Below are 72,089 nucleotides of genomic sequence, written 5' to 3'. Positions count from 1 at the left end.
AAAATTGGGATAAAGAGTGCTCAGGTTTATCCCGAACACCTCAGTACTAGTTACATGGGGGCAGAAGCCGACGACTGGCCAACTCTCAGATTTCACAAACGGCCGCACAGAAGGTAATATTTTAAATTCACAAGCGTTGCATAGCACAAATGAACTCGTTTCATATTACAGGATCGCATGAGTACATTCATTCAAATATTACATCCTTAGTACATTCCTCTGCCACAAGGCGAGAACCCTTCAGGACACTGTTATAATACATCTCGGGGTGGCAATGCTCCTTGCCTTCTGGCGGCCCCTCCTTCACCAGCTTCTCGGTGTCCAGCTGCGCCCAGTGCACCTTTGCTCGGGCAAAAGCCCTGCGCGCGCCCTCGATGCAGACGAACCGCTTTACGACTTCAAGCCGTGGGCAGGCATTCACAAGCCGCCTCACCAGGCCGAGTAGCTATCGGGCAGGGGATCACCAGGCCACATCCGGACTATAAGACCCTTCATGGCCTGTTCGGCTGCCTTGTGGAGCTCGACCAGTTGCTTCAGTTGGTCGCTCAATAGCATGGGGTGTTTGGTCCCAGTATACTGAGACCAGAACAACTTCTCTGTCGAGACCTCCTCCTCGGCCCGGTAGAACTCCGCGACATCTGACACACTGCGGGGCAGATCTGCGAACGCTCCTGGAGAGCTCCGAACTCGGGTAAGTAAAATGAAATTTTCTTTCACATGCTTGCTTTGCATAATGAATGCCTTACCCGCCGCTATCTTCTTAACCGCCTCAATTTCCAGGAGGGCCTTTTGGGCTTCGGCCTTGGCATGTTGTGCGCTTTCGAGGGCCTTCGCAAGCTCGGACTCTCGCGTCTTAGAGTCAAGCTCCAAGGACTCATGTTTCTTGACGAGAGACTGGAGCTCTTGCTGCACCTCGCCCACCCGGGCCTCTTGTTTTTCCCGCTCAATGCGCTCCTTGGCCGCCTTGTCCTTAGCCTCGGTCAGCGCCTTCTTCAGGGTCGCCACTTCGGTCGTGGCCCCTGGCAAAATTCATGACGATCCTATGATCTAAGCAACCACCATTGTTTTTTCTTATCAACATACAGACGGGGTATAACTTACCTTTGTTCTCTTCGAGCTGCCTTTTGGCAAGGCCGAGCTCTTCCTTGGACCGCTCAAGGTCCCGCTTCAGTGCGGCGACCTCCGCAGTACGTGCGGCAGCAGCCAGCAGTGAAGCCTGCATTTGCACATAGACATATTTCGATTAGACTCCTGCGATTATTATTTGATCCTCTATTCGGCCTTTCTTCGCAAACGCCGAACAGAGCATCAGGGGCTAGTGTCTATGAGGTAACATTCTCTTATAATCTGGCCACTTACCTCAAAGCCTGTTAGGAGGCTGGCACAGGCTTCAGTCAGTCCGCTCTTGGCAGACTGAACCTTCTTGACCACCGCACTCATGATAGTGCGGTGTTCTTCGTCAATGGAAGCACCGCGATGCGCTTCCATCAAGTTGTCCGATGCCTCTGGATGGACAGAGGCCACCGGCACAGGCTTCAGTCGGTCCGCTCTTGGCAGACTGAACCTTCTTGACCTCCGCACTCGTGATAGTGCGGTGTTCTTCGTCAATGGAAGCGCCGCGAAGCGCTTCCAGCTAGTTGTCCAATGCCTCTGAATAGACAGAGGCCACCGGCACAGGCGGCTTGCCCCTCTTAACGGGGAGTCGCCAGACAGAGTTCGGAACCACTGGAGGTTCCAGCGCAGTGTTCGGCTGGGGGCCGAATTCGGAGCCCATGGGAGTCTTGCTCCCCTTGCGCCTAGGGTCCGGAACGTCGCCTTGAGGCGCCTCCAGGACTACCTCCCCTCGGCTCAGTGCCCTTTGAGACAACACCTCGACGTTGTTCGTAGGGCGAGGGGTGGAGGCGGTCGGAAGTGAATCACTATTCATATCCGACGGGTCCAAAGAACCATCCGACGAAGATACGTCGATATGGGCTCGGGATGGACTACATAATCATGTTCGGCGTGATGAGAAGCAGTGCAATAAAACATACCATGAATTACTATGGAATCCGGATACTTACGACTGCGCCAGGGGCTTGTCCCTGGGCAACCACTCGTCGTCGCTGTAGGCGGCCGTCGTGGAGCAGTCCGGGAGGAGGGTCCTTCCCTTCTTGGACCCTTCGGCCTCCCCAGTTGGGGCGGCCTTCCTTTTCTTGTCCCCCCGGCTGGGGGGGAGAACTTTCCTCTTCCTCCTCCTCATTTTCGTGGCAGGAGTGCGCCTCGGAGTTTTTGGACGATGTGTCCGATATAACCCTGCGCCGGAGACCCTTTCAGGTCCCCGTGGCCTTCTTCTTGGCATTCTTCACTAGCACCTCATAAGGCGCCGGAACCAGCATCTCCGTTAGGAGAGCATCTGCAGGATCTTCAGGCAGGTGGGCTGGGCAATCGATCTGCTCCGCTGTCTCTACCCAGTCCTGTTAAATAGCATGGCGGCTTAGATCCCGCACATGATTAAACTGGGGAAAATAAACATCCTATGAGTATGAAAAACTCACCGGATTGGCAGGACGCTTGGCGCTTAGTCCGCGGTCCTCGGTAAGGGGAGGAGGTACCTCGGCGCCCTTGAACGGCACCTTCCAGACGTCCTTGTGCGTCGTGTCGAAGAGCTCTCGCTGCTTCTGGTGCTCGGCCGGGACGAACTCCCACAAATTGAATGCCCGTCGTTGACACGGGAGGATCCGGCGGAAGAGCATGACCTGGACCACATTGACGAGTTTGATTTTCTTGCTCATCATGTTTCTGATGCATTTCTGGAGTCCGGTCAGCTCTACTGGGGAACCCCAGGACAGGCCCTTCTCTTTCCAGGAGGTGAGCCGCGTGGGGATTCCGGATTGGAATTCGGGGGCCGCCACCCAGTTGGTGTCGCGCGGCTCGATGATGTAGAACCACCCTGATTGCCACCCTTTTATGGTCTCCACATAGGAGCCTTCGAGCCAGTGACATTAGGCATTTTGCCCACCATGGTGCCTCCGCACTCTGCTTGTTGACCGACCACCACCTTCGGTTTAACATTGAAGGTCTTCAGCCATAGGCCGAAGTGGGGCCTGATGCGGAGGAAGGCCTCGCACACGACGATAAACGCCGAGATGTTGAGGATGAAATTGGGGGCCAGATCGTGGAAATCCAGCCCGTAGTAGAACATGAGCCCGCGGACAAATGGGTGGAGGGGAAATCCCAGTCCGCGGACGAAGTGGGTAAGGAAAACTACCCTCTCATGGGGCTCTGGCGTTGGGATGATCTGCCCCGCATCTGGAAGCCGGTGTGCGATATCCGCGGCTAGATATCCGGCTCCCCGTAGCTTTGTGATGTTCTCCTCTGTGACGGAGGAGACCATCCACTTGCCTCCCGCTCCGGACATGCTTGGAGTGGTTTGAGGAGGAGAACGCGAACTTGGGCGCTGGAGCTCGAGTGCGCAAGAGTGGATGTGCAAGGAGGAAGAAGGCGTGGGTGAAAAGGGTGAATCCTTGTCCCTTTATAAGGGCGGAAGAGGCGATGCGCCTCCTCACTCACCTGGTAAAATCGCTTGTTCCCCAAGCGCCGTAATTGATGGCGCGGTTGGGTTACCCACACCCATATTGATGAGAATCCCGTGATAAGGGGACACGATCTCTGCTTCGACAAGACGTGCCAAGGAAACCGCCTCGCGATATGTGCGGTGGCTGGTTTTGAAAAACGGTTCGAATAATGACCGGGCCACGGTGTGATGTCATGCTGCAGAATGTGTGAGCAGATTAGATTTGTGGAAATATTATTCTCTCTACGGTGGTATGTGGAATTTGTTTTGCAGAGCCGGACACTATCCTTGTGTTCAAAATCTTCTATGGAGTATTCGGAGGAGGAACCCTCCTTGGAATGTGTGACACCCAAAATTTTTGGCCTTGTTTTGTTTATTAAAATATTGCCAGGAAATAAAACTTTTCCAATTGTCAAGTTTTACCTTTTGTGATATGGATTTTTGCCTCTAGTGGGAGAAACCTTCAAAGGTATTGTTGGAACTGATTTCTCTCTAAAATAAAACAATTATTTATTCAGTGGATTCAAATGTTGCAAGATTTATTTATTCAAAAAGCTTTCTTTCTTTAAAATGATTCCTTTTGCATTTGGGGCCTATTTGCACTACAAGCTCTTGACAAATGATTTTAAAAATTCCACCAAAATTTGGGGATGTCATGTGATGTTTCCACATCACTTTTATGCAAAGATACCTTCTGGCCATTGGAGATTTTGAGCTCTACACCAATTTTTCCAATCTGGTCCAGTAGGCACTTTTGCACTGCAACCCATTTAAATATTTCTTCAAAAATTCTTCCAAGTGTTTGGAGATGACAGTGGATGCATACAATTCATCTTCAAGCAAAAAAACCAATGATGTTCTTTGAAAAATTTGAGTGGATCAACCTCTTTTGCATTCTGGTCCAATTTGATGATTTGTACAGCAAACTTAATTTTCTTTGCTCTAGCAACCCTGAGCTTTCTCCTACTTGTAGCCCTCCCTACCAAACTCTTAAGTCCAGGAGATTGGGCTCATTGGAGATTTTGAGGTGCATGTTCTAAACCCCTTTTCTTTCTGCCCAAAACTGGAGTTTTGCAAAACTTGCACTATCAACTTTCTGTCTTTGCCAAACTAACCTTGCCATCATCTCCTGCACCTAGAGAGACACTGATCTGGAGATTTTGGCCACTCCAAGAGTTGCCTAGGTGCACTTGACATTCTGTCGAACACCTAGTGTGCACAGCCATTTTTGGCAAGCTCTCTAGTTTGCATGGTGGACTTGAACCCCTGACCTATCCACCTTGTCCACAGAGTGCCTTGCTACCCCTACCGTCATCCTGTGCAGTGCCTGCTCCACCCTCGCGCTCTAGACCACGCTGGCATTCCGTCGAGCACCTGCCGTGCGTGCTCTGGGCGCGCCCAGAGCGCACGTTTTGCACGCGCGCGCACTACGCCGACACGCCGCACTGCCGCACGCGACGCGACCCGACCCTGGCTCCTTCTGCATCGCTGAGCCGCGCACTAGCCGCCCCCCTGCTCCACGATCCCTCTGGCGTCCTGCTGCACCGCTGGTCGCGCCCTTGGCGGCACGCCGGCGTCGGTAGCGGATTCCGCCGCGGACGGCGCCGCCCAAGCCACCAGCGCACGACAGCTGCCCCGAGCACAGGCCGTGCTTATCCTCCCACTCGTCGGAACGCGTTCGTCGCCGCCAAGATGCCCTGCACCTACAGCAACGGCTGTCGCCGGCGATCCTATCCTCGGCCACCGCGGGAACCTGCCTCGAGCGCTATATAAAGGGTCCCCGAGCCCCTCCGAGCACTCACGCGACCTCAGGCACTCCCCGTAGAGCTCCCCTAGTAGTAGATCGAGCTGTACTGGCCGTCCTCCCCAACTCCGGCCAGCTCGGCCACCGCCAAGCCCCGGTGCGATTCGTCGCAACCGGCCACCCTCTCGCCCAACCAGCACCACCAAGATCCTCCCCGTAGCCTTGCGGAGCTGCCCAGCTACCCAACTCCGGTCGGAGACCACCGGAACCCCAAAGTCACTCCACCACCGTAGCTTTTCCCCGCCGCGGAGCTCGCCGCCGACGATTCCTGCCACCTCCGTCGACCCAACCACCACCAAAAGGACCGCCTCGATCTAGCCGTTCCATCCCCGCCCTTGGATGCCCGTGAGGCGCCGCCGTTCGTCGCCGGCGATCGCCGGAGCCCCGCTCCCGTCGGGAAGAAGAGAAGAGAAGGAGGGAAGGAACGGTCAAACCTGACTAGTGGGCCCTCTGGACCCACTGTCAGCGACCCGCGCAGCGCCCTCTCTCTGTTTAAGTGGAGGCGCAAAACCCCGAGTGCGTTTTCCCTGCTGCGTAAGCGTATTTCTGCTGAAGCGTTTTCCTCTTTTCTGGTTTTATTTAAAAACAGATTTGACCAAACTTTGACTGGCTATAACTTTTAAAATAAAACTCCAAATGAGTTGATTCTTTTTCCTACCTCTCTCAAATTTCATCTAGTTTATTTTAAGATTTCTTTCAAAAATATTTGAGACAGGTTTTGGTACTGTGTTTGAAATATTTGTATTTGTGTATTTTGCAAAATAGGATTTTTGGAGGAAAAGGAAAGCTTCCAATAAGTGCATCCTTTGCATACTCTTGAAGGCAAGCATTTCTGAACTCTGGCATAATATTTGTTGTGGTGTTTTGATGCGATCACAGCACCTTTTGACTTGGAGTATATGTGACAGTTTATGTATCGATGTAGTCTCGTGCATGAGTGCACTTTGGAGTTGTTTGTGGCCAGCAATGGATACCCTAAGGATTTGGATCACCCTTGTGAGCTTCTCTTGCACACCGGTAGGAAGCGGGAAAGTCGTGGTCTTGGGTAGACACGAGCTTGTCCCTAATCCCTCGTTGTGACGAGTATGCCCGGCATAGCATGGTGAGGCTTGAGGAGTGGTGATTTATTTCACTAGTGGTAATATTGTTGGTGGATACTTGGATCACATGAGTCGGTTGTAGACCGAGTCTTGTTCAGTAGCTTCCTTTTGTCGGTACCACCACTTGTCCCTGCAGGGGACAGGGTATGGTTCAGTAGGTTGTCAACCCCTTTCCAAAGCACACACCGTACAGAGAGGCCGTGATGAAGGTCCCGCGGCCGCGGATTAAAGCCTGTCATTCGGTCCGGGGGCATGGGTGTTTTCGGTTGTAGCCGAAGGGGATAGCTTCCCCAGTTTGCGCGCGGTATAAATTTTGTGATCCCATGCTACGTCGAGGTTGTAGCCTCCCCACTTAGAGTTTTGCTTGGCAGGTGTCGTGGGTGATTCCAGGCACTGGTGAGTTAAGCTGGTGTGTGCAGGTCAGGCGTGTTTTCAATCAAAAGACCGTAGACGGAATTAGTCCCGAGGGACTGAGTAATCCCGTTACTCGTGGAAAATGGTACTCCCTCTGCAGAGGATATATCCTGTCGGATAGTAATGTTCTTGAGTATAGGACCACAGTCTGGGTTAAATCTTGATAACGGTATTCGGATGGAGAACGATTTAACTAGAACTCTGTAACGGTATTCGGATGGAGAACGATTTAACTAGAACTCTGCAACGGTATTCGGATGGAGATACGACTTGGCTAATTTACCAGTTTTCGGATGGAGAAACGACTGTGCTAGATATTGTTTATGATTATGGCACATATGTATTGTGATCTTTATTGTTTTGGACTAACCATTTATATCATGCATTTTATTGAGTATCCCTGGGATGGTTCTACCTCCTGGATATTCACTGTGATTTTTCTTTTATAAGCCCTTTATGTGGTGTCGCTCAGACGCCCGACTGCGGCATTATTATTTCTGCATTTTCCGCTCGAGGAGTCATTCAGACACTCGTTTGGCACCAGTATTATTATTTCTACTTTTTCCGCTCGAGGAGTCATTCAGACACTCGTTTGGCACCAGTATTATTATTTCTGCATTTTCCGCTCGAGGAGTCATTCAGACACTCGTTTGGTACCAGTATTATTATTTCTGCATTTTCCGCTCGAGGAGTCATTCAGACACTCGTTTGGCACCCAGTATTTTATTTTTGTATATTTTTATCCATATGTGTGCATCATGGCTTCTCGTATATTTTCGTGACGGATGTATGTTCGACTATTAAATCTGGAATATGTTGGATATATTATACCCGTGTTCTTAATGTTTGCGAGTACATTCAAACGTACTCACTGGCTTGTCCCTGGCTATTGTCTTGGCCAGATTGCCTTGCGTGGAGGTATGCATCGCGGTGACACCCTCGGAGCCTACGTGTTGACGTGTGCAGCCTCGCGAAGATAGGAGTTATCCTGGTCAGCTGTTCTTGTGGGAAATGGAGTCCCATAGACGCAGATGTACCCAATCGCTTCCACCCTCAACCATTAGAAACCAAATGTTGTACCCTAGGCCACAATGGTCTTGTACTACATATTTATGTACTTGCTTGGAATTCTCGTATCAAGTTGGTGCCTCATCAGCTAACAGTAATCCTGGGGCTGGTGAGCACATAGGCCGTTTTTCTGGGAATTTGTATCCCAAAATCCGGTCGTGACAGAATGCCGAAGACAATCTCCGCGCCGGACTCATCGTCATTGAAGCCTGGTTCAGGGGCTACTGAGGGAGTCCTGGATTAGGGGGTCCTCGGACAGCCGGACTATATCCTTTGGCCGGACTGTTGGACTATGAAGATACAAGATTGAAGACTTCGTCTCGTGTCCGGATGGGACTTTCCTTGGCGTGGAAGGCAAGCTTGGCAATACGGATATGTAGATCTCCTCCCTTGTAACCGACTCTGTGTAACCCTAGCCCCCTCCGGTGTCTATATAAACCGGAGGGTTTAGTCCGTAGGACAACAACAATCATACCATAGGCTAGCCTCTAGGGTTTAGCCTCTACGATCTCGTGGTAGATCAACTCTTGTAATACTCATATCATCAAGATCAATCAAGCAGGAAGTAGGGTATTACCTCCATCGAGGGGGCCCGAACCTGGGTAAACATTGTGTCCCCCGCCTCCTGTTACCATCCGCCTTAGACGCACAGTTCGGGACCCCCTACCCGAGATCCGCCGGTTTTGACACCGACAGTGGCCCCCTCTGGTGTGTTCTCAGTGCCAGATATTCTTAAATATTCTACAAAAAAAATCATATTTCATTTTCAGGACATTTGGAGAACTTCTATTTTCGGGGTATTTTTTTATTGCAAGGATAATTCAGAAAACAGACAGAAAATACTATATTTGCTTTATTTAATCTAAATAACAGAAAGTAAAAGGAGGGTACAGAGAGTTGTGCTTTCTAACTTTATCCATCTCATGCTCATCAAAAGGAATCCACTAACAAGGTTGATCATGTCTTGTTAACAAACTCTTTCCGAATCGCATGAAACCGAAGAATTTTCGAATAACACTAAGTTACCTCAATGGGGATATGCACATCCCCAACAATATGAATATCATATTTCTTCTTGATAGTAGGAAGAGGAAATTCAAAACCTCCGATAGTAATCGTTGGAATTTTTCCAATAGAATTGATACTTTGGACTTGAGGTTGTTTCCTCGGAAAGTGTACCGTATGCTCATTACCATTAACATGAAAAGTGACATTGCCTTTGTTGCAATCAATAACAGCCCCTGCAGTATTCAAAAATGGTCTACCAAGAATAATAGACATACTATCGTGCTCGGGAATATCAAGAATGACAAAGTCCGTTAAAATAGTAACGTTTGCAACCACAACAGGCACATCCTCACAAATACCGACAGGTATAGCAGTTGATTTATTAACCATTTGCAAAGATATTTCAGTAGGTGTCAACTTATTCAAATCAAGTCTACGATATAAAGAGAGAGGCATAACACTAACACCGGCTCCAAGATCGCATAAAGCAGTTTTAACATAGTTTCTTTTAATGGAGCATGGTATAGTGTTGGTACTCCTGGATCTCCAAGTTTCTTTGGTATTCCACCTTTAAAAGTATAATTTTCAAGCATGGTGGAAATTTCAGCTTCCGGTATCTTTCTTTTATTTGTAACAATATCTTTCATATACGCATAAGGATTAATTTTAAGCATATCAGTCAAACGCATACGCAAAAAGATAGGTCTAATCATTTCAGCAAAGCGCTCAAAATCCTCATCATCCTTTTTCTTGGATGGTTTAGGAGGAAAAGGCATGGGTTTCTGAACCCAAGGTTCTCTTTCTTTACTGTGCTTCCTAGCAACAAAGTCTCTCTTATCATAACGTTGATTCTTTGATTGTGGGTTATCAAGATCAACAGCAGGTTCAATCTCTACATCATTGTTATTTCTAGGTTGAGCATCAACATGAACATCATCATTAATATTATCACTAGGTTCATGTTCATTACCAGATTATGTTTCACCATCAGAAATAGAAATATCATTGGGATTCTCAGGTGTGTCAACAACAGGTTCACTAGAAGCATGCAAAGTCCTATCATTTTTCTTTTTCTTCTTCTTAGAAGGACTAGGTGCATCAACATTAGTTATCTGAGAATCTTGCTCAATTCTCTTAGGGTGGCCCTCAGGATACAAAGGTTCCTGAGTCATTCTACCCCCTCTAGACACAACTCTAACAACATTATCATTTTTCTTATTATTTAATTCATTGAGCAAATCATTCTGAGCTTTAAGCACTTGTTCTACTTGAGTGGTAACCATAGAAGCATGTTTCCTAATAAGTTTGAGTTCACTTTTAACTCTAGACATATAATCACTCAAGTGTTCAATCATGTAAGCATTTCATTTCAATTGTCTACCAACATAAGCATTGAAGTTTTCTTGTTTAACAATTAAATTATCAAACTCATCTAAGCATTGGCTAGCAGACTTATAACGAGGAATATCACCTTCATCAAATCTATAGAGAGAATTTACCTTTACTACCTGTGTCGGGTTATCAAGACCATGTATTTCTTTAATAGGTGGTAAATTCTTGACATCTTCAGCTTTAATACCCTTTTCTTTCATAGATTTCTTTGCCTCTTGCATATCTTCAGGACTGAGAAATAGAATACCCCTTTTCTTCGGAGTTGGCTTAGGAGTTGGTTCAGGGAGTGTCCAATTATTATCATTACTCAACATATTATTCAATAGCAATTCAGCTTGATCAACAGTTCTTTCCCTGAAAACGCAACCAACACAACTATCCAGGTGGTCTCTGGAAGCATCGGTTAGTCCATTATAAAAGATATCAAGTATTTCATTTTTCTTGAGAGGATGATCAGGCAAAGCATTAAGTAATCAGAGAAGCCTCCCCCAAGCTTGTGGGAGACTCTCTTCTTCAATTTGCACAAAATTATATATTTCCCTTAAGGCAGCTTGTTTCTTATGAGCGGGGAAATATTTAGCAGAGAAGTAATAAATCATATCCTGGGCACTACGCACACAACCAGGAGTAAGAGAATTAAACCATGTTTTAGCATCACCCTTTAATGAGAACGGAAATAACTTAAGGATATAGTAGTAACGAATTTTTTCCGCATGAGTGAATAGGGTGGCTATATCATTTAATTTAGTAAGATGTGCCACAACAGTTTCAGATTCATAGCCATAAAAAGGATCAGATTCAACCAAAGTAATCAACTCAGGATCGACAGAGAAATCATAATCCTTATCAGAAATACAGATAGGTGAAGTAGCAAAAGCAGGGTCATATTTCATTCTAGCATTCAGAGATTTTTCTTTCAGCTTAGCTAACAGTTTCTTAAGATCATATCTATCTTTGCAAGAAAAAAGGTGTCTAGCAGTTTCTTCATCCATAACATAACCCTCGGGTAAATCACGCAATTCATATCTAGGGGGAGAATCTTCATCATCACTTTCATTAATATTATCAGTTTCAATAATTTCATTCCCTCTAACCCTAGCAAGTTGTTCATCAAGAAATTCACCTAATGGCACGGTATTATCAAGCATAGAAGTAGTTTCATCATAAGTATCATGCATAGCAGAAGTGGCATCATCAATAACATGCGACATATCCGAATCAATAGTAGGAGTAGGTGTCGCAAGTTTACTCATAACAGAAGGTGAATCAAGTGCAGAGCTAGATGGCAGTTCCTTACCTCCCCTCGTAGTTGAGAGATAAATCTTGGTTTTTTCTTCTTTCAAGTTCCTCATAGTGATCAGCAGATATAAATCCCAGGTGACTCAAAGAATATAGCTATGCTCCCCGGCAACGGCGCCAGAAAATAGTCTTGATAACCCACAAGTGTAGGGGATCACAACAGTTTTCGAGGGTAGAGTATTCAACCCAAATTTATTGATTCGACACAAGGGGAGCCAAAGAATATTCTCAAGTATTAGCAGTTGAGTTGTCAATTCAACCACACCTGGAAAACTTAATATCTACAGCAAAGTATTTAGTAGCAAAGTAGTATGGAAGTAACGGTAACGGTGGCAAAGGTAACAGTAGCAGTTTTGTAGTAATTGTAATAGTGGCAACAGAAAAGTAACTAAGCAAAGATCAATATGTGAAAAGCTCGTAGGCATTGGATCAATGATGGATAATTATGTTGGATGTGATTCCTCATGCAACAGTTATAACATAGGGTGACACAGAACTAGCTCCAGTTCATCAATGTAATGTAGGCATGTATTCCTAATATAGTCATACGTGCTTATGTAAAAGAACTTGCATGACAACTTTTGTCCTACCCTCCCGTGGCAGCGGGGTCCTACTGGAAACTAAGGGATATTAACGCCTCCTTTTAATAGAGTACCGGACCAAAGCATTAACACTTAGTGAATACATGAACTCCTCAAACTACGGTCATCACCGGGAGTGGTCCCAATTATTGTCAGTTCGGGGTTACCGGATCATAACACATAGTAGGTGAGTATTGACTTGCAAGATAGGATCAAGAACTCACATATATTCATGAAAACATAATAGGTTCAGATCTGAAATCATGGCACTCGGGCCCTAGTGACAAGCATTAAGCATAGCAAAGTCATAGCAACATCAATCTCAGAACATAGTGGATACTAGGGATCAAACCCTAACAAAACTAACTCGATTACATGGTAAATCTCATCCAACCCTTCACCGTCCAGCAAGCCTACGATGGAATTACTCACGCACGGCGATGAGCACCATGAAATTGGTGATGGAGGATGGTTGATGATGACGACGGTGATGGATTCCCCTCTCTGGAGCCCCGAACGGACTCCAGATCATCCCTCCCGAGAGAGATTAGGGCTTGGCAGTGGCTCCGTATCGTAAAACGTGATGAATCCTTCTGTCTGATTTTTTCTCCCCGAACGTGAATATATAGAGTTGGAGTTGACGTCGGTGGAGCCTCAAGGGGCCCACGAGGTAGGGGGCGTGCCCTCCACCCTCGTGGACATGGTGTGGGCCCCCTGGTGTTGATTATTTTGCCAATATTTTTTATTTATTCCAGAAATATTCTCCGTGAAGTTTCAGGTCATTCCGAGAACTTTTATTTCTGCACAAAAATAACACCATGGCAATTCTGCTGAAAACAGCGTCAGTCCGGGTTAGTTCCATTCAAATCATGCAAGTTAGAGTCCAAAACAAGGGCAAAAGTGTTTGGAAAAGTAGATACGATGGAGACGTATCAAAGGGTACCATCACGGTGCATGGTGATAGGAAGATAGCTTTGGAATGTGAAGAGGGCGATGTGGCCTATGCTGAGTCTGTTTGTGCAATAGACGAGTTGAAGTTTTACAAAGATAATGTTGACCCGGCGGATATGACCCCCTTGAAGAATCCAACCACGGAGCATGACCCTTTGTTGAAGTTTTAGTCGGCAGATGACACCAAGCAGGTCGATTTTGTCCCTGGCGATTCATCCAAACAGTTCGTTATCAGTGCAAATATGGATCCGAAATAGGAAAGCGTGCTCATCGAGTTCATCCGTGAGAACCGAGACATCTTCGCATGGAAGCCTTCAGATATGCCAGGTGTACCGAGGGAACTCGCTGAGCACACTCTCAATATCGATCCAAAGTTTAAACTGGTCAAGCAATTCCTTCGTCGTATCAATGAAGAGAGGCGCAAGGCCATTGGAGAAGAGGTGGCTTGGCTCTTGGCTGCCGGGTTTATTGTTGAAGTTTTTCATCCTGAATGGTTGGCTAACCCGGTGCTGGTACTTAAGAAAAACGGAACTTGGCGTATGTGTGTGGATTACACGAACCTTAACAAGGCCTGTTCGGCTGATCCTTTTGCTCTCCCCCATATTGATCAGATCATTGATGCTACGGCGGGTTGTGAGCGTTTGAGTTTTTTAGATGCTTATTCTAGTTATCATCAGATCAAGATGGCAGTTAAGGACCAGGAGAAGACATCTTTCATCACTCCCTTTGGAGCCTTCTTCTATGTGTCTATGCCTTTTGGGCTCAAGAGTGCCCAGCGGATTTATCAGCGTTGTGTTCAAAATTGCCTCCACAGCCAGATTGGATGCAATGTTCATGCTTATGTGGATGATATCGTTGTGAAATCCAGGAAGAAGGAGACCCTGTTAGATGATTTGAAGGAGACCTTTGACAACCTCCAGGTCTACAAGATGATGCTTAACCCGACCAAATGTGTCTTTGATGTGCCAGTAGGCAAGCTCTTGGGTTTTTTGGTCTCTGAGAGAGGTATTAAAGCTAACGGAGAAAATCAAGGCTATCACTTCTTTGGCTAAGCCGGCATGTATCAACGACGTCCAGCATTTGGCGGGTCGTATTGCGGCTTTAAGCCGGTTTATAAGCCGCCTGGGAGAAAGGCCATTCCTCTATACCAGATGATGAAGAAAACATATCGCTTTGTCTGGAGTGATGCTGCCAATCAGGCGTTCGAGGCGCTTAAAAAATAGTTTGCTGAGCCGCCGGTTCTTGCATCTCCTATTGACAAGGAGCCCTTGCTTTTATATGTAGCTGCGAACAGCAGAGCCGTCAGCGTAGCAGTTGTTGTGAAAAGGAAGGAATCAGGCAAGGAATATCCAGTTCAAAGGCCGGTTTACTATGTCAGTGAGGTATTAATTGAGTCTAAGCAGAGGTACCCACATTGGCAGAAGGTACTCTATGGGGTGTTCATGGCTGGTCGCAAGTTGAAGCATTATTTCCTTGGTCATCCCATCACTGTGGTCAGTTCTGCTCCTCTAGGGGATATTATGGAAAACAGAGAAGCTACAAGTCGGGTGGCCAAGTGGGCCATTGAGCTTGGACCCCATGGTTTGAAGTATATGCCTCGGACATCCATCAAGTCTCAGGCACTTGTGGATTTCATCAATGACTGGACAGAGTTGCTGATACCTAAGGATAATCTTGATAATATGTATTGGACTATTCACTTTGATGGATCTAGGTAGTTGGAAGGCTCGGGGGCTGGAGTTATTTTGACTTCCCCATGAGGTGATAAATTTTGCTACGTCTTAAGGTTGATGTTCCTTGTACTAACAATGCAGTTGAATATGAGGCCTTGCTCCATGGTCTTCGGATGGCCAAAGAAATGAACCTAAGCCGGGTCAGGTGTTTTGGCGATTTAGATCTGGTGGCTCAGCAAGTCTCAGGAACTTGGGATTCCAAAGACCCACTCATGGTGGCTTATCACCGGTCGGTTGATGGGATTGCTGGTCATTTCAAAGGTTATCAAGTGGAACATGTTGATCGCAGGAAAAACGAGGCGGCTGATGCTTTAAGCCGGCTGGAGTCTCAGCGTAAGACGGTGCCACCTAATGTTTTTCTTGATATACTGAATAATCCTTCAGTTAAATTGCCCACGGAAGAGGATCTTGCTATCCCTGACACGGAGGCACAGTTGGTGGCGGCTCTTCATGCTATTCCTGATTGGACAATTCCGTATTTGGCTTATATGACCCGGGGTGAGTTACCTAAGGATGAAACTTTAGCCAGGAAAATAACCCAGTGGTCTAAGTCAATGACCATTGTCAATGGCGAGTTACACCGATGCAGTGTCACAGGGGTGTTTCAGCGTTGTATTTCTCCGGAGGAGGGCCGTGAGATTCTAAGAGAGATTCATGAAGGAGATTGTGGCCATCATGCCGGCTCTAAGTCTCCCATGGCTAAGGCTTTTCGCTATGGGTTTTATTGGCTGACGGCTCATGCTGATGCAGAAGATCTGGTTATCAAGTGTGATGGTTGTCAGAAATTTTCCAGACGAGCTCATGTGCCGGCTCAAGAATTGAGGATGATTCCAATTACTTGGCCGTTTGCAGTCTGGGGGCTGGATATGGTTGGACCTTTCAAGAGATCCAAGGACAAAAAGACCCACCTTTTGGTGGCGGTTGACAAGTTTACACAGTGGGTTGAGGCAAAGCCGGTCAGCAAGTGTGATGCAGCAATGGCTGTTCAATTCATTTAAAAGGTGATTTTCCGTTTTGGCTGCCCTCATAGCATCATAACTGATAATGGTACTAATCTGTCTAAGGGTGCTATGAAAGAATTTTGTCAACGAGAGCATATTCGTCTTGATGTTTCATCAGTGGCTCACCCCCAGTCCAATTGTCAAGCTGAAAGGGCCAATCAAGAAATCTTGAGAGGCATAAAGCCCTGGCTTATGGTCCCTTTGCAGAGGATGCCGGGTTGTTGGGATGAGGAGTTACCCTCAGTGCTTTGGAGTATCAATACTAGTCCCAACAGATCCATGGGTTATACGCCTTTGTTCATGGTTTACGGAGCAGAGGCGGTTCTTCCCAGTGACATCCGTCACGACTCGCCCCGTGTGGTGGCTTATGTTGAAGCTGATAACGAAAAGCACGTCAGGATGATCTCAACCTCCTGGATGAGGAGAGTGACCTTGTGGTGGCTCGTTCAACGATTTACCAGCAAGATCTACGTGATTATCATAATCTCCGGGTTAAAACCCGGACCTTTCAAGAAGGTGACTTGGTGCTCCGGCTCATCCAGGATCAAACAGATATGCACAAATTATCCCCACCTTGGGAAGGACCTTTTGTGGTTAGCAAAAATCTGAACAACGGGTCGTACTACCTCATTGATATTTGAGACCACGAGGACTCACGCACATCGGAGGAGGAGACCCGCCAGCCTTGGAACATTACTCATCTTCAGCCTTATTACACTTGAGCCACCAGCTCTTGCGTTGTATGTACTTTCATCAATGTATATATTATGATCAATATAATAAATCTGGCATCCCTAATAATTCAGGGCCTCTGTCGTTTCATTTCTGAGTATCTGAGTCTTTATTATCAATTCATAAGATCACTTGGGGGCTTCCTGCTCAATGAGCATAGCTGTGCTTACCCTCTTGATCCGGCTTAGACGCCTTATTACAAATCACTTGGGGGCTTCCTGCCCAAATCAAAGGTTACCAAAGAGAACTTGCCGCAGTACGCAGTTCAAACATAGGTATCCTGCCTTGAGGGCTCATTATAGGTCACTTGGGGGCTTCCTGTTCAATGAGCATAGCTATACTTATCCTCTTGATCGGCTTGTATGCCATGTGTACACACCAAATTCCGGGTTATCCTGCCTGTATGTCCTTGTCACTCCGCCCAGGTAATCCTGGAATGACCCGCCGTACTCTCAACAGTCAATCTTGTAATAAAGACCCTGAACTTGTCGAGGCTAAAATGGCGGTTGGTCATGTGAGGGCGGCTTACAGGTTTGAATGAAGGATTAACTCAGTGGCTGTGTGGCCCATGAAAGCACTTGGAATTTCGGCTTGGCGGCCTATGAAAGCCTTGTTTTTTCTGATTCGTTATTTTCTCTAAACATTGTTTGGATTCATATCCTTGTTCCATATTAACATATGGTTTAAAACAATTCAGGCCATGTAGCCTTAATCTTTATGACTCGTATTTGAGCATATATGGGGTTTTGGTAACCCGTTCTAGCTTTGGACGTTAAGTCGCCAGTATACTTTGATTGCGCAATTGGAGTTATGCGCCATAAGTTTTTGGGCTGTCACCCTCACTGGATATGGTGATGTAAGCCGGCAGTATGAACCAATTTCACAGGTATGTTTTTACTTGTTATAAGAATATGCGAGGTTTGATAACCTGCCCTGGTTATAGACTTTAAGTCGCCAGAACATATTATATTGGATGTTATGACCCGCCCTGGTGTAAACCGCCAGGGCATGTGCTGTTTATTATGTGTGCAGGAACATTGCAAAATAGTATAATATTCTAGCAAACATATCAAAGGCACATAGAAAATGCATCAGCAGTTTGAAGGCTAAAACATGCACAATGGCATGGCAGATCATGGTTTTCAAACTACCCTATTACAAGGCTCTCCAGAGCCCAAATTGATTAAATATTTTTCAGACAGAAGCACTATGTTGTAGTTTAAGAGCCGCCCCTTGAGTCAGTTGTTCTGGGCTTGGCGTGTTGAAGACTTCGGGTCATCTTGCACTGGTTCTTCTTCTTCTTCTTCATCCATTGGCTGGAAGTCAGAGGTGGCCCAGTTGATCCCAGTCAAAGCTTTATATACATCTTCATCATCTATAAGGGTCGACGGATCAATATCGGGAGCGAAGGTGTGCTTACGTGTTGGTGGGATAAGATCCACGGCATCATGAACCGGCGCTGATACTTTTGAGTTTTCTTTGGTGTAAGCCGCCTGATATTTTGCCAAGTCAGTCTCCTCAGCTAGCTTGCTTGCCAAAGGGCGCATTTCCCTTATACACTTGGCGAAATCTGCTGCTTCGAAGGGAGACCCATCCTCTTTCAGGCTTGGGCAGCCGGTGGCCAACTCTTCTGGGTCCAGTTCTGCTTGCCATGCATTTGCCCAGCTCAGCGCGGTGATGGCACCGGCTCAGGCGGCTAATCGCTTTAGCTCTTCAACTCTTTGAGGCAGCACATGTAATTTATCCATCACTTCCCTGATGAGTGAAGGTGATTATTTTTTATGCGAAATAGCAGATATAGCCCGTTGAGCACCGGTGTATAACTGCTCCACAAGGGTATATGCAGCTTTAAGTTTCACATGCATGTCTTGCCCAAGGTTGGAACTTCTGGGGCCTACATCGGCAGATATATTGATAAATTGGCTGATGATTGTGATACGTTAGTGGTGAAAGATTGAAGTACAATATTACTTACCAAAGATGGCAGCTGCCAAAATGGTTTTCAGTTCTGATTTGCCCTTAGAAGTTTCAGATTGTTGTGTTTGGATGTTCTGCCGCAGATCCACTACTTGGGATTCTTTCATACTTAATTCAGCCTGCAAGACATAGAGATTAAGCAACAATGTGTGGTTATGATAATCATCTTATTAAAGTACCAAGCATAATACAAGTATTTCACTTGGCACTTGGCGGCTAATGCAGGTCATCTTTTTTGCATACGCATACTTGATGACCCGGTTAAAATCTTTCAATTTAAACCGGCCCATGGGGGCTACATATGCGGATTTTTGCACTACAATTTTAAGTCCCGGCTTAACTGTCCAGTATAAGCCGACCCTTGGGGACTACTTGTTTTGATTCAGCAGAGTTAAATTGCTATGGAATAGCTACAAGGTCAAAGATGCTATTTAAGTCTACAACATGTTCAATTCTTTCATATTCAGTAGACTTGGCGGTTGACAGATATCTATATGAGAATAATTTTGAGTGTTTACCTCAAAGCGCTCTTTCATCAGATTTGACTAGGCCGGCTTCAAAGTCACGGCTGGTATGAAGGCGGTTTAAATAACCCGCGTGAATCTCATGAGCGTTAAACTGGGCATAACTTTCCAAGTCTAGCTTCCATTTGCCCTTGTCAGCAGCTGAAAATTCTTCCTTGGCGCTATGTTTTGATAAGACAGTGGCGTTGCCCGGCTCTGCATAACCAACCCCGGTGACAATAACATCTTTAGCCTTTTCTTCAGCAGGCTTGACGGGACTTGGCGGCTTAGCATTGGCCGGGTTAACATCCATGGAATCCATTATGACATTGTGCTGGTGGATCATCATCAGCAGCTTCAGGAGTATGATGAGAGGCTTCTGACATCATTTGCTTCTCCGGGTCAGCAGCCTTGGGATCTTCAGTCGGTTTATTTACCTTCAACTTCTTTCTGGGCTTGGCTATACAACTAGAAATAAGACACATGAAGGGGTTAATATATCAAATGTGTAAGTATTAAAGCAAAGAAGTTTAATGTTCTCACCCGGGAGCAACTTTGAAAAGAGGAATCTGAGTTCCAGTTGAGTCGCCAGAAGAAGAGTGAGAAGTTCCCTGATAATTTGAGTCGGACGGATTAAGTGGTTGACGGATAAGACCCGCCTTAGGAAAGGAGAGGGTTGAAGTTTGTGGCACCTCATTCCGGCGTTTCCAAGAGGAGCCGGCGTGTTGGGTAAGCCGGAGGAGAGATTGCCGTCGCCGCTATTCTGGGTCGTGCGGCGAACTTCATGTTGTTGTTTCTTCAAAATAAAGTTGGGATCCAGGTAAGCTAAAGGGTGAGAAAACCTTACTTTCCGGCTCGCTTGTCGAACTTTCTGTCTTGGCAGAGGTTCTAAGTCATAGGAAAGGATAGTTACCTCTTCACCATCTGCATGGCTGGCCTCCGCGTCATGCTGATAGAAATCATTGTCAATAAGGTGTATAAAAAATGAGCCAAGGGAGTCAAGTTCTACCTCCGACTCATCATCCAGAGTGAACGAGTCAATCGCATCTGCCTTCTTCTTAGCAGGTTTTTGGGAGCCTTGGTCTTTGTCCTGACCTTCTTGGCCGGTTTGTCCTGGAGTTTTCTGTTCCAAAAGGGGGAATCTGCCTGCAGAAGTCAAGCGATAATGAGAAGATAGTTTAAGCAAATAATGAATAAGTCGGAAATTGTTGAAAATACTTACGGCTGGAGCCTTGTTAAGGGTGCAGAAAGGATTCAAGTCTGTCTTGCTGCAAGTTTCCAAGCTCTCATTAAGCAGTGTCTTGGTCATCCAATTGATTTCATCATCATCCAGTTCTATTTGGTAGTGGCGCTGGGGATCTTTGACATCGCCAGTATACTCACACATTAAGCCGGGCCGGCGGCTTAAGGGTAAGATTCTCCATGCGACCCAGCATCAAGCTAGATCAACTCCAGTCAAACCATTGGCCATTAAGGCTCTAATCTTTGAAAAAATGGGCATATATTTGGCCCGTTCTTCTGTGCTGATCCGTTCTAGGAGAGCGTGTCTGTTGCTAAGCCGGCTTTCACGGTAACCCGGCAGAGGATTTTCACCCTCTAGAGATGTGTCTTTGCAGTAAAACCAAGTCTGGTTCCAGTCCTTAGGATGGCTGGGAAGTGCGGCGGCAGGAAAAGTGGCTTCTTTCCGCCTCTAAATTGAAATGCCACCTAGTTCTATGCTGGGCCCATTTGTGAACTCGGTCTGGCGGTTCAAGTAATAAAATTCCCTGAACAATTCTACAGTGGGCTCTTGTTGAAGGCACACTTCGCAAAAAACTTGGAAGTCGCAAATATTTGAAACAAGTTGGGCCCGATATCTTGAGGATGAAGTTGGAAGAAATGCAGCACATCACGAAAGAATTTTGAGCCGGGTGGGGTAAACCCCCGGAGCATATGATCAGTAAAAACTATGACTTCGCCTTCTTGTGGGTCAGGGGTGGTCTCTGTCCCTGGGACTCTCTAGTGGATAACGTTTTTTGCAGCCAAGACATCCACAAGTGACAGTAAATTTCAACACGTAATATAAATGTTTCCTTACCAAATTCCACTCACCAAAGGCGCTTCACTCCCCGGCAACAGCGTCAGAAAAGAGTCTTGATGACCCACAAGTATAGGGGATCTATGGAAAATAATCCTTTGAGGGGCTTGTTTGGGGTATCTTCACCTCGACCAGTAGAGCAAAGAGTTGCTCCTCAACCTACTGAACCTACTAAAAATATTTATTATGAAATTCCTTCAGGTATGATAGAGAAACTGCTAACTAATCCTTATGCAGGAGACGGAACATTACATCCCGATATGCATCTAATCTATGTGGATGAAGTTTGTGGATTATTTAAGCTTGCAGGTTTGCCCGAGGATGATGTCAAGAAGAAGGTCTTCCTTTTATCTTTGAAGGGAAAGGTATTGACATGGTATAGGCTATGTGATGATATTGGATCCTGGAACTACCACCGATTGAAATTGGAATTTCATCAGAAGTTTTATCCTATGCATCTGGTTCATCGTGATCGGAATTATATTTATAATTTTTGGCCTCGTGAAGGAGAAAGTATCGCTCAAGCTTGGGGGAGGCTTAAGTCAATGTTATATTCATGCCCCAATCATGAGCTCTCAGGAGAAATTATTATTCAGAATTTTTATGCTCGGCTTTCTCGTAATGATCAATCCATGCTCGATACTTCTTATACTAGTTCTTTTATGAATAAGACTATTGAATTCAAATGGGATTTATTGGAAAGAATTAAACGCAACTCTGATGATTGGGAACTCGACGAAGGTAATGAGTCAGGTGTAAACCTTAAGTTTGATTGTGTTAAATCTTTCATGGATACCGATGCTTTTCGTGAATTTAGCACTAAATATGGACTTGACTCTAAGATAGTAGCTTCTTTCTGTGAATCTTTTGCTACTCATGTTGATCTCCCTAAGGAGAAGTGGTTTAAATATCATCCTCCCATTGAAGTGAAAGTAGTAGAACCTATTAAATTTGAAGAAGAAATTGTTACTTATAATGTTGATGCTATTGTGCCTACTGCTTATGTTGAGAAACCACCTTTTCCTGTTAGGATAAAGGATCATGTTAAAGCTTCACCTGTGGTTTGTAAGAGTTATACTAGAATACCTACACCCCCTGAACAAATTAAAGTTGAACCTAGTATTGCTATGGTTAAAGATCTCTTGGCTGATAATATTGATGGGCATGTTATTTATTTCTCTGATGAAGCTGCTAGAATTGCTATACCCGATATTAAAGATAAACATAGACCTATTGTTGGCATGCCTGTTGTTTCTTTCAAAATAGGAGATAATTGTTATCATGGCTTATGCGATGTGGGTGCTAGTGTGAGTGCAATTCCTTTTACTTTATATCAAGAAATTATGAATGATATTGCACCTGCTGAGATGGAAGATATTGCTGTTACTATTAAGCTTCCCAATGGAGATACTATATCACCAATTGGGTTTGTTAGAGATATCGAAGCCTTGTGTAGGAAAATAAAATACCCTACTGATTTTCTTGTTCTTGGTTCCCCACAAGATAACTTTTGCCCCATTATATTTGGTAGACCTTTCTTGAACACTGTTAATTCTAAGATAGACTGTGAGAAAGAAATTGTTACTGTAAGCTTTGGGGATGTGTCCCATGATTTTAATTTCTCTAAATTTTATAGACAACCTCCCGATAAAGAATTTCCTAGTAAGGATGAAATTATTGGTCTTGCTTCCATTGCCGTGCCTCCTACCGATCCTTTAGAACAATATTTGCTAGACCATGAAAATGATATGTTTATGAATGAAAGAAAGGAATTAGATGAAATATTCTTTAACCAAATGCCTGTTTTGAAACACAATTTGCCTGTTGAAATCCTTGGAGATCCTCCTCCACCCAAGGGTGATCCCGTGTTTGAGCTTAAACAATTACCTGATACTTTGAAATATGCTTATCTTGATGAAAAGAAGATATATCCTGTTATTATTAGTGCTAATCTTTCAGAGCACGAAGAAAAGAAAGTATTGAAACTCTGAAGAAGCACCATGCCGCCATTGGATATACTCTTGATGATCTTAAGGGCATTAATCCCACTCTATGTCAGCACAAAATTAATATGGAGCCCGATGTTAAACCGGTTGTTGATCATCAACGAGGTTAAATCCTAAGATGAAAGAAGTGGTAAAATGAAATACTAAAGCTTCTGGAGGCAGGTATATAATTTTTCCTATTGCTGATAGTAGATGGGTAAGTCCCGTTCATTGTGTCCCTAAGAAGGGAGGTATTACTGTTGTTCCTAATGATAAGAATGAATTGATCCCTCAAATAATTGTTACATGTTATAGAATGGTAATTGATTTTCGCAAATTAAACAAAGCTATTAGAAAAGATCATTATCCTCTACCTTTTATCAATCAAATGCTAGAAACACTATCCAAACATACACATTTTTGCTTTCTAGATGGTTATTCTGGTTTTTCTCAAATACCTGTGTTAAAAGAGGACCAAGAAAAGACCACTTTTACTTGCCCTTTCGGTAGTTTTTCTTATAGACATATGCCTTTTGGTTTATGCAATGCACCTGCTACCTTTCAAAGATGTATGACTGCTATATTCGCTGACTTTTGTGAAAAGATTGTTGAGATCTTCATGGATGATTTCTCCATTTATGGAACTTCTTTTGATGAGTGCTTAAGCAACCTTGATCGAGTTTTGCAGAGATGTGAAGAAACTAATCTTGTTTTGAATTGGGAGAAGTGCCACTTTATGGTTAATGAAGGTATTGTCTTGGGGCATAAAATTTCTAAAAGAGGTATTGAAGTTGATAAAGCTAAAGTAGATGCTATTGAAAAGATGTTGTGTCCTAAAGATACCAAATGTATAAGAAGTTTCCTTGGTCATGGTGGTTTCTATAGGAGGTTTATTAAAGACTTCTCTAAAATTTCTAGGCCTCTCACTAATCTCTTGCAAAAGATGTTTTGTTTTTGATGATGATTGTGTAGAAGCATTTGAAATACTTAGAAAGCCTTGATTTCTGCACCTATTGTTCAACCACCTGATTGGAATTTATCCTTTGAAATTATGTGTGATGCTAGTGATTACGATGTTGGTGTTGTTCTAGGACAAAGAGTTGATAAGAAATTGAATGTTATTCATTATGCTAGTAAAAATCTCGACAGTGCCCGATGAAATTATGCTAATACTGAAAAATAATTTTTAGCAGTTGTTTTTGCTTGTGACAAGTTTAGATCTTATATTGTTGATTCCAAAGTAATTGTTCACACTGACCATGCTGCTATTAAATATCTTATGGAAAAGAAAGATGCTAAACCTAGACTTATTAGATGGGTTCTCTTGCTACAAGAATTTGATTTTCATATTATTGATAGAAAGGGAGCTGAGAACTCCGTTGCAGAGAACTTGTCTAGGTTAGAAAATGTTCTTTATGGCCCACTGCCTATTGATGATAGCTTTCTTGATGAGCAATTAGTTGTCATGAATGCCTCTCGTAATACTCCATGGTATGATGATTATGCTAATTACATTGTTGCTAAATTTATACCACCTAGTTTCACATACCAGCAAAAGAAAAAGGTTTTCTATGATTTAAGACATTACTTTTGGATGACCCACACCTTTATAAAGAAGGAGTAGATGGTGTTATTAGACGTTGTGTACCTAAGCATGAACATGAATAGATCCTACGCAAGTGTCATTCCGAGGCCTATGGAGGACACCATGATGGAGATAGAACTGCACACAAGATATTGCAATCCGGTTTTTATTGGCCTACTCACTTCAAGGATGCTCGTAAGTTTGTCTTGTCTTGTGATGAATGCCAGAGAATTGGCAATATTAGTAGGCGTCAGGAAATGCCTATGAATTTTTCACTTGTTGTTGAACCATTTGATGTTTGGGGCTTGATTATATGGGACCTTTTCCTTCCTCTAATGGGTATACACACATTTTAGTTGCTGTTGATTACATTACTAAGTGGGTAGAATCTATTCCAACTAGTAGTGCTGATCATAACACTTCTATTAAGATGCTTAAAGAAGTTATTTTTCCGAGGTTTGGAGTCCCTAGATATTTGATGACTGATGGTGGTTCACATTTTATTCATGGTGCTTTCCGTAAAATGCTTGCTAAATATGATGTCAACCATATAATTGCATCTCCATACCACCCTTAGTCTAGTGGTCAAGTAGAATTGAGCAATAGAGAGATTAAATTGATTCTGCAAAAGACTGTTAATAGATCTAGAAAGAATTGGTCTAAGAAACTTGATGATGCATTATGGGCTTATAGAGCTGCTTATAAAAACCCTATGGGTATGTCTCCGTATAAAATGGTTTATGGAAAAGCATGTCACTTACCTCTTGAACTAGAACATAAAGCTTATTGGGCAATCAAAGAGCTCAACTATGATTTCAAACTTGCCGGTGAGAAGAGGTTATTTGACATAAGCTCGCTTTATGAATGGAGAACCCAAGCCTATGAGAATGCCAAGTTGTTTAAAGAAAAAGGTAAAAGATGGCATGACAAAAGGATACAAAAGCGTGAGTTTAATGTAGGTGATCATGTTTTACTATACAACTATCGTTTAAGATTTTTTGCAGGAAAGCTTCTCTCTAAATGGGAAGGTCCTTACATTACCGAGGAGGTTTATCGTTCCGATGCCATCAAAATCAACAACGCCGAAGGCACCAACCCGAAGGTGGTGAACGGTCAAAGAATCAAACATTATATTTCACGGACTCCCATAAATGTTGAGACAAATATTATTAATACCATAACACCGGAGGAGTACATAAGGGACACTTTACAGAATGTTTCAGACTCGGAAAAGGAATAGGTATATGGTATGGTAAGTAAACCGACTCCAAAACGTTTCCAATGGCAATTTTTCTCCATTTTAGAATATTAAAAAAATTAGGAAAATTAAAAGTAGTCCAAAGAGTGCACGAGGAAGCGGCAAGGCAGGAGGGCGCGCCCTACCCCCTAGGCACGCCCCTATACCTTGTTGCCACCTCGTGTGCCCTCCGGACTCCGTTTTCTTGCACAATACTTCTTTTGGTCGGTAAAAATTCATTATATAATCTCCCGAAGGTTTTGACCACCGTACCATGACAAAATCCTCTATTCTTGTTTTGAGCTGCTTTTCTGACAGATCTAGATCACCATGACGTCTCCAAGCGTCCCCAAGGACAAGTTTTTTTGAGAAGGTCAGCAACCCCTACCTTGCGGAGGTGCTGCAACACCCTCAAACCGTTGAGATGCGTGAGGGGGTGCTGCACATCCGCGATGTTGAAGGGCCAAAGAAGACCGGAAGCGTGGAGACAAGACTCGAAGCAATGGAGCAGCAAGTTTTGAAGTGCCAAGGGATGGTGGAACGTGGACTCAACGCCAATCACTTGATGATCGTGGAATTTACTAACAATCACAAGCTAGATGCCAAGAACATTGGGGAGGCCATCTTCATGCTTCACGAGAAAATCGAGCATCTCCAAGCCCAGATCTATGACCTGCAAAACCAAAACTATGAGTATGAATACAGATTTAAGGGGATGAGTTTGGCTGCAGATTTGAGGATCCCGGAGACTCGTACGTCCTTCTATGATGGTGAACCTATGCCCTGGAAGATGGAGGACAAGCCTACAACATCAACAACTTCATTATCACCACCTCCAAAGAAAGAGACCTAAAAACATGGGTATGGGCACTCCCCTTGGCAACTGCCGAGCTTGGGGGAGGTGCCCCGGTATTGTATCACCATCACACCTTTACCTTTATCGTTTTTCTTAGTTCGATCCTTTTGGTTATATCTTGATCTAGTAGAATAAAGTTTTTAGTATGATCTAGCTTTGAGTTTTGCTTCGAGATCTATCTATGTAATCGAGTTCATGAGTTATATATAATAAATAATAGTTTTGAGTTGAGGGCTTTGCTTTCTTGCCATGATCTTGAGGAAATAAGAAAAAAAGATAGAAAGAATAAAAAGAAATAAAAGATCATATAATGATGTTATGGAGAGTGATGACTTCATATATAAAGAGTATGATGAATAAAATTTGTTGAGAGTTGACAAACATAGTTTTGGTCATTGTTGCAATTAATAGGAAGTAATAAAGAAAGAGAGGTTTCACATATAAATATGCTATCTTGGACATCTTTTATAATTGTGAGCACTCATTAAAATATGACATGCTAAAAAGTTGATGTTGGAAAAGGAAGATAACATAATGGATTATGTTTTCTTATAACCGAATAGAAGTTATATTGTAATGGATCCTCCAACATGTTGAGCTTGTTTTTCCCTCTTATGCTAGCCAAATCCTTTGCACCAAGTAGAGATACTACTTGTGCATCCAAACATCCCTTAAACCAGTTTTGCCATGAGAGTCCACCATACCTACCTATGGATTGAGTAAGATCCTTCAAGTAAGTTGTCATCGGTGCAAGCAATAAAAATTGCTCTCTAAATATGTATGATCTTTTAGTGTGGAGAAAATAAGATTTATACGAACTTGTGATATGGAAGAAATAAAAGCGACAAACTGCATAATAAAGTTCCTTATCACAAGCGGCAATATAAAGTGACGTTCTTTTGCATTAAGATTTTGTGCATCCAACCATAAAAGTGCATGACAACCTCTGCTTCCCTCTGCGAAGGGCCTATCTTTTACTTTTATATTCTACCCTTATACAAGAGTCATGGTGATCTTCACCTTTCCTTTTTACACTTTTTTATTTTTGGCAAGAACCATGTGTTGGAGAAAGATCCATATATATATATATATATATATATATATATATATATATATATATATATATATCCACTCAGATGTAGCCTATCATAAACTATTATTGTTGACATTACCCTTGAGGTAAAAGGTTGGGAGGCGAAACTATAAGACCCTATCTTTCTCTGTGTCCGACTGAGGCTTTGAACTCATAAGTATCATGTGAGTGTTAGCAATTGCGAAAGACTAAATGATAGTTGAGTATGTGGACTTGCTGAAAAGCTCTTGTATTGACTCTTTCCTACATTATGATAAATTGCAATTGCTTCAATGACTGAGATCATAGTTTGTTAGTTTTCAATGAAGTTTTTATTCATACTTTACCTTGTGAATGGATTGTTACTTTAGCATAAGAAATTATATGACAATATATGTTGTTCTAAAGATGATCATGATGCCCTCATGTCCGTATTTTATTTTATCGACACCTATTATTTTGGAATATATAAAAAATATTGGACGAAGAAAGTACCAGAGGGGACCCACCAGGCAGCCACAAGGGTGGAGGGCGCGCCCTACCCCCTGGGCGCGCCCCCGGCCTTATGGGCCACCTGGCAGGCCCCCAGTGCCCATCTTCTGCTATATGATGTGTTTTGACCTAGAAAAAAATCAAGAGGAAGCTTTCGGGGCGAAGCGCCGCCGTCTCGAGGCGGAACCTGGGTAGAACCAATCTAGGGCTCTGGCGGAGCTGTTTTGCTGGGGAAACTTCCCTCCCGAAGGGGGAAATCATCGTCATCGACATCACCAACGATCCTCTCATCGAGAGGGGTTCAATCTCCATCAACATCTTCACCATAACCATCTCCTCTCAAACCCTAGTTCATCTCTTGTATCCGATCTTTGTCTCAAAACCTTAGATTGGTACCTGTAGGTTGCTAGTAGTGTTGATTACTTCTTGTAGTTGATGCTAGTTGGTTTATTTGGTGGAAGATCATATGTTCAGATCCTTAATGATAATTATTACTCCTCTGGTTATGAACATGATTATGCTTTGTGAGTAGTTACGTTTGTCCCTAAGGACATAGGAGAAGTCTTGTTATAAGTAATCATGTGAATTTGGTATTCGTTCGGTATTTTAATGAGATGTATGTTGTCTCTCCTCTATTGGTGTTATGTGAACGTCGACTACATGACACTTCACCATGATTGGGGCCTAGGGGAAGGCATTGGGAAGTAATAAGTAGATGATGGGTTGCTAGAGTGACAAAATCTTAAACCCTAGTTTATGCATTGCTTCGTAAGGGGCTGATTTGGATCCACATGTTTCATGCTATGGTTAGATTTATCTTAATTCTTATTTCGTAGTTGCGGATGCTTGCGAGAGGGGTTAATCATAAGTGGGAGGCTTTTACAAGTAAGGACAACACCTAAGCACCGGTCCACCCACATATCAAATTATCAAAGTAACGAACGCGAATCATATGAGCATGATGAAAACTAACTTGACAGTAATTCCCATGTGTCCTCGGGAGCGCTTTGCTTTATATAATAGTTCGTCTAGGCATATCATTTGCTATAAAAAGGATTGGGCCACCTTGCTGCACCTTTGTTACACTTGTTACTTGTTACCCGTTATGAATTATCTTATCACAAAACTATCTGTTACCGACTATTTCAGTGCTTGCAGAGAATACCTTGCTGAGAACCGCTTGTCATTTCCTTTTGCCCCTCGTTTGGTTCGACACTCTTACTTATTGAAAGGACTACGATAGATCCTTTATACTTGAGGGTCATCAACGCGGACGGAGGGCTTTGTCAACTTAGTCAATATGATCGATTCTAGCTCCAGTGACCGTACGATGTCCATCCAATGACCATAGTGCTTCTTCAACCTCTGGTCTTCTTGCTCCAGCCGCCCAAACCAGCACCGGTCGTGCCGCCTACTCCTGCCTCCCGTGGCCGGCTCTGCTGCCGCGCAGGCCTCACTGCCCCACCCTAGTCTCATCGCTGGCCTGGCCATCCCTGTACTCACCCAGACCAGCTGTTATTCTCCGGCAATGGGAGCCTCACACTGCAGCCCAACCAGTAAACCCTCGTATGCCCCTCCACGTGAGAAACAACTGCCGAGTCTTCCCCGGCTCCGGGTCATTCCCTTCCTAGGCCTCGCCGTCGTCCACCGCCTTGGTGCTCTCGGCGCGGCGTGGTCAACGTGGTTAAGGAATGACTTAATTGGAAGAGGACTGTACGTGGAGAGGCTGACAGGTGGGTCCACGGCCGCAGCAAGGAAATGCCTCCTTATTACGCGCAAAATAATGATTCCTCCACCTGACAGCAGGGACCTACTGGAAGGACCTCTGTATTTTGGCTTAGCTGTATTTTGCGAAAAAAACATTTTCCCCCTGTCAGCTGGGACACACCAGCTATATCTTCGGACACAAGGAAAGTGCCTCCATATTAGGCGCGAAAAAAATGAATCCTCCCCCTGACAGCTCGGACTCACCATCAATAATTTTGCACACAAGAAAGTGCCTCCTTATCCTCCCTGACAGCCGAGACCCACCTGGTCGAAGCGTACGTAGCGTTGTCGCGAACGTGTACGTACATACTTGTCGATCGGTCTCTCTGCAATGATGAACTGTGGCCGAGCAAGAAGCGACACGTGTAGTAGTAGAGCCCCCGACATACCAGTTTAGGCAGTCCCTTCTAAACCGTGTACACGTACGTACAACCATATGCCAAAAAATACCGCCACGTATGTACATACGGGCGGGGTCTCGAATGCGTACTCGCGCATACGTACGGCCAGGGCTCGTGTACATGGAGAGGCAACTGCCGACAACAATGACGTCCTGTTCATTGGGCAGCCAACCGGCTGGGTCTGAACGGAGAAACAGCGTCCTATTCATCAGGAGGCAACATACTAGGTCGGAATGCGTCCTGTTCAACGGGAGCCAACCGGCTTGGATGGAACAGCCGGAACGGGGTCTGGCGTACTGCAGTACGGAGGAAATGGCCTTCTGTTCGACCGGTTACGGTCAAAATGGGGGTCCTGTTCATCGGGAGGGGTGTGGCGTAGCGCAAAACAGAGGAAACGGACTTGTGTTGGAGCGCTATGGTCGAAACGAGGGTCCTGTTCATCGGAGGGGTGTGGCATACCACAAAATGGGACTCCACGGTCTACTGTTCACCCACCGTCGACTTCCTTTAGCCTCCACCCGCACTGTTCATCCACCGCGCCTTCCACCTGCCTCCACCAGCTACTATTCATCCACGGGCTACTGTTCATCCAGCCCTCCCCCAGCTACTGTTCAACCAGCCCTCCACGGGGCCCTGTTCATCCACCCCCAACCAGCTCCGCTGTGGCGGCCTCCTCTCTGGGTCCTGTTCATCCAGCGGCAACAGCCTACTACTACTACCATGGGGTCCTGTTCATCCAACCCCCACCGGGAACTGTTCATCAAACCCCAACCATGTACGTCTCGACTCGTTCAACCAACCCCCACGTTCATTGTTCATCAAGAGGCAGTAGGTTCGATCGGCTTCAGTAAGCAGCAGTAGCAGCCATCGATTGCTCGGGTTCAGCTAGCAGCAGTAGCGAAGGAATCGCTCGGGTTTCAGTTAACAGCTAGGGGATCGACCTCTCGGGTTCAGTAACATAGCTAGTGCAATCGCTCAGGTTCCGTAAGCGAACGCCTCGCTCGGGTTCAGTTAGAGCCCAACGCCTCGCACACACGCGCGTATGTGTATGAGAGAAACGTGCAATCCCTCCGTCATCGCTCGGCCCCGACGACCCACCGTAATCGGGAACTCCTCGATATTTTCCTCGCCCTCGGTTCTACCACGATTTTTCCGTCATGGATGACCCAAAGAATGTCATGTAGGTGCGTCTCCGGCCCGCCCAGGACAAAAGGCCCATTTTCTGTCATGATTTTTTGTCATAGAAGTAGGAGCCCACCACATCTATGTTGATAACGGGTTTTATCACAGTTATCGTCAAAGAAGTGTCATAAGCATGACAAAATATTTTTTTCGTTCGGCCCAAAATGTCACGTATGTGTCTTTTTTTGTAGTGCTAGTTGCGATGGCCTCACGACTAAGTCCTCACACTAGGACATCTGTCGTGACAAAACCATGACAACGATGGTTTAAAATTGTCTCACCAAAAGGTGGTAAAAACTGTTGTATAGGCCACGTCTGCACTAGTGATCCCTTGGTAGGTAAACTCATCAACGGGTCCCTTCCTCAAATGTTTAAGGTTGAGACGTCACAATCCAGTCTCTTCCCTGTTGTTTTATCGGGTGTTCAAAGCACTGGCGGGCATCCTATTGGTGCCACTTTCTCTTGGCCACATCCATGGTGTCTCCTCTCGTCTACTTCTAGGTGAATCATACATATACAATACACGAATGACACTTTAACCCTTGTCCAAAATGAATATACATAAATTACAAATCTCAAGTTTACGCTCATGTCCTCGGAGCAAATGCCGAGTCTTAAAGTTGACCTACTCAAAGCTAGGTGATGTCATGAGACATCACCTCACGACCATATCCGAGTTATTCATGCCATTAAATGCAAGATTGGTACTCCTACCTTGTCATGCCTATATCTATTTCTTTCTCCATCTCTATATCTATATCTCTATCTATCTCTCTATCTATATCTATATGTATATCTCTATCTCTATCTATATCTATCTATCTATCTATCTATCTATCTATGTATGTATCTATCTATCTATCTATCAAAAAGAACCGTAAGGTTCCCGTTTCACTCTTTCTTTCGTCCAACCTCCCAAAGTACATAACCCCTCCCTCCTTCCCATTTTTCGTCACATCTCTTGTTTATATCCTACACAGTTTTCCCTAAATCCTCATCAAGTGCCCATGTCTCATTGATTTATCAAATAAAATAATGTTTTTTGGTAAGACAATAAACTATTATGAAATAAGTACTTAACAATAAGATGACAAGTAAATAAGGGTGATTGCATAAAAAACTATTTTTTTAGCTCATCAATCTACAAGTGATAGGCGTACCGTCACATGCTAACATATTAGGACATATATGCTCTTGTTGCAACGCAGAGAAAAGTATCTAGTCAATAAAAAAACTCTACACCGTCGAGTGGGAACCTCGCCGAGAAAGTGTCCAACCCGTGAGTGGAGTCGTGACAAGGAAAGTTGTTCTATTCCATTGTCATGCTTATCCTCACAGACTCATATATGTTCTGTTTTCCCTTGCATGACATGCATCTGTACAATCTTGGTGAGTAATATCTATACCACCTTTGACAAACGCATATGTCCAACTAATTTTGGGAATGAGCTGGAACATAGAGTTAACACTGCTTGGTCAACTGGTTCGTGATGTGACGACTGAAGGATCAAATCTACCATAGTGCCCAAATATGGCACCCTTGACATCTTATCCTGCTCAGTGCAAGGTGGTTCCCAATTATGCAAAAGTTTGCATCTGATCAAGCATTTATTTAAGTCAGGGGTCAGGCAGGAAATTAGGAATGGTGTAGCGTTCCTTAAAAGCCCATTTTCCCTCTTTTACTTTAACATGCACCTGAATTCTATGAATTGGGCCGGACAAGTTTACCAGGGTGATAGATGTCCCATTCACTTACCACATGATGTACCTTTAGGCATGAGGATATAGGAGTTAGCGTAATAGGAGGTTGCACGATGATACCAATAATGTAATGATGTGAGACGAGATGCATGTCCCGTTGTGTCCTCATCCATGGAGCCATGTACTAACTACTTAGCAAAGTCCTTATATTCAATACTCTCTTGGTAGCCATAGTGCCCCATTTCCAAATACATGTGAAGTGCATTTCGCAATACCCTAAAGATCAAGACTTTGTTGTGGCAACTGGCACGAGATTGTATCCCTTTTAGCGACTAGATCCAAAAGTACCATGGCCCCTCAAATGGAACGTGTGGCTTAGGGCATCTCTAACCAAACCTCCAAAAGATTTCTCCTCACACTCCTCCTCAAATACAAGGAGTTAAAAAATGTATGGAGCTAACCGAACCCTCAAATTTAACTCCTGAAAATTCATATCATGCACAAACATCTCATTTGAAACTCAAATTTAAAACTAGATTAGGACCACATAACGCACAATTATACATTGTATTCCATAACACAACATCTTAGTACACAATTAAAGTAGATAGCATTTATTAGAGAAAAATTGAGGCTAAGATGAGCTAAATTAAAGGTAGGGTTTGAGGGCGGCATGGAGAGCTAGGGTTTGGTCGGGGGAAGGGGGATGGGGAGGGAAGAGCTGCATCGATGGGAGCGGCATGTAGGTCAATTGGGCGGCATCGGTGGTTGTACCATTTTTTCTACGAGAGAAGCACATACGAGATTGGGAGAGAATGAGCGTTTCCTGCCCAAATTTGAGCAGGAAATGAATCTTTTGAGGTTTAACTCCACAATTCTTTGAGAAACTATAGGTTTGAGAATTCTGTTAGCTAGAGTTTAACTCCCCAGAAGGTCTCAATATGAGAGTTTCAGGATTTTTAAGGATTCAGATTAGAGATGAGCTTAAGCGGTCAGCTACACTTCACGTGGAGTGCACTCGTCATATGCTTTGTTGCGATTGGAACCATCCCCCTTTGGTAAGTTTTTTGCCATCATCCATGGTTTCGGGATAACCTTTGTATATATTTCATCGCTCCATATTATATATGCTCTCGGAGATATTAAGCCATATCCTAACCTTTGAAACCGTTTCCCTATAACACTTCATGAGGGAGAGAGAGAGAGAGAGAGAGAGAGAGAGAGAAGCTAAGGCGATGCTCCTAACCTTAGCCGCCTTCCCCTCTCGTCGTGAGGGCGCATTGTCGGTCAAAGCCCACATGGTGTCGACGATGGGTGGGAGGTCCGGTTTAGGGGCGGCTTTCCTGGGAATGTCTTGGAGGTCTTAGAGGGTTCCTGCCGTCGGAGAAGGAGATGCGGGCTCGAGTGGAGGCCTTCGCCAGGCGATGCTCGATGGCGGCGTTGGTGAAGCTGGCAGCGGCTGGACAAATCCAACGCCGCGAGCTTTGATGGTGGACCAGCCTGTCTCGGACACCGGAGAAGACGGCGTCGGTGCATGGCCCTTGACGACGGTAAGTTCGATCTCGGATCCGGACTTGGCGGATAACGACGTGTGTAATTTGTTTCAGATTTTCTTTAGGGAGTCTCCGTATTTGGTTTGGGTTGATGTGGCGGCGACGTTTTCCAATTTTAGGAATAATCTCTTGCCTGCCCTTTTCCCCGTTCAATTGGTGTTCTTATCACCGGCGGGGGATGTGAGGTTTTGTGCCTCCGACGAGTTAGGCAACAAATTAGAAATGGTGTGGTGGGTGGCGCTCCTTAAAAGACCATTTTCCCTCTTTTACTTTGACATGCAACTGAATTCTATGAATTTGGCCGAACAAGTTTTCCAGGGTGATAGATGGCCCATTCACTTACCACATGATGTACCTTTTGTCATGAGGATTGAGGAGTTGTTGTAATGGGAGGTCGCATGGCGATACCAATAATTTAATGATCTGAGACGAGATGCATGTCCCGTTGTGTCCTCATCCATGGAGCCATGTACTAACTACTCAGCGAAGTCCTTATATTCAATACTCTCTTGGTAGCCATAGTGTCCCATTTCCAGACACATGTGAGGTGCACTCCGCAATACCCTAAAGATCAAGACTTTGTTGTGGCAACTGGCACGAAACTGTATCCCTTTTAGTGACCAGATCCAAAAGTACCATGGCCCCTCAAATGGAATGTGTGCCTTAGGGCATCTCTAACCAAACCTCCAAAAGATTGCTCCTCGCACTGTGCTAACCGAACCCTCAAATTTAACTCCTGAAAATTCATATCGTGCACAAACATCTCATTTGAAACTCAAATCTAGAACTAGATTAGGACCACATAGCGCACAATTATACATTGTATTCCATAACACAACATCTTAGTACACAATTAAAGTAGATAACATTTATTAGAGATAAATTAAGGCTAAGACGAGCTAAATTAAAGGTAGGGTTTGAGGGCGGCATGGAGAGCTAGGGTTTGGTCGGGGGAGGGGAGGGGAGGTAGGAGTTGCATCGGTGGGAGTGGCATGTAGGTCAATTGGGCGACATCGGCGGCTGTGCCATTTTTTTTTCTACGAGAGGAGCACATACGAGATTGGGAGAGAATGAGTGTTTCCTGCCCAAATCTGAGCAGGAAATGAATCTTTTAAGGTTTAACTCCACAATTTTTTGAGAAACTATAGGTTTGAGAATTCTGTTAGCTAGAGTTTAACTCCCCAAAAGGTCTCAATATGAGAGTTTCAGGATTTTTAAGGATTCAAATTAGAGATGAGCTTAAGCGGTCATCTACACTTCACGTGGAGTGGCGTTCGTCAGATGCTTTGTTGTGACTGGAACCATCCCCTTTGGCAAGTTTTTTTGCCATCATCCATCATTTCGGGATAACCTTTGTATATATTTCATCGCTCCATATTATATATGCTCTCGGAGATATTAAGCCATACCCTAACCTTTGAAACCGTTTCCCTATAACGCTCATGAGAGAGAGAGAGAGCGGCTAAGGCGATGCTCCTAACCTTAGCCACCTTCCCCTCTCGTGGTGAGGGCGCGTTGTCGGTCAAAGCCCACATGGTGTCGATGATGGGTGGGAGGTCCGGTTCAGGGGCGGCTTTCCTGGGAATGTCTTGGAGGTGGAGGCCTTCGCCAGGCGATGCTCGATGGCGGTGTTGGTGAAGCTGGCAGCGGCCGGACAAATCCAACGTCGCGAGCTTCGATGGTGGACCAGCCTGGTTAGGACACCGGAGAAGACGGAGTCGGTGCATGGCCCTTGACGACGGTAAGTTCGATCTCGGATCCGGACTTGGCGGACAACGACGTGGGTAATTTGTGTTAGATTTTCATGGTCTTTGGAGTTTCTACAAGTCCTTATCGACGTTCTCTTCTTCGGGGTGGTGAATTGCTTCGCAGATCGCGGACGCGACGTCTCATGCTCTGCATCGACGACTTCTCGACCGCTGCTTCTATAAATTTCTGTGTTTCAAAATGTTAGATCCACCAAAACAAAGGCCTGAAGGCGCATCGAACTATGTTCACGATGCGCCACCGTAATAACAAGGAATACACTACAGGACTTGCTTAGGGGTCTGAGGTAACATGCGCCAGCATGCATGTTGGGAGGCCATCCTAGACGTGGTGCACGCGGCGGCAGAGAGAAGCGGCAGATCGATCGGGTGGCCGTTGGGCGCGGCGTCGCCATTGAAGTTCCCAACCTGACGAGCCAGAGCAGTAACTAAATTTGCAAGGCCCCATTCTACCCAAAAAAGAACAAGAAAACGAAGAAAGAATTGAAGTCCCATTGGCCGACAAATAGCCGTACGCCCGTGCCTTCCTGCTGCCACGTACTTCAACTGTAGAAAAGCAGTGCACACGCCGCGGTTCTCGCAGCATCCTCAGACCCTCCGCCTCATCACAGCCTCGATCTTTCGCCGCCCTGCGTTTCGCGAAACTCCGGCCATCTCACCGTCACGGCGCCACGACTCACGACCACCTTAATCCTTCTACCCAACGTATGTATGCGCATGTAGCCGGTGCATTTTACATGCTTAATCGATCAAGATCTGCACCATTCCTCGTCAACTTCCTTGAAGATCACATCTTCTCTCCATCACTGGTCAAGTCTTCCCGTCAACTAGATATGTATATCAGCAGGTTATACTAGTAGATGTCGATGTAGGAGTAGTATATATGGCACATCACATTGGCACTGCACGTCCTGACGTCCGGCACTATATATGGCGGCAGTGAAGTGCAGCCTCGTCCCCATGCACGCTCTGCTGTGTCTGGCGTGCGTGCTGGCGCCATGGGCCGTCTTGAATTGCACTGCCGAGTGCTGACTGTGCGCTGCCTGCTGCATGAATCACGAGCTCCCACGCTGCTCTGCTTCCACCTGTCAAATTTTCATTTATCATCGCTCTTCCCCTGTCTCTCTATCTACAGTAGTATATTGCTCTGCCCTGGATTTGGCTCAGACATTTAATGTTCAAAATCAATTCAACCAATACCATATCTATGCAATCTCCATCTGCGTTTATATTCACTTCCTCCGGTCCTTTTTACTCTGTATATAAAAAATTTCTAAAGTCAAACTTCATAAAGTTTGACCATATTTATATGAAAAAAATCAACATCTAACATGCTAAAGTTATACTACAATATCAAAATTTAAGTCATGACGCATCTATTGATATTGATTTTACATTCTGAATGTTGGTATTTTTCCGATAAAGTTGATCAAATTTTACGAGGCTCGACTCCAAACAAATCTTATATGCGAACTAAAAAGTAAAAAGGACCGAAGGGAGTACCATGCCAAATCGATTCGCTCCTCTTGGCGGGCATGTTTAGATAGACGGAAGGGGCTGTGATAGTCTGTTTGTTGCGGTGTGTTCAGGAGAATTGTGTGAGTACTATTTATTATTATATGGTATCATAATTTGATACTTAATTTTGTTTATTTAATTTTATGTCATGTTAAAATTGCCTAATTTGCATGCATGACATAATACATATTTTCAAGTTGCGACATTCCAAAACAAATCGGACCAAATTCCTGCCTTCAAGGCGCGATCTCCACCAGCATTTACATTTACTAATCCAAATCGGTACGCAAAGACCAATACCCTAAGGCCCTAAGGCGCGATCTCCACCTTTATATTGAGCTAAACTTCAACCCACGGCCACAACATGGAGAAGTGCTCGTCCAACGCCGCTGCCACCATGCCACTAGTGAACGCCGGCGCACCGGCGCTTGCAATGCTAGCCGCAACGGCTGCCACCATCGTGCTCCTTCTGGCGTTCCTGCGGCGCCAGAGCAGCAAGACCACCGTGTCCAAGCGCGCCGGGCTGCCGCCGGGGCCCGCGGGGCTGCCGGTGCTGGGCAACATGCACCAGATGCTCGCGAACAAGCCCGTCTTCCGGTGGCTGCACCGCCTGCTGGAGCACGACGGCGGGGAGATCGTGCGCGTGCGCCTCGGCCCCGTGCACGTCGTCGTCGTGGCGTGCCCTGCAATGGCCCGGGAGGTGCTGCGCAAGAACGACGCCGTGTTCGCGGACCGACCGGTCACGTTCGCGGCCGAGTCCTTCAGCGTGGGCTACCGCAGCGCCAGCATCTCCCCCTACGGAGACCAGTGGAGGAAGATGCGGCGCGTCCTCACCGCCGAGGTCCTCTCCCCGGCGACAGAGCACCGACTCCGCGGCGCCCGTGAGGAAGAGGCCGACCACATGCTGCGGTGGGTGCACGCCCAGTGCAATGCCGGCGGCGTCGTCGACGTGCGCCACGTTGCCAGGCACTTCTGCGGCAACCTCATCCGGAGGCTCACCCTGGGGCGACGGCATTTCCGCGACCAGCAGCCGGACGCCGTCGGGGCGCCGGGGCCCGACGAAGAGGAGCACGTGGACGCTCTATTCGCGGTGCTCGGCTACCTCGACGCGTTCGCCGTGTCCGACTACTTCCCGGCGCTGGTCGGCCTCGACCTGGACGGCCACGAGAAGGTCATCAGGGGCGTGATGAGGACGTTGAACCGGCTGCACGACCCCGTCATCGAGGACCGGGTGGAGGAGTGGCGGCTGCTGCGGAAAGCCGGCGAGCGGCGCCACGTTGCCGACTTCCTCGACGTGCTCGCCTCGCTTGACGGCGCGGGCGGGCGGCCGCTCCTCACCGTGGAAGAGATCAAGGCACAGGCCATTGTAAGTTGTTCATTGTATTTATGTTTTTTTAAGGAAGTTCATTTCATTTATGTGGTAGTAGTATTATTCCAGTAGTAGTATTCATTGCGTGATGAATAGTATACTTTCATTCATTCATATATAAAAAGACGGTGATCAAAGTCATGTGCAGGAGACCTTACAGATGTTCATCTTGAATCAAGTGACCGTACGGGGAGAATATATGGAGCACCGCCCTTAAAACATTTTTCTGAAAAATATATGGCGTAGATAATATTGGTACACCTAACATGTTACAATTTTTGTCTCTAAAAAACAATTAATTTTTAAAATCAAAATTCATAACAAAAGTCAGGAAAAAAGGCAAAATTGACTTTGAAATTACCTACCTTAAGTGGGCTTTAAATTTGGCCTTCTATCGCTACCGACACCAAATTTGTTATTTTCAAAATAAAAAATTGAGCTATGTTTTCAATTCGGACTTGAAGTTTTGTGGCATATACGCTATTTTTTGTCCAAATTAAAAGTACAAAACAAAGGTGGATGCACCTTAAACTAAACATGAAGCAATTGCAAATATGTACTAGCAAGTTGCTTTTTGTCTTTCTGTACGAAGGGAAGCCGGGTAAACATGATTTGTGGCAAGCTTTTTTCTTTCTTACTCCATTTTTGTTATTACGCTCGTATCCCAGTTAGTGGTTTAAAAAATACCTCCATCATTTTTTTACTTCACATATTATTTTTGTCTTGAGTTTAACTTCCTAGTGTTTGATTATGTTATAAAAAATATCAACATTCAAAATACCAATTTAATATCAATAGATCCATCATAAAATATTTTCATACTGTATTTATTAGTCATTTTAAAAGTAATTATTTTTAATTATATTTAATATACATTTATTCAAACTTTAAATAGTTTGATTTAAGAAAGAAGTATTAAACAAAGTAAAAAAATAAATTGGTACTTCATCCATCTGATTTTACCAATCCTCCTTGTATTTGAAAATAGGTTGTACATCATAAAATTTAATCATAGATTTAACTAGCAAAATATAGGTTGTACATCATAAAATTTATATCATTTGAGTCGTATTTGAAAATAGTTTTGAATAGTATTATAAATAACATAAAATATATATTTTATTAGTTAAATTTACGATCAAAATTTGACATAAAATACGTAGGGAATAAGAAATCCGGACGAAGGGAGTAGTATTAAAGGGATTCCTTCTGGCTTTCATTAGCGAAACTATATACATAAGTTCTTCTACAAGCAGAAAAGTAAAGCATTAGTTAATGTTTTACACACCCACACTCCCACGGCTGTACAAAAGGCCACTGCCCAACCTTCATGTTTTCTGCCGGCAGCTAGAAAAAGAATACCCATTTCCCATGGTTAATTTCTACCCTTCCTCCTCCGAACCACATATGTGGTGGACCCAGAGTAATTGGACTATTCAATATGGCAACATCTATAGAGAGAAGTGCATTGATGAACTCATGGACATATGAACCCACTTAAAAAAACTTATTTCTAAATGCCAAAAAAACTGAAAAAAGGCTCACTCTTACATCTTCACATTATATATGCATGCAGAAAGTTTCGTGGAAAAACAACTTTTTCTTTGGCCTATGCAAAAAAGACAAAAAAAATCATGTCGTGGAACGCTATTTAGAAACACTGAAATCAAAGGAGATTTTTTTTCACGAAACTTTATGCCGCGCACACATGTTGCGAGGACGTATGCGTAAAATTTTCTTTTGAATTTTTTAACATTTTAAAGCGTGTTTAATAAGCATTTTTTGAAAAGTAGATTCATATGCCAATGGGTTCAGCACGTCACACTCAACTTCTGCGTTGGATATAAAACTTGCTGTTCTCACGTGCCTAATCGGTCAGCTGACTCCCGACATGTCTGCACGGGCATAAACACACGACCGATGGATTGACTTTTATTGCATGCACGCATGCAGGATATCATGATTGCTAGCGTGGACAACCCATCGAACGCGGTGGAGTGGGCGCTGGCGGAGATGATGAACAAGCCGGAGCTGATGCGGAAGGCGATGGAGGAGCTCGACGCCGTCGTCGGCCGGGACCGGCTGGTCCAGGAGCCCGACCTCCGCAGCCTCAACTACCTCAAGGCCTGCATCCGGGAGGCCTTCCGCCTCCACCCGTACCACCCGCTCAACCCGCCCCGCGTCGCCATGGCCGACACCACCGTCGCCGGGTACTCGGTCCCCAGGGGCAGCCAGGTCGTCCTGAGCCGCGTCGCCCTCGGGCGGAACCCCAAGGTGTGGGCAGACCCGCTCGAGTTCCGGCCGGAGCGGCACCTGGCCGGCGATGAGGCCACCGTGGCGCTCAGCGAGCCGGAGCTGCGGTTCGTGTCCTTCAGCACCGGGAGGCGGGGCTGCCCCGGGATCGCGCTGGGCACCCTCCTCACCGTCATGCTGTTCGCGCGGCTCCTGCAGGGGTTCACTTGGAGCTTGCCGCCCGGCGTGGACGGAGTCGAGCTGCGTGAGGCGGAGGCGAGCCTCGTGCTGGCGGAGCCGCTGCGCCTGCAGGCCAGGCCGCGGCTGCCGGCGCATCTCTACGGGCCCGAGTACGACTGCTCCTCGCGACAGCTATAGAAGGAAGGAGAAATGCTCTGTGTAGCTGCTGTATGTGCCCGCGGGCGTACGTGTCTGAGCCCCGGTATCTGCAGTCAACGTGTCTGTATCGAATAAGTAAAATCGTGCGTTCTTTTTTTCCAGTTCTGTATGTACTGTCGAATAAAGTAGTTGTGTGCCCCAGCTGCCAGTGAACCGGTGGAGACCAGAGATGGACCATATCGTAAGGCCATGTAGATTGTACTCCCTCTGTCTGTCAAGAAATATAAGACTCCTCTGTTCGTAAAGAAATATAAGACGTTTTATAGATCTTTTTTTTTAAACTGCGAATCAAGCTGTGATTGAATGGTTAGGTGGACAGTAGTATCCCCAACCCACCAGGGTAAGTTTTAGTGCTCGCATTATTCTTGAATTTATTTCAGGATTTTCGGTGATGCCCTTTTAGTGGGAGGAGAGGTTTCCGTCGACGACGAGACGCCTAGGGTAACTTCGTAAATCTCAAGATGATATGTCCGATCAGTCTCGTGAAGGTGCTCCTAAGAGTAGGGTGTGCGTATGTGCGTTCATAGGGGTAAATGTATGCACTTATGTATGAGCGCTTGCGTCTGTACTGTGTGCGAAATGAAATAAAATTGAGAAACTTTATCTATACCTTTCTTTAATAAAGGGCTATCACAAAAATGCCCCTAAAGTTGCAAATAAAAAAAACGTTTTAAAAGGGGAATTCCTAGCCTGGGCCAGTCCATGCAGTAAGGACCTCCTATACTGCGCTTTTGCACGCTGGAAGAAGACGAAGTGCGCCTGTTTGGGCCGACCCATGTCCGAGCGGCTGTTCTTTTCTATTTTTCGTTTTCATTTTTCAATTTTAAATAATTTGGCACTTCAAACAGTTTCGAAAATTATAAAAAATGATTATTTTTAAATAACTTTTCTAATAATAAAAATTATTTGTAGATTCAAAAATGTTCAAGATTTTGTAAAATGCTCGAAAAATGTTTGCTGATTCCGAAATGCTTGTTAAAAAATGCTCAAAAATTTGAAAACAAATGTTCGGAATATCAAAAAATGTCAACGAAATAAAAATGTGTTCGGGAAACAAACTTCCGAGATTTTGTAAAAAGGTGTACGCTTATTCATTTTAGTTTTTAACTTTGTGTATCGGAAAATATTAATGAAATTGAACAAAATTTTGCTAATTAAAAAAATATTCATGAAAGGAAAAATATCTAAAAAATTCAAAAACTGTTCCTAGCTTATAAAATAGTTTATTCACTCAGAAAATGTTCGCTGATTCAAAAAAATGATCATGCATTTCACAAAATGTTCATTAAGTAAAGAAATGTTCATGAATTTCAAAAATTATTTCATCAATTTCCAAAAAGGTTCGTCCATTCTAGAAATGTTTGCTGATTCAAGAATATTATTTAAGAAAATGTTCAAAATTTTAAAGAAAAATGTTTGCAAAAAGTATAAAATGTTCATGAATTCAAAAAATGTTCTTGATTTTACAAAATGTTCGATTTTTTAAAAAATGTTCACGAATTTCAAAAATATTCACGATTTTAAATATATTCACGGTTTTAAAGAATGTTAATAAATTTAAAATTGTTCATGAATTCATGAAGTTGAGAGTGATAGTGTATCTCCGTGATGCAACAAAATGTGGTCAGGGCCGTTGGAGTTTACGATTTTTCTACCGTTCCAATCATGGGCCCTTTTGCTAATAGATCACTAATGTATTATAAGGAAATCGTAGCAGGCTGGCCCAGCAACCTGATGAGAAAAGGAAAAATATTTATGACAGGTATTATAAGTGAGAGAATATGGATTCAAACTCGGGACGTAACCACCAACAGGCGGTTGTCGTAACCACAAGAACGAGCTACCGTAATTGTCCACTAACTGAAAGAACAGTATACACTAAATATATAATATATATTCGATATTAATTATCTAAAAAGAAATTCACAAAAAAAATGTAAACCACGAATTCTAAAAAAAGTTCATCATATTTCAACGAAAAATCATTAAATCTGAAAAGAAAGTTCATCAATGTGAAAAAACCCATCAATTTTGAAAAAAAAAATCATAAATTTTGAAAAAAGCTTATCGAATTTGTAATAAGTTCATGAAACTTCAATAAGTTCAGCGGTTTTAAAAATTCATCGAAAAACGAAAATTTTGAACAATTTTAAAAAGATTCATCAATTTTGAAAAAAATTCATTGCTTTCAAAAACTTCATCGAATTTGAAAAATTTCATCACATTATGAAAAAAGTTCATCAATTTTGAAACAATCTCATCGATTTGAATAAAAGTTCACTAATTTGATTTTTTTCATCTAATAATGAAGAAGAAAAAAGGAAAAAAATGAAAAGGAAAAGGTAGAAAGGAAAAAGGAAAAGAAGAACCCAAATGATAAGTGCCACACGTGTGGCACGAAGTGGCACCGCCCTGACGTTTTTACAACTAAAATTGTCATCCGAAAAGAAAAGAAACCCAAAAAACTGAATCTTGCCAATTAAACAGAAAGTTGCCATGCTTCACAACTAAAGTTGTCATCCTCGGGTAATTAAAGTTGCCATCAAAAAAATGTCAGGGCGGAATTGCTTCGTATCACACATGTGGTACTTATCAGGGTCGAAGAAGAGAGAAGAAATGAGAAAAAAATGAAATGTATGTAACTTATCTCTAAGGGCTAAGTGGACGTATGATTAGTACAGCTTAGAGCATCTCTAGTCGCGCCCCCAACAGCCCCCCCAAGGTGTCCTTTTAGCGCCAGCGCCCAAAAATCGGCCCAGTCGCGCCCCCAGGATCTCATTTAGCACTGATTTGGGCCGAAATAACAGCCGGGGAACCCGAGCCGAACCCAAGCGCCCAGGGGTCGCCTGGGGGCGCCGATAGAAGCGAAAAGGGGCATGGGACCGCTTTGTCGGCGAGAGGAGCCCCTTTTCCCGCCGCCCCCCGCTTTCCCCCCTCGGCTTCCTTCCCATTCTCCATTCCTCCCGCCAATCGCCTCCTCCTCCCCTCCCAGCCGTCCGCCATGCCGCCGAGAAGAAGTACGCCGTGCCGCGACGGATGCCACCGCCGCCGCCATCACCCAGCCGAAGCAGAGGAAGCAGAGGGTGCCGCCGTCCAAGTCCCCGGGCATGTCTAACGTCGACCTGAGGGCGGAAGTTCAGCGTCGGGAGGCTGTAACCACCGACCGGTGGAACAGGGCCAACGCCAACAAGGCCCGGGTTAGGGCGGCGATCGCGGCGGTGGCGGAGCAGGCGGAGCGTGATGTCAACTACGCAATTTTATTCTTATAGACTCGTGTTGGGCCTCCAAGCGCATAGTTTTGTAGGCCAGTAGCAATTTTCCCTCAAGTGAATAACCTAAGGTTTATCAATCCGTGGGAGGTGTAGGATGAAGATGGTCTCTCTCGAACAACCCTGCAACCAAATACAAGAAATCTCTTGTGTCCCCAACACACCCAATACAATGGCAAATTGTCTAGGTGCACTAGTTCGGCGAAGAGATCGTGACAAAAATGTAATATTGATGGTAGAAATATATTTTTATAATCTGAATAAATAAAAATAGCAAGGTAGCAAATAGTAAACGGGCACAAAAACGGTATTGCAATGCTTAGAAATTGAGGCCTAGGGTCCGTACTTTCTCTAGTGCAATCTCTCAACAATGCTAATATAATTGGATCATATAACCATCCCTCAACGTGCAACGAAGAATCACTCCAAAGTTCCTATCTAGCGGAGAACATAAGAAGAAATCCTTTGTAGGGTACGAAACCGCCTCGAAGCTATTCTTTCTGATCGATCTATCCAAGAGTTCGTACTAAAATAACACCAAATAATTTCAGATTCATAATACTCAATCCAACACAAAGAACCTCAGAGTGCCCCAAGATTTCTACTGGAGAAACAAAAGACGAGAACGTGCATCAACCCCTATGCATAGATTACCCCAATGTCACCGCGGGAATCCGCGAGTTGAATGCCAAAACACATATCAAGTGAATCAATATGATACCCCATTGTCACCACGAGTATTCATATTCAAGACATATATCAAGTGCTCTCAAATCCATAAAAGTATTCAATACGATAACAACGAAATCTCAAAGGGAAAAAATCAATTCATCACAAGATAGAGAGGGGAAAACACCATATGATCCAACTACATTAACAAAGCCCGCGATACATCAAGATCGTGACATCTCAAGAACATGAGAGAGAGAGATTAAACACATAGCTACTAGTACAAACCCTCAGCCCCGAGGGTTGACTACTCCCTCCTCATCATGGTGGCCGCCGGGATGATGAAGATGGGCACCGGAGATGATTCCCCCCCCGGCAGTGTGCCGGAACAGGGTCTAGATTGGTTTTCGGTGGCTACAGATCCTTGCGGCGGCGGAACTTCTGATCTAGGTTAACCCCAAGGGTTTTGGAATATTTGTGAATTTATAGGGCGAAGAGGGGGTGCGGAAGGCCACCGAGGTGGGTACAGCCCACCTGGGCGTGCCTGGGGGCCCAGGCGCGCCCTGGTGGGTTGTGCCCCCCTCGGGGCACCCCCAGGTGCTGCTCTGGCCCATCCTGGGTGTTCTGGTCCATAAAAATTCTCCAAAAAGTTTCGCTGCATTTGGACCCCGTTTGATATTGTTTTTCTGCGATGTAAAAAACAAGTAGAAAACAACAACTAGCACTTGGCACTATGTTAATAGGTTAGTCCCAAAAAATGATATAAAATAATTGTAAAATGCTTGTAAAACATCCAAGAATGATAATATAACAGCATGGAACAATAAAAAATTATAGATACATTGGAGACGTATCAGCATCCCCAAGTTTAATTCCTGCTCGTCCTCGAGTTGGTAAATGATAAAAACAGAATTTTCGATGTGGAATGCTACCTAACATGTCATCTCATATTGTTTTGTTTATAGCATGGACATTGTGACAGCCTGATTTTTGGCCCTTTCTTTTTCTTTTGTTTTTCTAAGGTTTTTGCTTGAGTTTTCTTTTTCTGTGGCTTTGTGGTCTGGAAAGTGAAGAAGATGAACTCTTCTTTGCTTCCAGAGTGGCTTGTCATACCCAAATCCTTCCCTAGACCCTGTCATTTTCATCCTAGCCCAAATCCCAATATTCTTTTTATTGGGAATATTCCTTTTCTATTAAAGGAATAACTCAAATTGCCCTAGGTTGTGAAGCAACCTTTATTTCCATCACTCCTAAAATTCCCAAATAATTCTCATAAATTGTTTGGGTCATATCTTTCTCAAATATGGCAAAATATTTCATTTGTCATGTTTATCATCATGCTCAAATAATTCATTTCCTATTCTGCCCTAAATGGCACATTGTGAAGCAAGTGCTAGTTTCCTTTTCCCAATTGACCTCAAACTCCTAGGACACCTTTTCCTGCCCATATCATTGCCACATGCAAAAATGCAACCTCATTTGCCTAGTAATTATTTAATTATGATTTTTCAAAGTTTCTATCCAGAAAGAAGCTTTGTGAAGGAGGTGCAAGCTAAGAATATCCAAATGAGTTGCCATTTTGCATGATCCTTCATATAATCATATCATAGCCCTACACCAAAGTAGAGCGCATGTCATGCCTCCATGTGAGCTCATCTTCAATTCTTTGATTCTGTCCAAAATTTCAGTTTGTGAAGCAAGTATATTTTATCTTGCTCCATTATGGCTGCCAATTTTTCTAGGCCTTCTATTGTCCATATAACTTACCTCCACCCATTTTGGGCATGTTTCATCAGGCCATTATTTCTCTAGAATTTTTGCAAGTTTCTGTCCAGAGGAGATGTTTGTGAAGCAAGTACCAGTTTGGCTTGGCCAATTGGTATGAGACTTTTTGAGCATCTTCATAGGACCAAATGACTCTGCCTTGCCCAATTTGAGCTCAAGTTGATGCTTCATCAGAGTGCATCATCCAAATCTTGATTCTGGACCATATTTGGCAGTTGCAAAGCAACTCTGTTAAGTCTTCATCCAAACCCCTCCATAGTTACCAGGATGTAAGTCCTTCTTTAACTCAACCTCCCAGACAACTCCATTTGACCCAATCACCTCCCTGTTGAGCAGCAGTACACGATCAAGTTTACTGCAGTAAACTTCAGGTGTTAACTGCCATTTAACCATGTCCCTTTCAACCAAACTACCACTGCAGTTGCAACCTCCCCAGGAAGGACAAGCCCCCAGACATTGTTTGGCCGGCCGTGTGCCACTGTGTGCACCAGTGCACGCGGTGATCACGAGCTTTGGCATGCAATGCGCGCGCTCTGCTGGCATTGGCCGCGTCCAGGGCGTCTTCTTGCTCGGGCCCCTCTCCCTCTCGTCGCCTTCGCGCTCGTGAGCCTGTCCAACAGCTAGCCTGCGTCGTCGCCGTCCTCATGGAGCCCTCTTCCCCTCCGTCAGCCCCTCCGCCAGCTCTCGTCGTCGCGCGCCCACGGGAACCCTGTAGCCGACCGGGCATCTATGGCGTTCGGCCTCTTCTCCTCTTGTCCACGAGCTCGGCCTCGTCTCCGTGAGCCCTGCCCTTCGTCTGTTCCCTCTCCGTCGCCTTCCCCAAGCTCATGCGCGTGCACACGCGTCCGCGGCGCCGGCCGCGTGTCCGCGGCGACGACAGCGCGACACCTTGCCCCGCGGCTATATAAGCCCACCCCGAGGCCGTTCGACCTCACCACCAGCCCCCCTCACTCCCAGCAACCTCCCCATCCATCCGCCCGAGCCTCTGGAGCTCTCCTGCTCCACCATTACCGCCATGGCCGCGGGCCTCCTCATCCTAAATTCGCGGCCACCAGAGCCCTACTCTTCCCCTAGCCACCACCCTCGGTTTCCCCGGAGTCCGGCGAACCTCCCTACCCTCTCTCCACCTCGCCGGAGCACCCCTAGGGCCGTGCCCCGAGAACGGCCGCCGCTCTCTGTCGCCTCCCTGTCGCCGTGAGCCCCGTCGCCCCTGGTCCTCCCCGACGCCCTTTTCTCGTCTGGGTGGGCGCGACACTCCACCCCGAACCGGCCGGTGCTCTCGCCTGAGCCTGGGACGGCCGGAGCTGCCCGCCCTGTCGCCGATCTCCTCCCTGCCTCCCTCCTCTGTTTCCATCGGGGCGCAGCGAGGAGGAGGAAGAAGACAGGAGCCTGACGGGCCCCATCTCCTAGCGGCCCCACCTGTCGGCGGGTAGGCGTTGACCCCGCCTGCCTAGCTGGATAAGTGACGGGCCCCACCGCCCACGGGACCCGCACGTCAGCGTCACACGCCTCGGTCCCGCCTCGGCTGACTGGATTAAGTGGAGGCGTACTCGGTTGAGTACGTTTTCACCTTCGGGAAAGCGCATTTTCCCTCCGCTTCAGCTCAAAGTACGCTTTCTTTTATTGAAAGCGTATTTCCTCTCTGTTTCAGCCCATAATGCGTTTTCTTAATCAGAAAGCGTCTTTCTAACTTTGTGCCTCTGTCTTATCCACTCAGGGACTTGTTTGTGATGATATTTTTGTAGAAAAGTCCCTGAACTTCAACCCTCCATATCTTTTTAACCACAACTCCAAATGAGGTGATTCCAAAGCCCACTTCTTCGTCTCGTCGAGCCCGTTCTGTTGGTTTCATTTTCACTATGGTTTGACACTGTGAAAATGACCTTTTTGCCCTTGCACGTAAACAGCCCCTCCGAGAGAGAACTATTTCCGGCAAATCTTTCCGCGGCTTCACCGCACTTCTCCCCGATGCCTTCTTCATCCCCAGGCAAGCCACAATACCCATTTGCATGATAGTCATGCAGTAGCCATGGTTTTCAACTTGAATATTTATTAAATGATTGCTTGTTTAAAACATGATTATCGTTGTTTTGGTAATGCTTCTGGTTTAGTGCTTACCTGTTTGCTATGTTGTTATGCACCTGGTTATCATGCCCTGCTAGTTGCTAGTATTGCTTTCATATTGCCATGCTTGACAGTAGTACATGTTGGTTGGTCATGTTCTTCGGTGCATGATTAACGTCGGTTATCGAGTACCATTAATATGCGTTGTTCCTTTGTTGTTAGTTGGTTAAGTCTTACTCGGTGATGTTATTGATGATTTCTTGCATGTTATTTATGTTTGATGATAATGGTCATGTTATGCTATGAGTAGTGTTGTTCTTGTAAAACTTATGCTCGTCATTATGCCATGTTCAGTTGGACATTATTCATAGTTGATATGGTGGATAGTTATGTTGCATCCCGTACTTATGTTCATATCATGTTCATGCATTGTAATTGCATCATGTTATTTTATCATGGCTCAGCATTTTGCATTCAAGTTTAACCGGATTTAATTGAACTTGAACAACTGTTGGCCGAGTCATGGTGCCACCAGATCGAAACTGACCAGTGCAACCACGCTTACCTTATGGGAAGGTCCTAACTGGGTCTATTGTCGTGCATCTCGCCGGTGCCTCCCACGAGGGAAGGTTATGGGCGTGCTTACCCTGATTAGGTAGGCAGACATAACCTTGTGTGCTCGTTGTTTTTAGTTTTATGGATCCGGTCCCCGAGTGGGAGTGTTTTGACCACGACGGTGGTCGGGGTGTCTTTGGTAGACACGGAGCCACCCAGGACTAGCCCATTGGGGATTTGGTCGGAGTGGCCGGGAGAATGTCACGACACTAGATCGGTTTTGTCGGAACGCCGTTGGTCCACCCGAATGGGAGTGCGAGGCCATGGGTTCCATGGTGTGGGTACAGTGTGCTAACCTCTGCAGAGTGTATATTAAATCTATCGATAGCCGCGCCCGCGGATAAGGGCCCAGTTCGTGTCGGTCCCACCGTGAGTCAACAGTATTAATAATAACTTGATTAATAACAACCCCGGTTTGATGATGAGATAAGTTGGTTGTGATCACCGTAAGGATCACGGGCCAAATATTGGTCGTGGTTGTGATCGCCGTAAGGATCACGGTTTGAGACCAAGTGTTGGTCGTGGTTGTGATCGCCGGAAGGATCACGGTGGTATCGAGGATACCGAGTTATTGTATATTCGCGATGTTGTGCGAGAATCATGGGTAAAGATCAAGCTCCTTGTGGTCATTTAATGATTACTACGGTATTGTTTATACCAAGCTTGATTTGATCCTGAGATAATCGTGTGATGTCCGAGGTTGGTAAGTGAGGCATGTGATGGTTGCGAGATAACCCGAGCAGAATTAATGGTGCATGTAGTGTCATCATGTTGCATGCTAGTATCGTCAGATTTATATGTATATGCTATGCTCATGTTGTTTTACCTGTATCATGTTCATGTTGCCTTTGGATTCTTAGTGGCTATTATGATTATTTTCATGATGGTAGCTGGTATTATTTTGGAGTATTACTTTGGATGTCATGTTGCTCATGCCATGTTGTTATAAGGATCTCATGTTAATTCCTACTTAACTTGTAATTTCCATGCTATTGTTTGTCTTGAATGCTTCTAGTTAATTGTGAGCTTGCAAGTACATTCAATGTACTGACCTGGCGTGTCATGCCAGCTTGCAGGTCGTGCCTGGATTGCTTGCTTGTTTGGTGTTGTTCCTGTGTTCGCGAGCTAGGATAAGCGTTCCAGCCAGAGTCCCTGCGGAGTGGAGTTCACCACCGTCGTCGTTGTTCCGCTGCTAGAGTTATTCCGCTGCTTCGAGTTGTTCTGCTGCTTGCATAGAGCAACTGAGGATGGCGTAGTGTCCCCGTGCCGATGTTATTCATTGTAATATCGGAAACCTTGTATTCATATCCGTGTAATAATAGAAAGCTGGTTTGTTCTATGCTAAGCAGTGCCGTATTCCAGAAGACTTCTCCTCGATCTCTGGGCTGGAATACGGGGCATTCCAGTTTTCTCTGAGCCGGGGTGCCACAGACATTTGAACTTTTATATGGTTCAAAGCAATAGTCTAGTTTTGACATTAGACTTAAATACTGAAGCATATCAACAAGCAATCATGTCTTTCAAAATATCAACGCTAAAATAAGTTATCCCTAGCCCATCATGCTCAATCATTGATCCATTCATGAAATACACTCGCATATTAACTACACCCAATGCTCAAGTACGATCATAGTGCCCCTTAGTTGGTGCTGTATAAGAGAAGATGGAGACTCAAATTAAAAAAAATTGCATAAAGTAAAAGAAAGGCCCTTCGCGGAGGGAAGTAGGGATTTGTAGAGGTCCCAGAGCTCAAAGCGTTGAGAGATAAAAATATTTTGAGAGGCATACTTTTCCCACCAACGAAAACGACTTAGAGTTCCCAACACTTTCCATGCTAGATATATCATAGGCGGTTCCCAAACAGAAAATAAAGTTTATTCCTTTTTCCACCATACTTTCACTTTCCATGGCTAACCGTATCCACGGGTGCCCTCCATACCAACACTTTCCAAGGAATTTATTATTTGACAACATAAAGTAAATTCATTTTTTATTTTGGGACTGGGCATCCCTAATACCTTTGCCTTACTCTCATGCGATGAAAAGTGAATAAACACTCATCGTGAGAATAACACATCTAGCATGGGAAATATTGGCCACCCCTCACCGCCTCGCGAGCGGTACGAGCACACAAAAGAGAATTTTATTTTGCAAATTAGAGATGGCACATACAAATTTGCTTAGAACGGCAAAAAATACCACATATAAGTAGGTATAGTGGACTCATGTGGCAAAACTGGTTTAAAGGATTTTGGATGCACAAGTAGTGATCATACTTAGTGCAAAATGAAGGCTAGCAAAAGATTGAGAAGCGACCAACCAAGAAACGAATAATCTCGTAAGCGAGCATTAAGCATAATTAACACCGAATAATGCACCACAAGTAGGATGTAATTTCATTGCATGACTATTGACTTTCGTGCTTGCATAGGGAATCACGAACCTTAACACCAATATTCCTACTGAAGCACAATTACTCATCAACATGACTCACATATCACATCATCATATCTCAAAACTATTACAAGGAATCAAGTTTATTTTGTCCAATGATCTTCACAAAAGTTTTTATTATATCCTTCTTGGATATCTATCACTTTGGAACTAATTTTCGTATGTTGCTTTTGATAAGCTCAAACAAATATAAGTGAAGATCATGAGCATAATATTTCTTTCTCTCAAATTAATTTTAAGTGAAGCAAGATATAATTTCTTCAAAAATACTAAAGCACACCGTGCTCAAAAAGATATAAGTGAAGCACAAGAGCAAATGACAACCTACTCCAAAAAGATATAAGCGAAGATCAAGTGAGTAGTTAAGTAAATAGGTAGCTATTCGAGGACTCTTTCTTATTTAAAACTTTCAAATCTGAGTATTTTATGAAAACAGCAAGCAAAATGAAAATAAAATGACATTTCAAGGATAGCACAACTCATGTGAACAGCAAAAACTTAGGATCAACCGATACTAACCGATAATTGTTGATGAAGAAAGGTGGGATGCCTACCGGGGCATCCCCAAGCTTAGATGCTTGAGACTTCTTGATATTATCTTGGGATTCCTTGGGCTTCCCCAAGCTTGAGCTTTTGTGTCTCCTCAGTTCCCCTCATATCACGGTTTCCCTAAATCTCAGAAACTTCATCCACACAAAACTCAACAAGAATTCGTGAGATAAGTTAGTATAAACCAATGCAAAAACCTTATCATTCTCTACTGTAGCAAATCACTAAAATTATTATTCAACATTGCATACTAAATGCCTCTACATATTTAACACTCCTCTCCTCGAATAGAATCATTAAACAAGCAAACATATGCAAACAATGCAAACATAATTGCAATCTGCCAAAACAGTACAATCTCTAAAGAATGCAAGATTCATCATACTTCCCTAACTCCAAAAATTCTGAAATTTTACCACACTATAGAAAATTGATCAGAGCTTATTATGCAAAAAGTTTCAACATTTTATCACATTCTGATTTTGTAGGGAATTTTTGCAACAACGATAAACTTTCCGTTTTGAAACAGGAACATGTATACTTGCAAAATAAGCATGGTAAAGGCTACCCTTGACATTTTTATTGAAAATAAAGATGCAAAACATTATTCTAAATAACAGAAAGCAAATCCTAACAAAATAAATTGACGCTCCAAGTAAAACACATATCAAGTGACGAATAAAAATGTAGCTCCAAGTGAGGTTGCCGATAATGTTGGAGATGAAAGAGGGGATGCCTTCCGGGGCATCCCCAAGCTTAGTTGCTTGGATCTTCCTTGGATATTAACTTGGGGTGCCTTGGGCATCCCCAAGCTTAGGATCTTGTCACTCCTTATTCTCCTCATATCAACATCTAACCCAAAACTTGAAAACTTCAATCACACAAAACTTAACGGAACTTCGTGAGATAGGTTAGTATGATAAAGAGCAAATCATTTCACTTTGGTACTGCCAAAGACAAGATTCATAATTGTTTCCACACAATGCCTACTGTAGCATATCATTTCTACAATTTATATTGAGCAATATAAGCCATAGAAACTAGGAAACAAGCAAACTATGCATTGGAAACAGAATCTGTCAAAAACAGAACAATATGTAGTAATCTGTACTCCAACCATACTTCTGCTACTCCAAAAATTCTGAAAAATTAGGACAACGTAGAGAATTTGTATATGTATCACCTGTAAAAATTCAGATCAAAAGCATGTTCCAGTGAATTTTCAAATTTCCTGGACTAAGCGCAAAAGTTTCTGTTTTTGCACAGAATCATGTCAACTATCATCCACACTATCCCAAAGGCTTTACTTGGTACTTTATTGAAACAAAAGCAATATAACATGATTACTACAGTAGCCTAATCATGTGAACACACAAAAACAATAGGTAAAAGTGTTGGGTTTTCTCCCAACAAGCGCTTTTCTTTAATGCCTTTTAAATGGGCATGAAGATTTCAATGATGCTAGCATAAAAGATAAGAATTGAAACATAACAAGAGCATCATGAAACACATGCTGGCAAGCACATTTAGGCCTAACCCACTTCCTATGCATAGGGATTTTGTGAGCAAATAACTTTTGGGAGCAAGAATCAACTTGCATAGGAAGGCAAAACAAACATAACTTCAAGATTTTCAACACATAGAGAGGAAACTTGATATTATTGCAATTCCTACAAGCATATGTTCCTCCCTCATAATAATTTTCAGTAGCATCATGAAGAAATTCAACAATATAACCATCACATAAAGCATTATTTTCATGACACAAAAGCATAGAAAACTTATTACTCTCCACATAAGCAAATTTCTTCTCATCAATAGTAGTGGGAGCAAACTCAACAAAATAACTGTCATGAGAGAGAAAATTAAAATCATGATGATAAGTTTCATGGTTATCATATTCTTTATAGCATACATGTCATCACCATAATCATCATAGATAGCAACTTTGTTATCATAGTCAATTGAAGCCTCATCCAAAATGATGGATTCATCACTAAATAAAGTCCCGACCTCTCCAAATCCACTTTCATCATTGTAATCATCATAAATAGCAGGCATGCAATCATTATAACAAATTTGCACATCAAATCTTGGGGGACTAAAAATATCATCTTCATCAAATATAGCATCGCCAAGCTTATGGCTTTGCATATCGTTAGCATCATGGATATTCCAAGAGTTCATACTAGCAACATTGCAATCGTGCTCATCATTTATGCCAAACATTTTATTGAATTATTCTTCTAACAATTGAGCACAATTTCCTGATCCATCATTTTCAAGAAAGATATTATAAAGATGATCAATAATATGATGCAACCTCAATTCCATTTTTTATGTAGTTTTCTTTTATAAACCAAACTAGTGATAAAACAAGAAACTAAAAGATTCGATTGCAAGATCTAAAGATATACCTTCATGCACTCACCTCCCCGGCAACGGTGCCAGAAAAGAGCTTGATGTCTACTACGCAACTTTAGTCTTGTAGACTCGTGTTGGGCCTCCAAGCGCAGAGTTTTGTAGGACAGTAGCAATTTTCCCTCAAGTGGATGACCTAAGGTTTATCAATCCATGGGAGGGGTAGGATGAAGATGGTCTCTCTCGAACAACCCTACAACCAAATACGAGAAATCTCTTGTGTCCCCAACACACCCAATACAATGGCAAATTATATAGGTGCACTAGTTCGGCGAAGAGATGGTGATAAAAGTGTAATATTGATGGTAGAAATATATTTTTATAATCTGAATAAATAAAAACAACAAGGTAGCAAATAGTAAACGGGCACAAAAATGGTATTGCAATGCTTAGAAATTGAGGCCTAGGGTCTGCACTTTCGCTAGTGCAATCTCTCAACAGTGCTAATATAATTGGATCATATAACCACCCCTCAACGTGCAACGAAGAATCACTCCAAAGTTCCTATCTAGCGGAGAACATAAGAAGAAATCCTTTGTAGGGTATGATACGTCTCCAACGTATCTATAATTTTTTATTGTTCCATGTTATTATATTATCTGTTTTGGATGTTTAATGGGATTTAATATACCTTTTTATATTATTTTTGGGACTAACCTATTAACCGAAGGCCCAGTGCAAATTGCTGTTTTTTGCCTATTTCAGTCTTACACAGAAAAGGAATATGAAACAGAATCCAAACGGAACGAAACCTTCGTGAGGATCTTTTTTGGAACGAACGCAATCCAGGAGACTTGGAGTGGACGTCAAGGAAGCAACAAGGCGGCCAGGAGGTAGGAGGGCGCGCCCAGGGGGTAGGCGCGCCCCCACCCTCGTGGGCCCCTCGTGGCTCCACCGACCTACTTCTTTCGCTTATATATACTCTTATACCCTGAAAACATCGAGGGGAGCCACAAAACACTTTTTCCACCGCCGTAACCTTCTGTACCCGTGAGATCCCATCTTGGGGCCTTTTCCGGCGCTCCGCCGGAGGGGGATTCGATCACGGAGGGCTTCTACATCAACACCATAGCCTCTCCGATGATGTGTGAGTAGTTTACTGATACGTCTCCAACGTATCTATAATTTTTTATTGTTCCATGCTATTATATTATCTGTTTTGGATGTTTAATGGGCTTTATTATGCACTTTTATATTATTTTTGGGACTAAACTACTAACCGGAGGCCCGGTGCAAATTGCTGTTTTTTTTGCCTATTTCAGTGTTTCGTAGAAAAGGAATATCAAATGGAATGAAACCTTCACGAGGATTGTTTTGGGAACAAACGCAATCCAGGAGACTTGGAGTGGACGTCAAGGAAGCAACGAGGCGGCCACGAGGTAGGCAGGCACGCCCAGGGGGGTAGGCACGCCCCCTGACGGTGTCCTGGACTAGGGGGTACTCACCACGTCGTCTCCCGACCAGCTGGATCGGGCCGAGGACCCCCATGGCGGTTCACTATTGGGCCATTTCGGACTGCCCATGCCGCATACAAGAAGGACTCCACAAGACTTGGCGCCCAAGACAAGGACTCTCGTAAACCCTAGGCCTCCGGTGTGTTATATAAACCGAGGCCAGGCTAGTCAATAGACAATCTCATATTCATTACTACAATCTCGTGGTAGATACATGTACTCTGTACTATACCCATATGAATACAATCAAAAGCAGCATGTAGGGTATTATCTCTTCGAGGGAGTCCGAAGCTGGGTAAAACCCCGTGTCCATGTTACCATCGCTTCAAGACGCCTAGCTTAGGACCCCTACTACGAGATATGCCAGATTTCACACCGACGTTGGTGCTTTCATTGAGAGCCTTCTAGGCGATCGACATGGTTTGATGGGCAAGAATTTCATCGGCGGCTTGAATCAGGTGCTATACTTTCAGTTAGATCTATGCCGCATCATATATCTTTTTACGAATTACTGTTCCTAGTTCAGACTATATTCTGTTCAAGGGTTTATCCGCAAGCGGTGGAAATTTTTCTACAGCGGCGACTGAACAACCTGATCTGAGAATCAGTTTTTGTTGTAGCCTTCTTTTCAGCAAGGCTCAATGCAGTCTCCACCGCGGACCCGTCGAAGCAAGCGACGTGCACACGATCAGCTTCGCCTGAGATCAATCAGAAGGGCGAAGTGTATACAGGGCCCGAAGAATAAAAAATGCAGGCGATGCTTCTCCTCGGCTGAATCATGATGGCAAGGACAACTACTCCACGTGATGGCCTCTAAAGTCAAACATGGGAACCAGGGAGGCTTTTTCCTTCTGTTTATCTTTTAATATAGTATTTGCGCTGATGCTAATCCTCCATTACTTTTGAATGGAAAGTGCACGTACTACTAAATCGAGTACTAGTGTTCCAGAGCGGTACGCGAGATCGGTTCTTCTCTCGCCTAAAAATCAGGATCAAAGGATGGCCGTCTTGTTCTGTGCATCATCGGACGACTCGATCTCCACTCGTAAGCGCCTTGGTGCGGCCCTGAGGCTGGTCGGCGAACACAACCTGCACGAGATGACCTACTCTATGTACTGTCACTTTGTTACGACGTCAGCGCAGATGCCTCATCATCATTGTTCGCGGTACTCTGACCCGCGCAACGTCCGTGCGCCGTCACATCGTCATGCCGTCAAATCAACCTTTGCGTTTAGATTGGCCTTTCTGTATACTTATCGACCCGAGGCAGTCTTGAGGCACTCCGGTCAAGATGTCCTAGTCTATAATCATCTCGTCCGCCATCAGTATGGATGTCGTCGGATAAATCATCAGGTGCAATTGTTCTAGTTATTCGCATTGTGCATGTTAATAATAAAGAGTATTTTCTGCTCGTCAACAATTGTTTAGTGCTGCAGGTTTTGCAAATCTGGTCTACGACGCCATGTGTCGACATTGACCTCGCGCCAGGCCACATCTTTTTTAGCAATTTATTTTGCATAAATAATTTTGTAAATTTTTTTATTTTATTATCATTATCTCGCTTGTGCTACTTCATGCATGCAGATAATCGACCTCGCCTAGGCCACGCCACTGGCGAGCCGACATCGTCGTCGCCGCCCCCGCCGACCAAGTTGTGCGGTTACCTCGATGCGCGTCCTTGCACTGCACTGCCACTCTGCCCGGACGACCTCGGCGCTCAGGCCATACTTCACTGAAATGAATTAAGTAGAAGAATTTTTTTATTTTTATTTTCGTTATTACTTCTGGTTCGCATTATTTTATGTGTGCAGATAGAGGATTTGGGTCGGGCAGCGCTGTCATCACGCTGTACCGACGTGGCACGTTGATGTCACCCCGCCGATCTACCGCGTCAACTCGGCTGAACCGGGGGTTTCAGCACCGCTTTATTAATCCACTCCAGGGACTTCGGCCTCACACTGTTGGCCTGCTCCGTCGCCTCGGCCGGACTAGGGGTTTCGCCTCGCCACATCGACCGTGCTACGTCACCACTTCGGAATGACGAACTCCTCGCTTGGCCATCTCGGGACTGGCTTGGGGGATGGGACCTCGTCCCGCCGCAATCTCGGCCTGCGTCATCAACATCGAGCACATTAACCAGCTAAGTCGCTTTCATGCTAAAAAAATTCCAGTTTTAAATTTTGTTCGATTCGACCAAGCATTATACTTTTTGCAAAAAGTTGTTTGTGAAAAACTGCCTTGTCAGAACTTTGTTTGTGACACACAAATTCAAATACCCCGTTTACTTGGGGCTTCCTTTACGAAGCCTTTCCTCTTGCACATGATTATACTTGTATGACTTCGTTCCTTATTCGTGTATTACGCCACAATATGCACCATGTTGACTTAAGTGTTTCGCAAGCTGGGTTGCCTTGCTCCTGTGTTTACCCCTACGTTCCTGATTGTTCGGCTAGGGAGTAAAGGGAGCACCTCTACGATTGTCACGATCGGGTCATCAGAGCTCGGACCTCAGACTGGGTGAAGCCGAAAGCTAGCGCTCTTATTGTTTTCAATCATGGTCGGCACACAACGGAACTCATGAGTACAAAAAATCTATTGCACAAGTCTCATAGTAACAATGAGTAACCGAAGAAAGGTATCGGTGGAGTTACTATTTTCTTCGAAGATGCTTCTTACACTTCGTCAGTAATATAGCATAAGTTCCCTTAGCGCGCTTTGTCTGTTACAGCCTTATGGCCTGATTGCCTTGTTATCGGAAACATCGTCGATATTCTCGACAGGTGGAGTACATAACACTCTTCGGCCCTTGACCGAAGAGGGAGAAGCCGACGGTCGGTTAAGATGCGTTTAAAGTTCGGGTGAACACAGATATGATATAAGTACTTCGGTACATACAACCATTATACATAAAATTCTTTTACCCAAATCACTTGGGGGCTCTTAAATTTATATGAGCTGTTTTATAATAAGTGTTCTTCTTCTTAGTCGTTGCAAAGTCTTTTTCTATCACTCCTTTTTTCAACGCGAGTGTGTGGTCAATAGCGAGGAGCCTAATTTCTCTCTCAAAACCGCTAGAGTTTAGTTTGCTAAACTGGCCTAACGAGAAGTACTCCGCCTTTAGGATAGGAGGTTGAAGCCGTAGGCTGACCCGCTTGAAGTCTTGAGATAGGATGTGTCATGTTAAAGCACGACAGAAGCACAAATTTTTTTCTAAGACCAATTTTCGGATTGGCACCGAACACTTTATCTAGTTCAGACGTCAAGTTTTTACTAAAGTTTTTTGGTTTTCCAAGTCTTTGGCACTTTTAAACTATTTGTGTGTTTCCAGCATAAGTCTTGCAGTGCAACGCCGGACACCTTTAGAGATTCGGCAAAAACATTCTCGGATATTGCTATATATGCATCGGTTTTGAATTGTGTCTTCGGTCAATAGTTGGGTTGCCCGGCTCCTGTGCTAGCCTCCTACGTTCCGCTTTGTTCGGCTAGGTGTGCAAAGGGAGAACCACTGCGATTGTGCTTCCAGATTTCATGGTTAACGCGCCTCAGTGGAGAAAGCCGAAAACTGACTGTCACAATAAGCGCAAACTAGTCAGCGATCCGATGACTGTGTTAAATGATAAGATCAATAGAGGTCACTCCGTGTTAAATGACGGGCCATTCATAACATTGGCCGAAGTGTTTACGGCTTGACCTCTGCTGTTGCCGAACACTAACCGGGGGCTAGTAACTGGCCTCCCAACTTTAAGCTCCTATGACTAAGTGAAAGTTATAAAGCCCGCATATCTGATTGCCTCGTTTCCGCTAACACAACCGCCTTCGGGCACCGAGACGTCGGCTAAGGATTGTTTTGTTATTGTGGAAACACCCTGCGTAGTTTCTACAAAGGGGTGGAAGCCGACGATAGACCACTTTCAACTGATAAACAGTCGCAACGGAGTCAAAATAAACATATCATCGGCATTTTTATTTAATATACGAGGGCTGCCTTCCGTAATCATCGCTATAAAGCCATAAGTATGCATCAATTTGACTTAAGATTTTGGCCAAGCTGGGTTGCCTGGCTCCTGTGCTTACTCCTACGTTCCCGATTGTTCGGCTAGGCGGTAAAGGGAGCACCTCTGTGATTGTTACTACCAGGTCATCCGAGTTAGTACCTCAGACTGGGTGAAGCCGAAAGCTAGCGATCTTAAAGGATATAATTGGTCGGCAACGACGGAAGTGAAAATTTAGGTTCTTTAAAGACCACATAGTTCGGGAACTTTCCCCAAAGTAAATCTTCAATATTTTGCTCCCACATTGATCAGAGCTGAGGTTTTATGCTTAGCATGACAACCCAAAGAAAGGAACTGATAGCGGGACTATTTTCTTTGGAAGATGTTTCTTACGTTAAAAAGTAATATAGCATATCTCTCTGTGTACCTTTGTTTATAAAAGTGTATGGCCGCATTGCCTTGTTTGTCGTAAATCTTTGCCCTCATAAAGGCTTTATAAAGTAGGACAAACACTCCTCGGCTACTGGCCGAGGAGGTGGAAGCCGATGGTCGGTCAACAAAGTTTTGTACAATGCGGATTTGAGCATTATGATGTAAAGTACTTGGATACATAGAGTCATTGCACATAATTTGTGATTTTACTTCGGATATCGATCCTTAATTCGGCCACCCGTGCCCACATTAAGACTCGGGGGCTACTGGGCTTCGTGCTTATCATTTACAAATATTAAAGGGGTACATCGATCCCTTGTTCTGGTGTTGCCACCCGACCAGTGTCTCGGGGGCTACTGCATTGCCTATTCAATGCAGAAAATTCAAAGTGCTCAGTGTTCGGGTTGACCGAACTATGTGCAAACACGTCTTCGGACAACAATAGGTGCCATCTGGACCTATCCAGCATCGAGCTAATATATTACGGCGACTTCTCAAGACCCTCTATCAAGGGCTTGTTCGCCGATCACTATTTTCCCTAATATATTACACTGCGTTTCTATTCCTACGTATGCTGCCGAGCTAGGAGTTGATCCTCAGGCCGATTTCGCGAATCGACCTAAGTCTCATGGGCTACTAGGATCAGCGGTTTCATGTTTTCCTTCAGGTGCATCTCGGGTTTTAGACCGACACACACCTTGAGGGCTGCTGGTTATACATATTTACAAGCATCAGAAATAAAATCCGCAAACAATCAGCCCATGACCGAGGTGCTGAACCACCTCGAAAGCATTTCGGTTGTAGCTCGAATGCAAGTGGTTGGCTGCGTAGAGGGCATTTCTGGCATTAAGCTCGGCTAAACTCCTTCAACTTTTTTGAACCAAGGTGAGCTATGACACCTTGGACATAGTCCGACGTTGGAGCTCGGATACAGTCCGGCGTTGGAGCTTGGACATAGTCCAGCGTTTGAGCTCGGATACAATCCAACGTTGGAGCTTGGACATAGTCCGGAGTTGGAGCTCGGATGCAGTCCGGCATTGGAGCTCGGCTTTAACAAGACTCTTCGAACACATTCCGGCGTTGGAGCTCGGAAGCGGTCCGGCGTTGGAGCTCGGAAGCCGTCCGGCGTTGGTGCTCGGCTGCAAAAGATACCTCGAATGCAGTCCGGCGTTGGAGCTCGGATGCAAGAGGACACCGCCGCACGGGAACAACTTCAAACCCGAGGTGGGCGTAAAAATAACAAGGCATTGATAAAGGCCGAGAACTTAAAGGGGCTCCTTGGATACCCGACATGTAAACTCTTCGGATTCACGTTGGCGATCCTCAAGATCGAAGATGGAAAGATGTGCTGAACCTGTTTTCAAGACCGACGACTGAAGACGAAGAGCAGTTCGGAAGAATCGAGGAGCGTCCCCAACTTGAAGACCGGTTCAGGGGGCTACTGACGGTCACCTGGACTAGGGGGTACTCACCACGTCGTTTCCCGACTAGCTGGATCGGGCCGAGGACCCCCATGGCGGTTCACTATTGGGCCAGTTCGGACAACCCATGCCGCATACAAGGACTCCACAAGACTTGGCACCCAAGACAAGGACTCTCCTAAACCCTAGGCCTCCGGTGTGTTATATAAACCGAGGCCAGGCTAGTCAATAGACAATCTCATATTCATTACTACAATCTCGTGGTAGATACATGTACTCTGTACTATACCCATATGAATACAATCAAAAGCAGCATGTAGGGTATTATCTCTTCGAGAGAGCCCGAAGCTGGGTAAAACCCCGTGTCCATGTTACCATTGCTCCAGGATGCCTAGCTTAGGACCCCTACTACGAGATATGCCGGATTTCACACCGACACCCCCACCCTCGTGGGCCCCTCGTGGCTCCACCGACCTACTTCTTTTGCCTATATATACTCATATACCCTAAAAACATCCAGGAGCACCACGAAACCCTATTTCCACCGCCGCAACCTTCTGCACCCGTGAGATCCCATCTTGGGGCCTTTTCCGGCACTCTGCCGGAGGGGGAATCGATCATGGAGGGCTTCTAGATCAACACCATAGCCTCTTCGATGATGTGTGAGTAGTTTACCACAGACCTTCGGGTCCATAGTTATTAGCTAGATGACTTCTTCTCTCTTTTTGGATCTCAATACAAAGTTCTCCTCGATTCTCTTGGAGATCTATTCGATGTAATTCTTTTTGTGGTGTGTTTGTCGAGATCCGATGAATTGTGGGTTTATGATCAAGATTATCTATGAACAATATTTGATTCTTCTCTGAATTCTTATATGCATGATTTATTATCTTTGCAAGTCTCTTTGAATTATCAGTTTGGTTTGGCCTACTAGATTGATCTTTCTTGCAATGGGAGAAGTGCTTAGCTTTGGGTTCAATCTTGTGGTGTCCTTTCCCAGTGACAGCAGGGGCAGCAAGGCACGTATTGTATTGTTGCCATCGAGGATAAAAAGATGGGGTTTATATCATATTGTTTGAGTTTATACCTCTACATCATGTCATCTTGCTTAATGCGTTACTCTGTTCTTATGAACTTAATACTCTAGATGCATGCTTGATAGATCAGAACCTATGATATTATCATCAGTCCCTGTATCACCAAGTTCATGCATAAAGTCAACCAACTCGTCAAGGTTACATGGGCTTTCTCCAAGAGAAAATTCAATCTTCCTTTTTACAGCAGGTCTCTCCTCCGCACCGGAAGAGATTGTTGCATTTGGACTAGGTCCCTCTGAACTCCCATCAACCAAAATGTCAGTACCCTCCTTCCTCGCATTTAAACGTGTGCCTGATACTGTCACGTTTATAAGTGGCCGAGGCTTGGAAGAGGAACTTGCAGCAACATCATTTGGATTATTTTTCCGCTTCTAAAAAAAGGAAAAAAATATGAGTTAGTAAAGAGTAGTGTTTGCACATAATAATAGCAGCAAAAAAATGTATATATATGTATGTATATTACCTGTTGCAACAAAGGCGGCGGGGCATTGTTATCCAAGTGGTAACCTCTTAAGATGTCCCTCCAATGATAAACCATATATTACTTTTCTTTGTTTTTTTATATGGGGACATAATGTTTTATGCTTTATGTACTATGGGAATTCATATGCTGCAATCCTATGTTGGAATTCAAAGATGAGGGGAGAAATAGGTCCCACTGGGCGTGCCAGAATCTGATGACGGGAAAATGGCGGGCGTGAAACACGCGTCCACGTCATTGATACAGAGTAAATAAATTTAAGTGCATAAATTCATAAATAAAATAGGGATCAAACATTGTAGGTACTTTATTTCCAGAACTCTTACATTTACATAAAAGCTCTGTTAATTACATTTCCGTAGAGAAAACCCCTGATTAAGAATTCCAACTATCCTATTACATAGAATTGCAACACATGACTATTACAAAATGATAAAGAAAAATCGCTCCTCCTCGCTATCGTTGACGCCAGTGTGCTCGGGGGAGCATCCTCGATCTTCTTCAAGTTATCATGTGTCTTGTTCATTTATATTTTTACCCACTATTATGAGTAGTACATAGAGTACGAGTGCAATGTATGCTTTTTGCAGATACCTAATTTGTGTAGTCGACTTAACCAACATATGCTAGTATGACCATGCAGCTATCTTAATCAACTTTCAGGTCATTTCATTTTAACGAGTGATGAGTCGACTGGTAGAGTATCCACTTAATACATGCATGCTACATCTTTTATTGATGCATATATAACCATGCATGAGATGATGGTATATGATTTAATCCATGTTAGCCTCTGCGCATGCATGAAAATTTAAGAAAAGGGGGGTTCTAATATTAGAACCCTCCCATATGTTATCTTTTTGGATTTTGTTTGGTATGTTTTGATGTTGGCATCTGCTAAGCGAATCAGTCTCTTTTGATTGGGACTAAAGCGAGCTAGATGCAATATCTATCATTTCATTTTCATTTTATTATGGGTCACATGCATATACCCTAACTATTGGTGGACAGTATATGCGTGTTGCATAGAGTCTATACGCTCTAGATTTCATATTTTTATGTAGGATTATATTTTTTTACTTAACCTACACGCATTCATTTTCTTTTATGGGCATATTTTATTTTAGTGCAAAATGAGACAACTAACATTTTTATTATCTCATGTTTACACGCTAGATTTCACTTAGCATATTCTATATGCATTAGAGTATGCTCATTTCATAATCTATATGACAGATGTATGTGATGTTTATACCTCCCTGTTTGTATTACTACTGACGTGGCATAGCATGTATGTCCGCAGTGTAACCAACAAGAGGCCTCAAATATGATTTGGCAAGCACCCAATTTATGCATTTTCATGCACTAGGTATGGAGGTACATACACAATTTACATGACCTTGTTTTGTGCAACTCAAATGAATGAAGAGTGCATTTTTGTAAGCACATACTTATTCTATGATTTTATGTAGCTGGTTATATAGGGTTTGTGTATGTTCATATTTGTTTTCCCCCGAACTTTACCTTTACGTCGCTCTCATTTATGATGGAAGGGAAAATATGTCCTCCTTAGTTTGGGTCGCCATGATCAACCAAGGAGTGAAATTTATCCTCTTTGACATAATCGCACTTTGGCTCGTATCATGATGATCAGCCAAAGGCAAAGATGACAAGATGGAATTATATGTTGTATGCTCCTTGATTTGTATCATGATGATCCGCCAAGGAGTATTTTATTTTCTGCTTTTAAACATATTCGCGCCTTGACTTGTATCATGATGATCAGCCAAGGCGAAATGTCAAAATGAGGCTATATGGAGAATGCTCCTTGGTTTGTATCACAATGATCAACCAAGGATACATTTTCTTCTCTTAAATATAAGTGCTCTTTGACTCGTATCACGATGATCAGCCAAGGAGTATTTTGTTGCTCTTAAGATCAGCCAAGGAGTATTTTGTTGCTCTTAAACATATTCGCACCTTGACTTGTATCATGATGATCAGCCAAGGCGAAATGTCAAGGTGAAAATATGTGAAATATGCTCCTTGGTTCGTATCGCAATGATCAACCAAGGGTAATTTTCCTCTCTTGAACATAATTGCTTTTTGGCTCGTATCACGATGATGAGCCAAGGAAAAATGTCAAGATGAGGCTATATGGCAAATGCTCCTTGGTTTGTATCACAATGATCAACCAAGGGAAAATTTCCTCTCCTAAACATAACTGCTCTTTGGCTCGTATCACGATGATCAGCCAAGGCAGAATGTTAAGATGAGGACACATGAGGCATACTTCTTGGTTTGTATCACAATGATCAACCAAGAAGAAAGATGAATATGATGAGAGATATGGGGAGGAGCAAGAAGATTAGAGGAGGATCATGATTCCCACCTTGTCTACCTTCCTCATGTTCGTCCTGGACGGCGGCCTTGCAGCAGCAGCAGCGTATATGTGGATGAGAGCAGCAGCACCAGCACAAACAATGGTGAAAAGAGCGCAGCGGCCAGAGAGAATCAAAAAATTGGGGCCCTCAAGAGAAGCCCGTATGGTGATATTTATAGGAGGGAGCAGCACATGGATCCACTTGGGCACGCTCCCACGTTCTGGAGGTCATGGGATCGTGGGAGTGGGCTGCGTTTTCTTTCCTTTTGTTTATTTCTTTAATCCTAGTTGACTCAACCATGGGAACGTGGGAGTCCTTGCATGCTTCTTTTTTTATTTCCTTTCTTTAATTAATTGCTCTTTGACCAAGCTTTGAACCGGCCACTGGCCTAATTAGCCCATGTAGTTTTTATCAACGTGTGGGCTTGGACGCTAGCCCATCAGTTTGCTTGTGATGATTAGCTGATCCATGCAACCTTGTAAATTAGTCTCACCCACTATGCATGCATGTACGTAGATATTTGTATAAATGAGCTGATCATGACTAATTGAAATGGCTTTCTTTTTTTTTTTGGAAAATTCATTCCAATTTCTTTGTTGTGCCATAAAAAAAGAGATATGCAAATATTCTTTCATGGACAATTATATGATGGCCTGGCATTTTCTTCTTATTTCCTTAAACATATATATCGACGCACGTTCTATTTTATCCATCGCGTTGATATTTCACATGATCAATGAAATAGGCCTCGCATTTACCTTACGGTCGATATTTTGGAAACATTATGATTTTATGTAGGTATTTGACACCCACCATAGGTGACGGCGTGCATGGATGAAGCTTATGTGTGATTTTAACTGGGACAAATATTTCATGAAGATTTTTTATTCACTTTGCAAAATTTCCAGATATCGAATATATTCTGACTTATCATTTCCTTTTTGCGGGTGAGACTTTATCATATTTTGATAATAGATATCACTCTGTATTTTATTTCGGCGAAATCCCGTGTCAACAATGCTGGATACCGGTCGATGTGTGGAGTAATAGTAGTATATGCAGAATCGTTTCGGTCTACTTGTCACGAACGTGATGCCTATATACATGATCATGCCTAGATATTCTCATAACTATGCGCTTTTCTATCAATTGCTCGACAGTAATTTGTTCACCCACCGTAGAATTTGCTATCTTGAGAGAAGCCTCTAGTGAAACCTATGGCCCCCGGGTCTATCTATTTTATTTTGCAATCTTTACTTTCCAATCTATACAACAAAAATACCAAAAATATTTATCTTATTATCTATATCAGATCTCACTTTTGCAAGTGGCCGTGAAGGGATTGACAACCCCTTTATCGCGTTGGTTGCAAGGTTCTTGATTGTTTGTGCAGGTACTAGCTGACTTGCATATTATCTCCTACTGGATCGATACCTTGGTTCTCAAAAACTGAGGGAAATACTTACGCTACTTTGCTGCATCACCCTTTCCTCTTCAAGGAAAAACCAACGAATGCTCAAGAGGTAGTAGGGTACGGAACCACCTCGAAGCTATTCTATTCGATCGATCTATCCAAGAGTTCGTACTAAAATAACAACAAATAATTCCAGATTCATAATACTCAATCCAACACAAAGAACCTCAAAGAGTGCCCCAATATTTCTACCGGAGAAACAAAAGACGAGAACGTGCATCAACCCCTATGCATAGATTACCCCAATGTCACCGCCGAAATCCACGAGTTGAATGCCAAAACACGTATCAAGTGAATCAATATGATACCCCATCGTCACCACGAATATTCATATGCAAGACATATATCAAGTGCTCTCAAATCCATAAAAGTATTCAATCCGATAACAACGAAATTTCAAAGGGAAAAACTCAATTCATCACAACAAGATAGAGAGGGGAAAACACCATATGATCCAACTACATTAACAAAGCCCGCGATACATCAAGATCGTGACATCTCAAGAACACGGGAGAGAGAGAGAGATTAAACACATAGCTACTGGTACAAACCCTTAGCCCCGAGGGTTGACTACTCCCTCCTCATCATGGTGGCCGCCGGGATGATGAAGATGGCCACCGGAGATGATTCCCCCATCCGGCAGGGTGCCGGAACGGGGTCTAGATTGGTTTCCGGTGGCTACAGAGCCTTGCGGCGGCGGAACTTCTGATCTAGGTTAACCCCAAGGGTTTTGGAATAATTGTGAATTTATAGGGCGAAGAGGGGGTGCGGATGGCCACCGAGGTGGGCACAACCCACCTGGGCACGCCTGGGCACCCCCCCAGGTGCCGCTTTGGACCATCCTGGGTGTTCTAGTCCATAAGAATTATCCAAAAAGTTTCACTGCATTTGGACTCCATTTGATATTGATTTTCTACGATGTAAAAAACGAGTAGAAAACAGCAACTGGCACTTGGCACTATGTCAATAGGTTAGTCCCAAAAAATGATATACAATAATTGTAAAATGCTTGTAAAACATCCAAGAATGATAATATAACAACATGGAACAATAAAAAAATTATAGATACGTTGGAGATGTATCAGAGCGCGCGGCCGAACAAGCCGAGGCGGCTCGCGCGGGGATGATGAATCCACCCGGCGGCCATGGCCCGTACGCGCCCTGGAGCCAACAAAGCGTCGGGTCTCCGGCCGGCTTTTCATCATTGCCACAACCCTGGGGCCGCACGCCATCGCCGGGCTACGCGCACGGTGGGTTTAACCGCAACATCACCTTCCCCCATGGTCACCCGGCCCAGCGCACGCCCTCGCCCGCCTTCGCTGGCGTGCAGTACCCTCCGTACACCTACTCGCCGCCGGCCTACGCAGCCTCCCCGGTGCCACCTCTCCACCGTGGCGCGCTGCTCTTCTCACAAGCCTCATCGTCGCATCTCGGCAACACCGACGTGATGGAGGCCGACACGGAGGACATCATCACGACAGGCTCGGCCGCCGCCGCCTCCCCCGGGTTCACTGCCCAAGACGACACAATGGACCTCAACGGCGACATGGACGGTGAGCTTGACTACGGCGAGCTCGACTACGGCGAGGAGGAGGAGGTGCCGGCGCCTGCTCTGGCGAGGAAAGGGAAGAAGAAGAAGAAGCGAGCGGCCAGGACCGGCGAGCCGCCTGTCAAGTGGGCGTCCAAGGAGGATGAGTGCCTCGCCGAAGCGTGGAAAGTCGTCTGCCTCGACCCGATCACTGGCACGAACTAGAGCATCGACACGTATTGGGAGCACATCAAGGCCGAGTTCGACGAGCGCAAGCTCGTTGACCCCTACTTCAAAGGCGTCTACATGCAGCGCGGGTCGAAGGCAATGGTGAACCATTGGGGGCTCATCCATACGGCGTGCAACAAATGGCATGGGATCGTCGAGGAGATCGCGGCTCGCCCGGAGAGCGGCGCTAGCATCGAGGATCAGGTATGGCACGCCAGTCTCTCCCTTTGCTTTTCGCCGTGTGCACCGCCAACTGTTGTTCCTCGGTGCAGATGGTGCGGATGTTCGCCATGTTTCGCCAGGACAGCAGCGACCAAGATTTCAAATACCTCCACGTCTTCCCTCGGATCGAGAAGTGTGAGAAGTGGGCGGATGTGCGGCGCAACCTCGCCAAGGCCAAGGAGACGTACAAGCCGGACACGCCGACGCTGGGCGCGGCCGACGGGCGCTCGGACGGCAACAAAAGGGCCAAGACGGCGGAACACACCGAATCGGCCACCGCGCGTGTGCAAGAGTCCATCGAGCATTGCCTCGCCGCCGCCCAGACACGGGCCGCCCAGCTGGAAGAGAAAACCGAGGCGCGGTGGTCGGCGTTGATGACGAACAGCGCCGTCAAGCTCGACCTGCTCCGGACCAATGTCGCCGCGAAGAAGAGGAACACCGACCTGGCTTTCCTGATGGGGGGCGCGGACATGCTCCAGAGCGGCGACGAGCAGCTCAAGGCATGGTACCTGGCGGAGCGTGGCCTCATCCTGAACCAGATGTCGTCGACCGCGGCGCCAACTCCCACGCCGCCGCCTACGCCGCTGCCAAGCCCGAGCGATGATGCCTCGACGACGCCCAGCACAGAAACCGCGCCGACACCGACCAGCCCTCGCATGCCGACTCCTCCGACGCCGGAGGCCGTCACCGCCGTTTGATGCAACGCGTCCGTCCTTTTTTTTGCACGCCGAAACTTTTTATTTGATCGTCGAATTGTGGCAAGGTGATCGCCGGACTTGTGGCATTTTTTTGGAGCGGGAATTGACCAAGTTTGAATTTGCCACGCCTTGAGGGCGGCAGCTGGGGCTGTGGCTGGGACGTAGATCGCCCCCAGGGACTAAAAATCACCGGGCGAGCGCCCGAAAGAGCGCATGCCTATGCGCTGGGGGGGGGGGGGCGAACGAGTGGAGATGCTCTTAGGTAGAGGCGGAACGGGATGACCGACACTCGTTAGCATCAAAAGGTTGTGTTTTCGCTGAGGCGAGCCGCCAGTTGGCCGGCCCATGTCTGGGGTTCGCGTTTTTTCCGTTCGCTACAGATTCCTTCCCTGTTTCCTGCGTTTTTTTTCGTTTTTCTATGGTTTTTTATTCCTGTTTTTCCAATGTTTTATCCGGTTTTCAGTGGTTTTGCTCCGTTTTGTTTGTTCTTTTTTCCTTTCGTTTTTTTCATTTATTTCATTTATTTCTACTTCTCTTTCTT

General features: G+C 44.6%; 1 protein-coding gene across 1 annotated transcript; it reads left to right on the top strand.

Moving 5' to 3' along the window:
* Nucleotides 1-38,675: 38,675 nt before the first annotated feature.
* Nucleotides 38,676-42,551, top strand: LOC123125032 (tyrosine N-monooxygenase-like). The gene is made up of 2 exons (XM_044545571.1): nt 38,676-39,677; nt 41,634-42,551. The coding sequence occupies exons 1-2, from the start codon at nt 38,676-38,678 to the stop codon at nt 42,288-42,290; spliced, it is 1,659 nt and encodes a 552-aa protein (XP_044401506.1). The 3' UTR covers nt 42,291-42,551.
* The last annotated feature ends 29,538 nt before the right edge of the window (nt 42,552-72,089 follow it).

Source organism: Triticum aestivum, chromosome 5D (genome assembly GCF_018294505.1).
Source record: "Triticum aestivum cultivar Chinese Spring chromosome 5D, IWGSC CS RefSeq v2.1, whole genome shotgun sequence".
NCBI classification, from domain to species: Eukaryota; Viridiplantae; Streptophyta; class Magnoliopsida; order Poales; family Poaceae; genus Triticum; species Triticum aestivum.
The sequence above is the reverse complement of the archived record's forward strand: the minus strand, read 5'-3'. Positions and strand labels throughout refer to the sequence as shown.

What these genes read in the sequence shown, in the direction of transcription:
- LOC123125032 (XM_044545571.1), top strand. Translation starts at nt 38,676, where the DNA reads ATGGAGAAGTGCTCGTCCAACGCCGCTGCCACCATGCCACTAGTGAAC. An exon ending in AGATCAAGGCACAGGCCATT is followed by an intron (nt 39,678 to 41,633) that starts GTAAGTTGTTCA and finishes GCACGCATGCAG; the next exon opens with GATATCATGATTGCTAGCGT.